Here is a 72089-nt window from a genome sequence, read left to right as displayed (position 1 = left end):
AGACAGAAAGGCATCCCAGCACAGCTCTGTGCAACGTGAGGACCATGGAACTGGCAAAGACAGGCAGTTCTTACCAGAGCTCATCTTCCAAACTAAACACAAAAAGGAATCCAGACTCTAGGAGATGCTAGATGAAGGTACTGCTGAAAATGGAGGGAGCTGTGGGACAGCAGGTTTGGCACTGCCAGTTCACACATGGTGTTACAGTCCAGCTGTCACATGGGAAACTGCAAACACAATCTTTTACAAACATGAGAGCACTCTGTTTGTATTCCATAATATTTTCTTACAATAATTGCTACACAGTTCTGACTCTCATTAACTTTTTCTGTCATGTGGATTTTATCTCTTCTTATGAGGAGATTTGCCTGTCTGTGATTCCTCCCCTGTGCTCAGGGACCAAAGGGGTGTACATCTATTGCTAAGTACCATATCTGGGTGTACACACCCATGAGCTGCCCTCCTTCTCCAAAATGCTCTATCTCAGGTCAAGGTGTAGCTTTATCCTGCACATTTTAATGCCTGCCTTTAACTGAAATGTCAGTCACAGCCCACTGGTCTCCTTCAGCATGTGATGTTTAATAGGTGTTCATGTGCTGTAGTTTTAAAAGATAATATTAAACCCACTGTGTTGCTTGAAACATTTTAGAACTCTCTGAACACTAAAGTTTACCTCAAGCCATGTTTCAGAAATGGAGACTTGTTTTTTACTCTTGCTCTTAAATGCATCTTGTTTCACCACAGAAAACAGATTTGTTTCTCTGGTGAACCTGATGCATTTAAGAGCAAGAGTAAGGAGACTTCCAATACCACCTGAATTCCTTGCCCTGAGATGAACCATCTCGTCTTAGAAGACACTGAAAGAAAAAAAAATAAGAATAATAATGCAGGTGAAAGGTTACCACTTGATACTGCAATTCCAAATTTCCACATTTTCAGGAGATGCAACAATATGACTCCAAAAGTAATTTAATAAATGATGTCTCATCTTCAAATAACACAAGTGCCAATGTTTTAGGTGACTGAGACACCACATATTATCAACACAAGAACTACAAAATAATTCCCTTCATATAATGCAATGTATAAAAATAATAGATACAATAATAATAATAATAATAGTTGTGCTTTTTTAACTAGGAATATTTCTTAGTTTAAAAAGCACAACTAATTTATATCAAATATTGCCCACTCCAATTATTTTCATACCTTTTGGTTTCTAAATCTCCACAAACATGAGAAACTCACTGAAAAGATAATAGGAGGCTAGAGAAGTTGTTTATTGCTATTTCTTTGGTGTTGAGATACTTGCCTCACAATTTTTTTCCAGGATCTGAGATTTTAAGTAAATGACAAATATTACAAAACTCACAATAGAATATCAAAGGGTGTTTCACTCATCCTTTTATAAAACATCAATCTCATTCAACATTATAAATTCAAATTTGTAGTACAGCTAGACGGAATATTATATTTCTAGCTTGCACATTAGAAAGCCCCAGTACTAGGCTGGGGTTTTGCTTTCAGTATATGGATTAAAAAGGTAGGAACCAGTGTCATTTTAGAGTCCAAAACAAAGAGAACATTTTGGAAAGAACATCAGCTGGAAGAAAAGGGAGCAGTGGATTGGGCAGTGATGGAAAATTAGAAGGTTGCTGCATGAGCCTTTAAAAATTTTTTAGATCAGAACATGAATGGATGTAAGTCCTGGAACAGAAGACATTAAAGTTCATATCCACTTCTACCTCCTGAAAAAAAAAAAAAAAAAAGAACAGGAAGCTTCCTTTTGTTGTCTCTAAGACAGGAAGAAATGTCTTTATTTGGTTTCTATGGGTTTTTCACAATAGCTGAAAATTTACTCGTATTAACATAGATTTTTAAGAATAATACAGCAGCTGAGCAGGAGAACAGTATTTGTTAAATGTTACTGTGCAGATCTTAGTGTGAACGAAAATAAGATGTCCAAGAGGACTTCTCTTTTGTTGGTCATGTGTGTCTGAATATTTTTCATAGCACTCCTTCTCCATTAATTGTCAAAACCAGTCAGTATTGCATTTCCTGTCACCCACAGGGGAGTCAGATTTTCTGGGAGCTACCACACTTCATGGTACAACACAGATAATAGTGGTGGACTCAAGAAAGGGACATCAACAGTTGCAAATTTACACATCTGGATCCCTCTATTGGCAGTAGCAGATACCAAAGTGTGGTGAGTAACAGAACCAGATAACAAAAACCTTCAAAAAGATTTGTGGACAATAACCCATGATCACCTAGGTCTGTTTCTAATGAGGTTTAGCAGGGGCTGATTTTTATCCCTGTTCTCTTCATACATTTTATGCACACACATCCATGTATATGTGTCTCTGTGTGTGTGAGGGTGTATAAACAGAGCAAACACATCCCTCACCATAGATATCTGTATAAATATATACATACACACATTCACAAATAATCTGAAAAAAAACCCTCTCCAAAACTTTGAAAGACAGCGTGACCATAGATAACTGAAAAATAATTGGAATGGTAAAACTGTAAAGAGAGAATTTCACTAACACAGCACAAGTGGGAAGAATAAGGAAAGAACAAGGTTTCTAATGAAGTCCTGCAATGAGAAACAGAGAAATTATGCCAGAATAGAAAGGGAAGCTTGATTACAAGCTTTATTAAGATATTTACAGTTCATAACATATAATCAAAGCATAAATAAATTGCCAGTATGATGCTAGGCACAAGGGACTCAGGCAGTCCTTGGCTGTGGAAACAGAGGAACACATAGCAGTACCTGAGAAGTTATATTACTAATTTTTCTCATACCAAAGTAACTTCTGTGAGAGCACCAACTGTCATTTCTGCCATAACATTTCATGAAATGTACAGAAAAACTAGCAGGAGTTCAAAGACAGCCACTGGGAGGATTAAACTACTGACTAACATGACTTGAAGCAAAATTGTAGGAGGTAAAAAATTTTTGGTCATCAGGGAAGTTGTTACAGATTATTTAGTCTCCAGCTGCACGTATCTATGTTAAAGAAACCTGAAAAACATATCCTGGGTGTTGCTCTAACAGGAAGCAAACTGGCAACCACCAGATGACTTTGAAGAAGATATGAGACAAATGCTTAGCTGTAATAGTAATTAACAGAGGCAGCACCTAAAGATAATAGCTCCTACCTCATCAAGTGTAAAGAAAACCTGCTTTAAAGAGGGATAAATGTCTTGGATGTATCTGCACAGCTTCTGAAGAACAGTGCCACTAGAGAAATGTTTATCTCCTTTAGCTGGATCTATTTTGCCAGAGGAAAAAAGAGTTTGCAATGCTTTCATGTCTCACCCTCTTTACTCACTGTATTCTTCTCAGAGCAGGAAAAATAAATGACCTTATTAAGACTTTATGTTTGATAGGATTTGAAATAAGAATGCACTTGGAGGAAGCATTGCCAAGAGATTTTTTTAACTTATTTAATCAAGGGTAATCTCTGTGTGGATATATGTCTCTTTTTCAATAAATATGTAGCCACAGGTGACTCACATAACAAATAGGAACTCACAACTTACTTATGTTTGCTTTTTCTCAAAGAAATTGCCTGCTTTTCAAAGGTGCTCCCAGGATTCTGGAGTTTTTCTCAAAATTGTTGCCCCACAATTTTACCTGTAGCTTTCAGCCCAAATCTGTCTTTAAAAAAAAAAAGAAAAATGCTTTTCAGAGACTTCCTTATAAAAATACCCTATGTTCCAATAAAAATTTTGAACTAGAACATCACATCATAACTATGATGCCAATGTGTGCAACTCTCATCATCAGAGTAAGCTTGCATAGCTTTTCTTTGTTGCTAAATATGTAAACTGAGCCAACTTATTTTCTCCATTCCAAGTGCCTGACTGTGGAATTCATCTAACCAAATGTACATGCCTGCACCTGAGTGAGCCACTCTCAGGTCCCTTTACAGTCATTGGGGAGGAACAAGCCCTTTCTGGACAGGATTCATCTCATCCTAAAGCAGACATCTCTAACTGATTAGATGAATCCTGCCTATTGTTCCTCTCCAGTGACTATAAAACAGATTCCAGGAGGGGCAGTTCAGGCATAGACATTCACATTAGAGATGTCTACAATGAGACAGTATTTAATGCATCTTTTCTCATTATTTACACATAACAGTAGAGAAGCTAACTAGGGGGAATAGGATATTGAGCTGTTTTAATGTTATGATGTGCATTGTACCCAAACTCGAAAGCATTGAAAGTCCTGGAAATGTTAAACTACATTAAAAATTCTGGGAACTTAACTAGTATCCTGTTTCATAAGTAAGTACTTTAAAATCAATAAGGACCTGTCCACACAACCCCCCAAACCATCGGCATAACTCCTATTCAGTTTCAAGGGTACTGCGGAAAGATCCAACAGCTAAATGCACTCCTGCTTCAGATGGTTTTGTAGGCAGCTACATCCCTCGGGTATTATCACAAATGTGCTGACTTCCTACTATTGTCACCTCAGAAAAGCTTTTAAAACTCCTAACGCACCTCAAAATGGTGGCAGGTGGTATTAAGAGCATTTGCTAATCCAGGATGCAAAGGACAAAACTAAAAAACTTCCAGAGGTATGCAAAGCTTCTAGGATCTTTTACAAAAAAACCTCCTGGTTTTGGACTGCCCAGTAGTTTGCAAAGCTCAGCCTAAACAGCCAGCAAATCTTCAACACAAATTAGAAGAATCACAGCTGTTTATTGGTCAACTGCAACCTGACACTAGGGGGTGTGGAGGGAACCTGACTTCTTCCAGCGGCGCTGCCTGCGAGCAGTAGACGCCCCAGGGCTCAGGGGATGAGCATCTTCCACTGCCCAGAGCCCAGAACCGGGGCTGGGATGGGCCAAGCACCAAATACTAAAGATAAATTAAGACAAAGGCAGTACTGGCATTTAAATTTCACTGGGGAGTCATTGCATTCCCTGCAGGAAAGGGCTTTGCCAACAATGCTGTTGAGGAATGGGTTATTAAAAAAAAAGCTGTGGGAAGGGTAGATATTTAATGTCTGATTATTGTCTTGGATAAATGAATACGAAACAAACAGTATGAAATAACAGATTATTATTAAAATTAAGGCCAAGATAACAACAGTAAGTTTGAGCCCCCAGCTGAGATCTCTTCACACTCAAAAGTCTGTGGGCTGCTAAATCCCTCAAATCACACTGTAGAGAGCAATTCTGCACTGAAAATGAGCAACCAGGCAAAGCTGTGTCAGTCAGAGCAGCAGACCTCTCCATTTCCACCTCATTGCTCAGTAATCCCACAGTTGCTTTTCAGATTCAGCAGTGACAGCTGCCAAAATCCTGGGAGAGCTGGAGGGAGCTCAGGAAGAAACACCAGTGAGGTGTGTGAAGCTCTGGCACTCCTCACTCCGACTTGTGGTGTCATTGATCAGTACAGCAGATGCAGTGGTTTTGCCACATATTGCAGACTGAGGAGTGGATTGTGGAGTTCTTTCAGTGCTGCCTGTGTCTGGCCAACACAGCACATTTCTCTTGCTGATTTTATCACAGAAAGGGATGAATTTGGTCCTTCCATGAGCTGGGCTGGAGAGCTCAGGGAGGAACTCACCAGCATTGAGCTTTGGTTTTAGATACTGAATCGGTTGGAATAATAACTGAGAAGGAACTTCAGAGCTTTTTTTTTTTTAAATTTCATAACATTTCCTCTTTATAGTTATAAAACTAGCCTTCAGATTTCAGGCTGTGCTACAAAGGCAATAAATACAATATTTAGATGCCATAGGTAGAAATACTGAGAAATAGAAATATTGCTCTCCTGTAGGGCCAGATAAAAATGGACATCTTTTTGAGGGATAATCCAGCATTTTATCTACTATAGGAGGCCAGCTAAATTACAAAAGTAATAGGGATAATTCTGCATGGTATGGCTTTTTGGAAGTATGCTTATGGATATGTCCGAGTTCAGAAGAATATATTTCCAAGAGAATTGACTGATTAGAGCCATAATAGCATGGATAGCTGGCAAATCCATGTGATATATCATCCCACACTGGTCCTTGACAAAATACTAGGAATTTAGGCATTTTTAATCATCGGTGTCTTAGCATCTGATACTTTTATACAAATCATAAATCAAAGAAATGAAGCATGAGGGTAACACAAAAACTGCTTCTGCTGCTGAAACATGTCTTTGTGTTTTTAACTGATATCATGTTCATCAGAGTCCTACCAACTGAGAATAATGATTTACCTCATATCACAAATAAAAGTCACCAATTAAAAATCCTGGCAGCCATGAGAAAAGAATCTTAGAAGTGAGGTCCTCTGCTGGCAAAGCCTTCACATTGGTCATGTATGATTTGCTCCCAGCCACTGACAAGAGCACCCTTCACTCACACCTCTCACTCATCAAGGGGCAAAATCCACAGCAAAGCTCAAAGAAACAATCCCAACGTTTCCCACAGCACGGGAATGCTAAAAGATTTAGTGAAATTAATTCCTTCCGTTTATGCAGCCCTTTACACAGCCTCAAGTGATAATGTTTTGTTTCTAAATGAAGGAAATTTGGAGAGTAGAAGTGATGGAATTCAGGGAATTCAGGACTCAGATTGATAGTGGCGCCCTGGAAAGTGCTAAGATAAACTCTTAAATGTTAAAACTTGTGTTTTACCTGCGTAAGTAGTAGTAATTAAAATAATTATTGTATAATCATAAGAAGAACAATGAGAAACTGTATGTTCCTAGTCTAAGGTGGCTATGCTTGGCTGAAATCTATGTATACTATAGAACAATGTAAGTTTAATAATTAACATGAAAGTTATATAATGATAGAATATAAAAGCATATCCATCCCGAACCTATGTCGGAGTTGGATTTGTATTACAGTGGTTTTCTGAGGTCCCAGGAGGAGGGAAGAGACAAGACAGTTGACTCCATGCATCAGAAGGCTTGATTTATTATGATATGATATATAAGATATAAAAACTATACTAACAGAATAAAGAGAAGGATTTCACTACAAGGCTAAGCTAAGAATAGAAAAGAATGTGTAAACTGAAGTCTTCTCAGCCCGAGACGGGCCGAACAGGTGAATTGTGATAGGCTCTTAATTGCAAACAGTCCGACGGGGCCAATCACAGATTTCTCCCCGTTGCATTCCACAGCAGCAGATAAGAATTGTTTACAGTCCGTTCCTGAGGCTTCTCAGCTCTCAGGAGAGGAAAATTCCTAAGTAAAGGATTTTTCATAAACTATGTCGGTGACAGATTTGGGTTTGTACCCCTGACACCCAGAGCTCTTCAATAAAAGCACCAGCATATAATCATTTCTCGTGATGATGTGTTCCTGAACGCTAACAAGATGAGTGATACTCTCTGAGTGAAGAAGAACTCAATGCCTTGGATGTGCTTGATTATGCTTGATTATGCAGAGGAGATAAACACAGAGAAAAATGTGTGGGTGATCTGGTCCTAAACCAGGCAAAGATAAAATTCTAGTGCAAGTCTCCAGGCAAATCTGAATCCACTTCTACAGGCCCTGAATTTTCTATCAGGAGCCCATGAGATGTAAATACCCCAAACAACTATCAAATGCTGTCATGTAATATTTCTTACAAACAGGTCCTTAGCACAACAAATGTCATATTATATAAATAAATTTTAAAAACCTTGAAATCATGTCCTTAGCTCATTAATTCCTTTTACATTTATTACTAGGTACTATTAAGTTACTTCATTATTAAAATCAGATAATGAGGAAAGCTTTTGCTGTTGTTCCATTCACCTGGTGGAGCTTTTGAATTGTATTATCTGAGAAATATCACCTCAGAGACACAGCATGCATAGGCTTGAACGTTTCTGTTCATAGCATCATTAAAGTGTCACTATATTTTTCAATGCTAGAATAAAGCTCCAGTGTAAGAATACATGCAGAAATCTTTCCATTATGCAACTGCCCTTAAGAGTAAGATTTACTTGAAGATTTAAACTAACAAGTGACATTAATTGGAAAAAAAAATCCCAAAAACCTCCATAACAGCAATTTTTTGACAAAGTAAAAGTCAATCATTGTTATACCCCACTGCGAATGATTAGAAGCAAATCAGATTTATCTGCTGAATGCAAAAAGCAATATGGTTAGTGCAGATGACACTCTCATACAGCACCTTCTGTTGCAAAATGTATATCTGCATGGAGCTCTGTGCAGCTAACCAGTGCATAGACAGAAAAAATTTCCCAACTTGTTATGTACATGAGCAATTCCAGTCTTTCAACAGGTTAAATGGATAAAGTGGGAGTTGTGGAATCATTAGCCAGTAATTCCTGATCTGGTTACTGACCTCTTCACACTGCTTGATTTGGGTGCCTGGGTAAGCTTAAAGCAATATTTTGGAGTTTAAATGCTGTGTAAGAGTTAAGTTGTTCTCCCTTTCTCCTTGACTGGCCATATGCCCTTGGCACTGTTGCCAACAAGTATAAAGTCTATTCTGTCAGTTTTCTTCTCACAGCTTTTGGTTTCTGAGTACAAGAGATTAATCATGAGACATACTGGACTGGATTTAACCAAAAGCCACAAAAAATTTCATTCTTATGCTATTTTGGTTTTGAAAAGGAAAATATGAATTTAGGAAGCTAGTCAGTGTCTGACAGTGATCCTATTCAGGAAATGGCATTTTGAAAAATGTCCTGAAATCACAGGACATTTTGTGGTCTGAAATCTGTCTGCTGAGAGCCTTGAGAGCAAAGTGTTTTCTCTCTGTTTATATTCTGTACACTATTCTGCCCATGAGGTGATTTGGGTCTTGGTCACAGTACTACAAAGATGCCTGGCTGAAGTAAAATAGTACATTGACTTGAATTCAGTAGTTGGCATGATTTCTCAGTCTTCAAAGAAGCCTCAATAAAAATATTTACAGCTTCAGAACCTAAGTTCAAAAGATTTTTTCCTCTTTTTGGCTTAAATTTGAATTCCCATGTATGAAGTTGCTTTGTTATGCAGCACAGAAGTGCCTCTTCAGTTGTCTTTTCCAGTGGCTGACAGTGAGCATTACAGAATGAAAGCTTTCACCATAAATTCATTTATTCACTTTAGTGTCACTTTTTTCTTTCTTTTCCTTGCCACACCCCCATATTTAAAGTGGAGAGACTTGCAGATCCACACTGTCACCATGCAAGTATGGTGCAAACAGTCATGAAGCTGCTATTCCAGAAAATTTACACCATCCCACACCACTAGTCACTTGAATGCAAGAAAGTAATGCTTCCTTTAGGAAATTAAATACAAATTAGTGAGCAAATGGAATTAGAAAGCACTAATTTAAAGCTTCTATTCCATTAAACCTATGTATCTCACTGTAAAGGAAAAAAAAGGGTTTTTTTTTACTCTGCTGTATCAGCTTTTGCATACTGTGCCATATATACTGCAACACAGGCACAAGTAAGATGAATTAATGATGGTAGTCACAGGAAGCAATAATAAAGTTATAAGACAGCAGTGCTAAAAAATGTCTCCTAAGAAAATAGTATGATTCTTACCTATTCATTAGCGCTTGAAAAATTTCATTTGGCAAAGGAAATATAAAGCCATTTATGACTGACTTCAAGTAATCCAAAGACACAAATCCACTCTGACTGACATCAATTTCTCTGAAGGCTTTTTCAATGTCCTGATAGGCTGAACACAGCTGTAATGAATACAATTTATAGAGTTTTGTTTAGAAAAACCAAGTTCATGAAGCTTTTAAATCAGTGGTGCATTTTTTACAAGACCTTTTCAAATGTTCTTCATTGTGAACTGATCAAATAGGTTACCCTGGCATGCTCTGACGGTCAGATGTTTAATTAATAAGCTCACTACACAACAGTATTCCCAATCTCATGCTCTCAAATGACAAGTCAGACAAGTTTCTCAAATAATAACTCTGCTTCAAAATTCAGAGCTAAAAATACTTTGTGGATCAGCCTGCTTGATAGCATCTATCTTAATGTAACCTTGAATCCATCCATGGCATACCTTAGTATCAAAATTCTCATTATTAAAATGGGTTGTTAGCATAATTAATACTGGACAATGTTAGAAGATGTGGAATACTTAAAAGAGATGTTGTTCAAACATATCACACATTTCTTTTGTTGATTATTTTAATTCATGTGTTGTTGCAAAGGAACATGTGGATGTGTTTCTTGGCTTTTTTTGCTTCTGGGACTTGTGAAATGCCTGAAAGATGACTTACTGCATATTTTGAAAAGGTTCATGAAACAATAGGAAGACTGGTCTGTTTTTCTGAGATGTTAGCTCACATTGGGCTGTTGAATACTGAGACCATCCCTTAGGCTTTTCTCCCCTCACCATTTTTTGACAAGTACCTCACCTTCTAAGCTGATTATTGCTCATTCCAAACTGCTGAAAATGCAGGGTGAAGATACGGGATAGGGACCTGAGAAGGCCCAAAATAAACATCCAGCACTGGGAGGGCTTGTAGGGTGAAGTGCACTGTACTTTCAGTCCAGACCTTGACCTCCCTATGAAAGATCTCACAGAATATTCTGAGCTGGAAGGACCCCACAAGGATCATTGAGCCTGATTCTTACATGAACACAGGCCCATATGGGATCAAAACCTCACCTTGGCATCATTAGCACCCTGCTCCAACAAGGATGGACAAGAAGAAAAAGGGTCAAGATGTTGAAAGTCCCTGAAGCCAAGTTTTCCCTACTCTCCTAGATTTTCAAAGGTGAGAAAACCCATACAGTGCTGTATAGTGAGCCTGTAGCAGAATATTCCTGATTCAGCTTCTCTTCTCTTAGAGAGTCAGGAATTTCATGACATAAAGGCAAAGTATTGAATATTGAACAACTTTGTTTCTACTCACCTTCCCATGAAGGAGGTAGAACAGAGTTATGTTCCACCATCACACCTCACAACCCCCTACTGTTAAATTCAGATCGGAGGGCATGTGGAGAGGTCATTTGCCATATCTATTCCAGCTCCACTCTCTCTATTCAAAACTTGCCACAACGTTTTAAAAATGTGTTTCTGCAACAGCACCTATCTGCTAATAATTTATTTCAGAAAATAATTGTCAGACTGACACTAGTTGTTACTCAAAGTCATTAATCTGACAGAGTGATCTAGCAATTCACATCTTGAAACACAGTTTTGATGCCCTCCCATTTTGTGTTAGCCCAAAGAATCTGGAGTTCCAATACTTACGTTGCTATGTTGTGAATCAGAGCAAGACTAAAACAGACAAAATGAAACAGAACTGCTGCTTTTGCTAACCAGCTTTAAACTCAAACAAGGAACCCTCTGCATGGAATTGATTCATAAAAGAAGTGGGTATAATTACCAGGCCTCAAAGCTTGGCAATTTTCTTTTCTTGTGGTGTCTGGCTTAGCTTTGCTGTCTGTCAAAATATTGCAAAGCATTAATGGCATTCCCTTACCCTTCCTGTGGGTGCCCTCTCAGTGTAACCAGAGTGCACTCTGGCATGCAGCACTCAGCTGGTGAGGACTGGAGGAAAGGTTTTGCTGGTGAAAACTAGGAAATCCTTTTCTGCTTCTGCTCCTTCCCTTTTATTTCCTGGAAGATTAGTGCTCTCAAGGAAACTGTCTTAGCAAATTCCAGAGCTTTGTCAGCTTCAAAGAAATAAAGCCATTTAAAACTTTTCAAGACAGCTTTTGTTAACTGGATATATCTTTGTTTACAAACAGGCTAAACCAAACCTGAAACATAACTTTCTTGTATTTAAAACTTGATCAAAATTCAAAATTATTCTAATTAATCTGAGCACTTGTTTTGTTTTAAAACTTAACACAGTTAGCTTGCAATCATAGCAGGCAACATCATTAGATTAATATCAGAAGGTACCACTAGAAAATAACTCCCTCTCCTTGTCTGTATATTTCCAGAATGATCCATCACTAAAAGTATATTTTCAGAAAATGTAAGACAGAATCCTGAATGACCTTTGATAATAAATGTTCCTGTTGACTTTCCCTTGGTCTCTTGATTGGTTTAGGGAACATCCAGGCAAATTTGACAGCTGCAAGTCCACGGGCCCTGATGGGATGCATCCCGAAATGCTGAGGGAGCTGCTGGACACCACAGCAAGGCCACTCACAATCCCAGCAGTCAGGAGAGGTGTCTGAGGACTAGAATTGAGCAGATAACACCCCAGTCTTCAAAAGGGCAAGAAAAAGGACCCAGGGAATTGCTGGCAAGTCAGCCTTCCTCAAATCCTTGGCAAGTGAGGGAGTGCCTTCCTCTAGATGCCATCTGGGTGCACGGGGAGGACAAGAAGGTGATCAGGAGTATTCAACAAGGATTCACTGAAGAGAAGTCATGTTTGGCCAACCTGATTGCCTTCTATGATGAAACTACCTGGCCAGATGAGGGAAGGAGCAGTGGATGGTGTCTGCCTTGACTTCATCAGGGCTTTTGAGACTGTCTCTCATAATATCCTCCTAGGCAAACTCAGGAAGTATGGACTGGATGAGTGGAAAGTGAGGTGGACTGAGAATTGGCTGAACATTAAATCCCAGAGGATCATAAACATTGGCACGGGGTCTGCTTGGAGGCCTGTCACCAGTGGTGTCCCCCAGGATTAATTGTTTAATATATTCATCAGTGCCCTGGATGAAGGGGTTGGTGGTGATACAGAGCTGGGAGGAGCAGCCAATCCCCCTGGGGCTGCCCAGCCCTTCCCAAGGACCTCAGCAGGGTTGAGACAGGCAGAGGAGCTGTCTGAAATCTGGAAAAGGAAATGCAGGGTCCTGCACCTGGGGAAGGACAATCCCAGGGGTCCTGGTGGAAAATGAGCTGTCCCCAAGCCAGCAGTGTGTACTGAGGGCAAGGAGGCCAATGGGGTCCTGGGAACATTCAAATCCTACATAAGGTGCCACTTTATTGGCCATCAACATGAAGATGAATTTTAATAGATCTGCACATTTCTCTTCCAATAATGTTAGAATATTATGATATCTAAATTCCAGCGTAACTTATGGCAGGTCATACCTGTACTCTGCAGCAAATTGTCTCGATCTCAGAACAGGCTGGAAAATTTGCAGCAGCTTCATCTGGATTAAATAGAAACCTCACTTTGCAGCTAGAACTCATTTCCACATGATATTAACTTTTACAGTTTGATTGCAGCATTTACTTTTTAGATATTTCCCTTGATTGACAGTGAAGTTGCTGCACACAGCTTTTAGAATGGAAGGTTGTTCAGAAAACACTGCTGTGATTCAAGCTCATTATTTATGTTACTAAGCAAGGAACCTACAAAGATGTAGTTTTAAAAATGAAAATTAGAATTCTGTCACATAAAGAGCATCCATAAAGTCTACAGCTAAAATGGCACCATTAGCACATCTTGTGTATCACAGGCAACTAACTTTCTCTTGATTTTTTGCTTTTAGCCCCATAATTAGTCTCTAAATACAATAAATCTTGTGTTTGATTAAACATGTCTTATAAAAATGTGTCTAGTTAGTCCTGATGAATTTGTTCCGAGAAGAACTGATTGCCTTACTTTTTAATTTGAATTTATCTACTGAAGATGCTACACCATATGATGCAGACACCTCTTAAACTCCCTTCTCAAAGGTTAAACAGATTGTCTGTTAACTTTAAGCTCTAAAGGATTCACAGCACCCCTTGAATCACAATTATGTCGCTTTGGGGTTTTTTTTGCACAGTTTTCCAACATCCTGGAAATGAGAGCAGCTGATGTGAATCTGTGTTCTGGTTTTGGCTTTCAACAATAGATGAAAGCAAAAGTTCTATTTCTTTCAGACTTTTTCTGGACATCTTTGGAACATTAACCCTTTAGAAGTCCCTCAGAGCAGAGGCCAAGATCTCAGGAAAAAAAAACCAAATACCACCCATATATAACCCTTTAATTGCATCAACACGGGGGACAGAAGAGTCAGGGGAATTCTACTTGCAGTTTTTGCGACTATTTAAGTGATAATGAGAAGAGAACCTGGCTAACCAATTGTCAGATTCCATTTGGGACAGGAAAAGGGAGCTGCATTGACACACCCTGTTTTCCTCTCTATTCTTTGGGTTGTTTGCTAAAGCACAAAGGTATATTTAGCTGCTGAAATCATCATAATTCCATTGCTTTTGTGGGGTCTGAAAGACAGGAATTCACATTACAACCTTAAATTTACTTAATAAACTTAAGTTACTAAGTTAGTTTACTTAAAGTTATTTACTCACATCTTGCTTCAGTTTCCCATTTGTAACAATCAGCTGTAAACAATTAAAATTTCTAATGATTAATTAAAATTAATTAGTTTAATAAAAATATAATCCTGGCCAACCCACAAGGCTCTTCTGCTTGACAGTAAACCACACACCTGTTTCTGATGCAGGTAAAATACGGGCCTTTGCATAATTCATAGAGGACTTTGATGCTTTTCCCCTGAAATTCCCCCCACATCCTATTCCCCCTCAAGACTTCTCTTCATGTCTTGCTAGAGGGTGAGAACTATCTGAGAATTAATTTTCAAGGAAATTTTAAAGGGATTCAGATTGTGTTATCTGGGAGTTGTACATATGGAAATACAGAATAAATGTACGGGCAGTACTCTGATATATGTGAAACGTGGTGGAAACATAAAATAAAATTGAGAGATTCAGTTCCATTTTGAACAAAGTTTTCATGCCTACAGTCAAAATTAAAGGCATACTTCAAAAACATTTGTGATTGGATTATTTGGGGATGGACACTTTGATTTTCTCATGAGAATGCCATGAGAAAGGTCAGGTAAACAGTAAATGTCAGCATCAGGAGTGATACTCTCGCATTTTTGGGGGTGTCTGAAACTCTCTCTTGATCACAGTTTACTTTTTTGATCTACTGAAATAACCCCAAGCTGCAACACAAAGAGATACATCCACAAATTATCATGGCCTTACTACAAAATAGGAATGCTCTTCAGTCAAGATCCTTCATTTGTGACCCTTCCCATAGGAACTGCCCCATGAAAACAGTTCCCCCAGGAACTTTCCACTAGATCATTCCTTCAATTTCTGCTGCTTTGAACCAAATGGCTTATTATGCACCCATAAATATCTTGGCTGGAAAGAGAATACCATTTGGTTTATGAATAGAAATACAGAAGGAATGACTGGTTTAAAATTGTGCTTTTGCCCTCTGTTCTTCATGCTCGTGTTTCTTACACAGGATCCCATGTCTAGGCCAGGATCACCACCACGCCATGAAACAAATCCCTGCAGAAGGGCATGGTACAATTTGGACCTGTAATGAATGAAGATTAAGGTGGCTTTGGCAGCAGCCATTAAAACTGGGCCAGAGCCTATTTTCATGATAAAAATCAATACAATTTTTATTGCCTTCACCTGGGAGTATGAAGAGAAGATAATTAAACCCCCAAATTCTTGTTTCTAATTATGACAATGATTGTTTTGCTCTCATAGATTTATTGACCAAGGAAAGTATTCCCAAAGACTGGCTTTGCACACAGCAATCTCTTCCGTCCTTCTCCACAGTGAGAAGGAAGAAAATAAGAAACTCTAAATTATTGTTCTCATCTGCTTGCTCTCTGGATATACTATTAACTTTTCGCTTACTAGGAAGGGCAGCAAACCCTGGGTACTTCAAATTATCTTTTGGATGGCCTTGCTCTTCCTTTCATAGAATTATTTCCCTGTTTATTTCTATGACTTCTCTACTTATATAACCTAAACCATTTCACAGGTTACAATCTGAAAAAAAAAAAAAAAAATCCAGTACCTGTTTATGTTCTATACCTGTTTGAATTTGGACTCTGTTTCTGCATCTTTGCACAAGTTTTCCCTAAAAGCTACTTCAGTGCTGGTAAAACTTAAGCAGGTATTCTACACATTTTAAATTCTGGGTTTACTTGTAACTTCAGTGTATATTCCTTAAGCAACACTTCATATGAAATTTTTTCTAGGTAGTAATTTTCAAAAACATTGAAGCTGACAATGCACATTTCATAAGCATAGAAATGGCTTCTGGTTTCCTAAGTATCAAAATATGCTAATTATAAGTACTACTATTCATTTTTTTTCTACTTCCTATTTTTACACCCATACAGATACTCCTAATTGATAAAATTGAAAAACAAACAAATGTACCCATTATACTTTTTATGAATCCAGCCCATTGTTCAAGGAAAAGAAATCATTCTTTGCACAAAGATTTGCTCTGAAATTTCTGCCAAAGAAAATAACCTTGAGTTATTTGCTACATAACTGCCACATGAGGACATTAAAGATGCCTAGGGACAGCTTCATCTTGAGCATGTGACTTTTAAGAAAAAGCTTTTAAGTTGAATATTTAAAGATTGCTGCTGTATCCTTTTTCTTCCTCTGATCTTTAAATTGAACCCAGTTATCACATATAGGAAGAATTTGGCTGTTTTTTGTTTCTATGGTTCTGGCCATTTATCTAATAATGAAGGTATGTATCGCCTCGTTGCCATAAATTCAGGATATCACTGGAATGTTAAGGAAACAGGTAAGTGTGCGTGTATTTAGATAGATAGATAGATAGATAGATAGATAGATAGATAGATAGATAGATAGATAGATAGATAGATAGATAGATGTATATAGATATATAGATATATAGATATATAGATATATAGATATATAGATATATAGATATATAGATATATAGATATATAGATATATAGATCTATAGATATATAGATATATAGATATGGATATTTCATGGTGGCTTTTCCCAAAAAAACTGGAGAATGAGGCGAGGCCCTGATGTGAAACCTGAATAACTTTCCTGACCATTAAGACTAATTGACCAAGCCTAAGTTGATTTGGTCTTAGGGAGAGTTATATTTTCCACATAATCAAGTAAATCTTTAGATGGGAGGTCCATTCAAAAAGGGTTCACAGCTTCCTAGAGAAACCTGGGTTTCAGAACTGTCAGACTTCTGGGGTTTTCCAGAAATTTTTTCATACCTTTTTGTAAGGTACAGCAATTCCTCCATCTCTCTGGCATTGGTCTGACTGATCTGAAAGAAATGCTATGAGTGCAAACATGGATCTCTGGCTGAATTTGTGGATCCAAAACACATCTCTAAAAATGAATATTTCTCCTATATTACATAGTATATTTCCTCAGCCCAAAAGATACGTATGAGCCATGCCTCAGGTCAGGATCCTGTCAGAAAAACCCTCTTAATAATTACAGGACTGGTCCAAAGTCCATTATAGTTAATTGAGAGATTCGGCACCATGGCCCAAAGCAACCATAACAGGATTATGGGAAAAAGCATTTGTTAATCGATCCAAGGCAAATATTTGGCAGGCTCTGGCTTGGATCAGAAACAGTTGCAGAGTCCAAAAAGCAGAAATCAATTCAGAAGACCACACTGTGAAGGGACAGCAGGAAGAAAGTTGGTGGCAGAACTTGGGCCGAAGAGCAGGACTGGGTTGGTTTTATCTTTTTGCGGTTTTTTATAACAGATTAATGCAGCAAAAATTATTTTAAATGGATTATATTATACTGTGACTCAAAACTAGAAACCTGGAGATCAGCAGGAACACAGGCCCTATCAAATAAGATGCATTTTCTCTAAATGTCACAGCCACAGGTCCATGCTGTGAGAGGTGCACTGTCCTGAGGAATGCTGTGCATGCAGTACTCTGGAATGTCCCTAGACACACAGCATTGAAGCAGTGGCTCCTTACATTCACAGAAACCTCAACAGTAGCCTCAAAAGTAGAGGAACGCAAATTTTTGCCCAACTGGCTTTGGAATATGGTACTCCAACCTTTTGCTTGAGGATAGGAGCTGAGTGGGAAGCAAAGGATTTCTTTGGGCTCCCTGCTTATCTGCTCTGGCTGAGCTAAACAAACTCCATAGAAGCCTAAGGGCTACTGATCAAGGAATTCCAGAGATGAAAATGTGGAGAACCCAGATATTCCATGGGAATATCCAGATTTTGCTGATCACATTGGATTTCCCCTGTTTCACAGCCATTATTTCTACTGTCAGCAGTACAGATTTTTGGAGCAGTCGAGAAACTCTCAAAAGTTCCCATAAAGCAAAATGTATTGTCCTAGCCCAATACAACAGGAATTTAAGGAGAGACATGGATATACTTGAAATTGCAGGAATTCAGAGGGACTCATGAATATATTTGAAATATCAGACAGAGGCCATTTAGATTCAAAGTTCTTGACTTGCCCATGTCTCCCCAACTATTATACAGACAAAATAAATTAACAAAGTTCTTCTTGATGATGATGATTACAGAGCATTCAGCATTTTGCATTAACAAATGTGCAGACAGAGGAGCAGAGCATACTCAACTGTTTTGTCTTATCATTGAGATTTAACTGGACCTGAGCAAAATTTTCAGGAGAGAAGTGAATTTGATCCACAATTTTAATGAAATTCTGAAAAAAACCGAAACACTTTATTCCTTTGACTTTGGCAGTAAAATCCTACTTTAAACATACTAATAACTGTCTTACAGTTTGTACTTTGAGAAGAAAATATACTTTCATTTGCTTTATGGTTCATCCATAAGAAGAAATTCAGATATAATTAGGGTATATTTAAACACCCTCAAATTTCATAGACTTCTTCTAAAGCTTCTTGCATAATTTTCCATCAGTAAGAAAATTAGGTAAAGATTACATTTTATCTCTGTATTGTGTCTGGTATCGTATTGTTTCATACAAAACTGACTCAGGACCATTATTATCATCTGTTAAGCTTCGGAAGTTTTTCTGATAAAACTTCATTTTAGAGCTTTAAGTCCCCAATATGAAAATTTGTGTTCTTTTTTATCATTCAGCACTTATGGGATGTTGCAACATTTTTATAAATTTATTACCTTTCTAATTGCAATGCCAAACATAAGGTTTATTACTAAATAAAGCATAATTTTTGTTTTTTGATTGCCTGTTTTAGAAGAATATTGCTTTTGCTCTATAATTGCTTCCACCAAATTATTTAACTGGTTTTGTTGATAACTAATTATGGAAAGTATCCCAACCAGAAAAAAATACACAAAGTGAAATAATGCAGCCAGGCAATATGAAATGAGAAAAAATACTTTGGAAGTCTCCCACAATTAAAATAATGTAAAAATTAAAAAAAAAAACAACCTGATCAAACTCTCAAACAATGAAACACCATCCTAATTTGCTTCATTTTCTTTTAGGTTCCTATCCACTAGATAATATTGCAGGTGATATTTCCTGATGGATATCACAGATTCCAAAATCCACAGAAAGTCTTTTGAAATCATAAGACACTAAACATTATTTAGAAAGAGAGTGTGTAGGATCATGCAGTCATAGAATAGTTTGAGTTGGACAGGACTTTTGAAGCTCATCCAGTCCAATGTCCCTGTAATGAACAGGGACATCTTTGACTATAGCAAGTTGCCCAGAGCCCCATCCAATTAGACATTGAATGTTTCCAAGGATGGGCATCCACCACAGCTCTGGGCAAACAATGCCTGTGCTTCACCACCATCACCATGAAAAATTTCTTCCTTAAATCAAGTCTGATTCTCCCCTCTTTTAGTTTAAAACCATTACCTTTTGTCCTATCACAACTGCAAAGAGTTCATTCCCATCTTTCTTTTTCAGTACTGAAATGCTACTAAAAGGACCTAGAACCTTCTCTTCTCCAGGCTTACCAACTCCAATTCTTCCAGCCTGTCTCCGTGGCAGAAGCGCCCCAGCTCCACTTGGTGCCTCCTCTGGACTCACTCCAAGAAATCAAAGAATCATGGAATGGCTTGGCTTGGAATGGGACATTGAAGCCCATCCAGTCCCACCCCCTGCCATGGGCAGGGACACCTCCCACTATCTCAGGTTGCTCAGAGCCCCATCCAGCCTGGCCTGGAACTCTTCCAGGGATGGGGCAACCACAGCTGCTCTGGACAACCTGCGCCAGGGCCTCAGCACCCTCACAGGGAACAATTTCTTCCTCATATCCAATCTAAACCTAAACCTGCTCTCTGTCAGTGTGAAGCCATTCCCCCTTGTCCTGTCACTCCTGACCCTTGTAGATTGTTTCTCTCCATCCCTTCAGGCACTGCAAGGCTCTGAGATCACCCCAGAGCCTTCTCCTCTCCAGGCTGAGCAATCCCAATTCCCTCAGCCTTTCCTCTCAGCAGAGCTGCTCCATCCCTCTGATTCCCTTGGTGTCCCTGCTCTGGTCTGGCTCCAGCAGCTCCCTGTCCTTCCTGTGCTGGGCCCAGGGCTGGATGCAGCCCTGCAGGGGGAGGCTCAGCAGGGTGGGGCAGAGGGGCAGAATCCCCCCTGCCCTGCTGCCCCGGGGTTCTGGGTGCAGCCCAGCACAGGGGGGCTCTGGGTTGGGGCAGGATCAGCTCTCACCCACAGCACCCCCAAGTCCTTCTGCCAGGGCTGCTCCCTCTGCCTCTCATCCCCTGCCTGGATCCCTCACACACAGGGATGTGCCCAAGACAGGGGCAGCACCAGCTCTTGGTCTGGTTAAAGGTCAAGATTTTCAATGATTCAAAACTCTGTGAGTTTTCATTTCGCCAGACTGCTTCATATGAGAACTGTGCTAAAGTGAGAGGAAAAACCTCCCAGTGTCTGAGATATGACATTTTCCTGTTCACTGCCTCAAGCTGCACAGGATGCAAAGATGTGTAATGGTACCACAGTGTTTAAATAACAGCACTCCTCCACCCCAGGGGAAAAACCCAGTCATATTCAAGCATCTTGCCGGAATTCAGCAAAACCATGAAACATAGCTGATAAGAGATGCTTCCTTTTCCAAAGGCAGGGTTTCACTTGTCACCTCGTTATCAGGATCTTTTTCCCTGTGAGGGGCAGTAGTTCTTGGCTCTCTCCACTCACTGATATCAGCAGGAGTGGGAGCCAATTTCTCATTCAGAAACCACCAGCTTCAAATCAGCTGCAAAAGGGATGGCATCTTGGCTCCTGTAGGTATGTCCTGCACATACACTCTGTCCTACGATGTATTGATTCTGCTAAAAATTATTTTTAAAAAAAAATCATATATCCTGTGTCAGACCAAGAAACTGAAGGGATGAAGCAAAATGCTATCCTAACCCCTCTTATAAGCAGAGTAAGGAAAATTCTTTTTTCTTTTCATTACTTCTTCCTCTGGAAAAGCCTCTGGGACTTTCACTATCTCTTCTATGCAGATTTCAGAGTGGAATAGGCACAAACATTGCCATGCAGACTCCCAAACTTCGTCCTGGATTTGAGGCCAGAAACATCCCCCCCCAAAGCCACTCGGTGGGACTGCAGGCAAGGGCAGTCACACATCATCTCTTCAGTATCTTAACCTCCATCCTGAAACTCAAGGTGATCGGGATGCATTCAGATGCAGGGACTCATGCCTTTGGAATGAATTACCAACATATTTATCCTTGCATACCATTGCATCCATTAGTCAGAGGAAGGCTGAAGGCTGCAACTTGCATACAGAAGATAAACTGTCAAATTACCCTGATGCTGCAGCCTGCAGCCACTGTCACTCAGAAGATCACAAAGGCTCATCATTTATTGTTATTTTTACTCTCACAGAAAAATCACAGCTGTTTCTTTACTTACTTTCAAATTCCAAGCCCTTCATCTTAAACCAGGTCATCTCAAGCTATGTTCCTCTCTGTCCATCCTGCCTGGCTGCAGCCAAAAGGTCTGCAGTACCTGATAATGTTTTCCACATTCTCTGCAATCTACAAATTACAGGTGATTCCAATGAACAGGAATGGAGTACAACCTTCCCTGGCACAGCAGGAAATGTTGCAATAACACCCATGAGAAATGCGTATTTTTCATTTATTCAGTGTTCTAAGACAAATTTATCTTCAAATAGCACTAAGTAAACTTCAAGACTATTTTAGGCAAAGAAATTAATTTCAGATTCATATATTTCAAATGACAGGCAGAGGATGTTTTTCCTTCAATACTAAAACCTGGAGGTTTGCTGGAAACAAAAGATCAAGGCAGGTATACATTTCCAAAGCATCAATGAACTCCAGAACATCAGTGAATTATTTTTCAAATATACCAAAACTTTTTCTTTTTTTCAATTCTGCAAAAATGCCCCAAATCAAGAAGAGGTTGAAAGAAAATGTATACATGGGACAAAACAACAAATATGTTAACATTCTGGCAACTGTAAGTGCCTTCTCCAGGTCTGTTAAACACCTCAGCAGCCTGGACCCTAGAGTAAACTTAAAAACTGAGAACTGACAATAAGAGTAGTATTGGAAGTCTTCCACGCTTACTCTGTTCTGTGTTAAATTGTTCAGCTTGCAAGAACAAAGCCTTGTTTAAAAAAATCACTCTTTTTTTACTGCTTTTTTCTGCAGAAGCAAGTGGGAATTGAGTCAGGCTGTGTTCTCTCTGGCTCACATAACAGCAGCAATAATAAAGATCCTGCCACTGCTCCTCACTCACTCAGCTGAGGGTGGCTGCCTGAGACAATTAAACAGCTCAGCTGTATCTGCTCTGCAGTGCTACTATTCGGAGTAAGGAGGAGAGTCTTTGTAGGGAGTCCTGATCATAGAGAAGTGATTTCAGGGGAGCCAACATTCCATATTTTGGGGTTTTTCTCATCAAAAGAGTCAACAGTCTCAGTCCAGTCAACATTTCAAGATCAGTCCTTCCACTGCAGCATGTTTTAGGCCTCTTTGTGGCTATAACCATCCCCTGAGATAAGGAAAGGTTACCCAAAGTAAGAAGCTGTGAGTCAGACAGATTTGACTACTCCTTGGCAACTCTGCCTGTCAAAGCAGGGTGGAAGAAGACAAAGCTTATCTGGCTAAAGACATGAAGCACAAAAATAGATTTTCTTCATTAAAAAAAGTGTTTTCTTATAATACTATAGCAATTTATATCTATAATTCCTATAGATAAAAATAAAAAAGGAACTTGAAATTCAAAGATAGGATTGGACTTCACCAGAGCATGGATTTCTCTTCCATGCCATGATTGGCAAAATGTTTCCACCACAAATCCAAGCTGTTCAGGGGAAAGAAACGCAGAAATCACGACTCCTTTCTCCCTGCAATCAGATTTAAGCAAAATGTATTATTTAATGAGTGAAGCACAGGTTTGGATGCCGTGGTGCCTGGCACCAGCGTTATATTTTTCTGCCAGCTTGATGCTACCATTTGTCCTTACAAGTTAGAAAGGCCATGAACCCACCAGGTAATGGTATCAGAATGTTCCAGCAGAGCCAGTGGAAGCACTGCTCCTGTTTGTTCTCTGGAGTGTTGCTGATATCACACACTTCCAGCAACCACAAGGTTTTGCCACAGTGTCTTTGGCATAGCATGCTCTGTTGTCACCGACGCGTGCCAGCTGGCTGCTGCTCCCCACCCCAGCAGTGACTGCATCTCAGCAGCATTTATGCATGTAAAACACTCAGGCTTCCCTCGGGAAGAGGGAAGACAATTAATATTTTAAATATTTTCTTATTCTTCAGAAGCATGTAAGCTATCCAGTGAAAACAGATCCCCTGCAGCCATCAGAAGAGGGGAGCTTGCAGGCATTCCCTTCTGCACACTGTGGCTGACTGTGAGATGATTTCCTGCCACAAATCACTGGAATTTGTTTTGTCACCCACGCGGGTATTGCCAACCACTGTATCACCTGGCATTTTCCTCAGCAACTGAGTCTGCCCCTTGGATCTGGCCTTGGAAGGTGCACAGAGGAGGCTGGGACACACCCAGTGTTCTTCTGAAGGAAACACAGTTCACCTCGCCCTTGACACAAGGATCAGAAGCAAAATCTGTGTTCAAACTTGTGACTGCTGCCCCTCATTAGAACCATACAGCTGCCCTAATAAACAACATATGGGTAACCCAGGGTTCTTATCTGCCAAGAAAGCAAAAATAGCAAAAATTTTAATGGCAGCATCAAGAAATATGCTGCAAAGAATAAGCTGGGGATAGAGTGGTAAAACATGCTGTGTTCTTCCATTTTCGTGAGAATGTGTCAAAAATGCATAAATGAGTAAAGAAAAACCCATACTGCAACACTTGGTACTCTCTCCAGCAAAAGGACTGGAGCTCAGATGTGCCTTCAAGGCAAACCCTGCGACACAGCACAGCCTGGGAGCTCACTGACCCACAAAATGTCCCTGAAGAGTCTCCAAAACACCCTTTTTGAGAGTGTAGGAGGAGGAGGACCCTCAGTCACCCTGCTTCCAGGCTGTCTCAGGACAGTCCAGAGCTTTTGCAGCACCTCTGTGTCTGTCTGTCCCCCTCCCTTCAGCCAGCACATCCACGCAGGGATGAACACTCAGATCTCCTGCCCTTGATGGCAGCCTGCTATACCACATACTGCAGGAAGAAAGGGGATGATGGGGAAGATTTTAGAGGTCCTTATCGGCAAATGGGAGATTTCAATCTGCAAAGATCTATCAATCCAGCATATTACATGCAGGAAGATACAGCCATCAGATTTTGTTTGTTTTGTTAAAAAGAAAGAAAGGAAATAAATGCCTGAAAAATATTCTTCTCTGTGCTATAAACACATCAGTGCTCATTTTCTCTATATTCTACTTTGGGCCATTCTGTGTAAAATCTTTAATTAAAGTTTTTCTTTGAAATTGTCATCATCAAACCAGAAGAAAGAAAGTAAAAATGGAAGGACACAGCTGTGCATATATGAAGTGCTATTCAGTACCAAATGAATTGGAACAAAATAAGTATCGTGACTGTTATGCTCTTAGTTTTGGCTCTGTATTCTCAGTAGCACAGTCTAACTTGTCACTTTATATTGATTCCATCTGTTTACACTCTGCAGAGTATTGGCTTCCTACAGTGAACATTTCCTATTTACCAGCTGGTAAAGATAGGCCCAAACCAGATAGAAAAGAATTAGACTATTTTCAGATCCTCATAAACATAAAATCAAAAATTAATGGGGGAGGGGAGATAAAAGTAGAGGGAGGGAGTAGAATATATGAGTCTGATGTTTGTTTCATAATGATAGTCCTCTACAATCCATTAACAATTTTTAGAGACCTTGAAATTTGTGCAATAAGCATGCCAAATAAATCAATTTTCACTCCTCTTTACTTTCTTCTTTACATGAACAGCCTGATTGTAAATGTGAATCAATCACAGTACTTCAGTAATCTTTAAATAGAAACAGTTGGGTTCTTAATCTGGCTAATATAATATTCTCAGTCCCACCAGACAGCTCTGAGTGAAGGACTTCCACAGAAAATTGATGTGCACATGCAGTGCAGAGTCATCTTTACATTCTGACAAATTTTCACAGTGGTTGGATTATTTTCTAAAGGAGACTATAATTTGTAGGCACTGACTCACTTCAGGAGGGTCTTATTGCTGCCATTAAAAAAAAAACAAACTGTTGCAAGTTGCAAGCTCTTGAACAAAGTTGGGAGATTTTTAATATTCAGGAATATTGTGTCATGAAAATAGAGGCTCCTTTCTATGCCACCTTTTGGTAGTGGGAAACAAATCCTGTCCCTACTTTTGGAGTCTTGGCAGCCAGGTCAGTGAATCACAGAATCATTGAAGTTGAAAAAGACTTCCAAGATCGTCAACTCCAGCCTTCAACTGAGCACAAACCGTGCTGTAAAGCACCACATCCACTCATTTTCTGAACCCTCCCAGGGATGGTGACTCCACTACTTCCCTGGACAGCCTGTTCAATGCTTAACCACATCTTCAGGGCAGAAATTGTTCCTAATATCCAGCCTGAGCCTTCTGGTGCAGCTTGAGGCCTTTTCCCCTTGTCCTGTTGCTGGTTGTCTGGGAGAAAAGGCTGATCCCCACCTGGCTGCACCCTCTTGTCAGGGAGTTGGAGAGAGTGAGGAGGTGACCCCTGAGCGTCTTTTGCTCCAGGCTGAACAACTCCAGCTCCCTCAGCTGCTCCTCATTGGACTCCTCATGTTACAGAGCCTCCACCAGCTCTGTTTTCCTTCTCAGGACACGCTCCAACACCGGAGCAGGCGAATGTCCAAAGGATGCTGCAACCCCATGGGAAACCCAGGCTGGGGCAGATTTCCTGAGGAAAGGATTTTGGGGGGTTTGTTTGTTTGCTTCTTTGTTTGTTTATCCCACACGTGCCAATTAAAAACTCAGAGTTATGAATATAAATGTATCCTGGATAGTTTACGTGCATCCAAACAGAAGCAGAATAAGGTTTAGCTTGAGACTAACCACTGTGATAGCTCACAAATAAATATTTCAGAGTAAATGAACTCTTTGGTGTATTTGAATGACTGTCTGTGTACATCATGCATCAATACATATTGCATTTATATTTACTTCTTTAACTGAATTGTTCTTGGGACACATGGGTAGCAGTGTCCCAAGAACAATTACCTTAAGATATTAATTATTTCTGTTAATATACTGAAATACATTTACCAGCTCTACTTCACAATGCTGTTGAAAAAAATACCACAAGACCTTGTAAAATAAATATAGCCCTAATTAGAACTTTGGAGGATATTTTCAATTCAAAAATTCTGTAACAAAAAAGCATTTCAGCAGTTTCTTTTGTGATAGGAAACGCTTAACATGAAAATGTAAACTTTGCTCTTCAGTTAGGTGCATATAGCCAAATGAATAAGCGATGGCATTAATAACAACTATACCAAGTTATGATTGATAGGCTTTTCTAGAGCGAGAAAAGATTGTCTTGGATACAATCTGTCCTAACAGCCTTGTGATGTGTTAATATTTCATTCAGGCTGGAGTGAGGATATATTCACATGTCCTACTCAGTGGAAGAGAAGCAAATGGGTTGCAAATACAACTGCAGCCCTGAGGTGCAATAACAGCTGTGAAATCACAAAGGCTTTATTTCCTTCTCCCAAATTACAGGCCAAGTCCATGCCAAACACAGCAGGAGGTTGGATTTTCCTATGAATTTGCATCAGGTTATGTTTATTGTATTTCTTCTTCTATGAGTAGTTTTAGGGTGGAGCCAACAGACTGTCACATAGTGCTGTGAAAGGCGTGGAATACTCTTCTGTGTCCTGGTAAATAATAACTACTATTTAGTTGCTAATGATAAAGATATGTGACATTAGGTAAAGTTGCAAATATACTAAAATACTGCAGTGTTTATAAACAAATTTTCATGGCTTCATTTGTGCAAAGATAAAATAATAAAAATACAGATTTCCCACAGCCACATGACCACTTTCTCCTTGGTTTTTAAGAGAGGGTTTGCACTCTTCAAATTTGTGTTGGGATTTAAGTATCTGGATACATCTGTGTAAAAAGAGAGCAAAATGCCTAAAATACCATTCTTGTGATGTGACAGTAGGTTTTACACAAGCCTTGCAAAGGGCTGGGCAATGCAGAAGTTGTGCTGCCATGGAGAATCTAGTCTCAAAAAAGTCAAGACACAAGAACATAATGAAATAAAATTGTGGGACTATGTCATTCCTACACCAGAGATTTGTAGCAAGACTGCTTGAAAGAGGAGTTCTTAGGGTTTTGATACTAAAAAGGGATTCACAATGGGGATAAAAGAGGCTTTTAAAATATTCATTGAGCTGAATAAAAAATGCCCAAACAACAACAAACCCCTTAATCATGCAAGTATGAATAGATCTTCATGATACAAGAACAGGGCAACATATATTAAAACTTATTACTAAACTAACATTAAAACTTATTACTAACTTATTAAATTGATATCAGTACATCAAGAACATCATCTACTTATCTGAAATGAACCACTACCCTTCTGAATTACTACCCTACCTGTTATTACTCTGGTCAACATACTTTCTCCTTGAGCAGTGATTCCAGCTGACTTAATGTCATTGTTTGGCAGCTGTGGCTGCTCAACCTGAAAATAAATACAATAAAAAGGACTAGGTGAACATAAACCACAAGTCATCAACAGACAAAAACCACAAGTGCTCCACAGCACCATTGACCACGGTAAGAACATCAGTGGCAGAGTTTTGTTTTAATGTGAACAACTACAAATGGAAGAAAGTAGCTTGATCCTGCTTCTTTTTTTTTTTTTTTTTTTTTTTTTTTTTTTTTTTTTTTTTTTTTTTTTTTGTGGCTGCTCTTCACAGCTCTGCTCTGCTCTTGGAGAAAATCACCACAAATTGGAATCCCTGAGAAATGTGGCTCCTCTACCACAGGTGATCACTGTGAGTGTAAAATAACTTCTCTTGAAGGATTTTGTTTTGGCTGCCATACAGAGCACAAAAAATCATCTGAAGCTTGATCTGACCTTTGGAATGACAGCATACTCCTGAGTCCCAAGGTCAAGAAATTATAGCAGAAGTTCTCCCCTCTGCTCAAGTATTTTTCAGACTACAATCATGTTTTCTCCTCCTCTTCTCCCCAGCACACACCTCCAATCCATTTGTCACCAGTAAGCTTTAAAGCCTTTCAAAGGTGAAAACACAGCACCTTGCTTTTGCTTTTTGCTTCCTCACCCTACTGATTTGCATCAAGTACCACCACAGATCATTTTCAGAGTCAACTACCAGCCAGGTTTGCTTGTGCAAGTAGGTTCTACCGGTGCCAAATTGCACCCTCTGCACATCCTCCTTTGCTTTCAGTCTCAACTAACAACTTCTGAAAAGCCTTGTGCAATTTGAGTTGGATCTCTTTTTTGGGGGGTGAAGTCCTAGAAGCCAAGCACTGCTGTCAACTCAGCCACTGAATTCTGAGCTTTAAACAGAGAGCATCTCTGAAATTTCCTTCCGTCCCCACTCCTGGAAAACAGCACCTGCACTGCCCTCCCGTGGAAATCTCACCACTCTGTGCGTGGCAGCTCGAGCAAACCCCTGTGCCAGTATTTCAGCTTCTGTACAGGGCAGACAGCCCCGGAGAAGTTCCCTAACAAACCAGAGGGCCAAAGGATAAGACTGCCTAAGCGTGATCCTTACTCTCCACGGTTTAATGAGTTTAAGAGGAAGTCAAGAGTAACATATATTCTCCTTGAACACTGGAAGAAAATCCAACCTCAAGCGTACAAAAAGCTTTACATTTTATTATATTGCATGTAATAAAGAAAAGATTAACCTTTTATTCCAGGAAAGTTCTGTCATTTGTTATTTAATTAGTTTTCACTAATTAATTAGAATTTTTAAGCTCCCCTGTCTCTCTGGGAGAAAGTGGCTTAGGTGCCTCCCTTTTTCTTCTTTTCTTATGCTGCTCCTCTTCTTCCTCCTGCTTCCTTCCGAAGTCCTAATCCCATTTTTGTATCCTCAGTATTACATTCCCTCATTCTCTCTTTGTCTGAGAGTTTTCTTAGCTTTGCACTTGCTGGGAACAAAGTTGGACCAGAATTTACAGAATATTTTTTGAGGTGACCCCTAACTGAAGGCCAGATCATATAAACCCAGAAGACAAAATTAAGGAAAAGGAAATTCCCTGCAGATCCTCTTGCAGATTTTCATCCTTTATATTTCACTGAGGAGTAAAAACTATATAGTACTCCACTAAGAAAGCTACTGTGGCAGCACAGATTTGCTCAGGGTTTTTTTATTTTCATGCAGAGTACAACTTTACTTTCCATTTTACTTCATTGAAAGAAGAATCTAAATTTAATGCCAGTTCACACACAGATGGTCTCTTCACAACTTTATTAATGAAAAATTACTTTACACAAAAGGAAGATGAATGAGAATTATTTATTACAAAAGCTTTGAATCCTGAAACATTATAACTTTTCCATCAGTGGGTCCCTTGGCTTAACTTCCCTGTTTCACTTAAAGACATGCCGAGCTGAGTGGCATGTTTTGAAATCACAATTAAAATCAATCAGTTACAATTTCTTCCACACACAACAACTTACCACTGTTACTTTAGAGAACAGACTGAATAGTCTCAAAGGCTCATATTTTTCCAGGAGCAGATCAGTAGCTTAGCAGACCATTCCCTTCATCAACCTGGTAACATTCCTATGGCAACTACGTCACTTGCACATACAGGAAAAGCGATTTTAGGGAAAAGTGTAGCATATCTCTGTATCACTAGAAGCTTATGTGAGCAGGTACATTATGGACTGAGAGCTCCACAACCCACAAGTGAATCACAAGTACAGCTTAGGAGAAATCTGACTGCAAACTACGGAACTCTTGCTTACCTTTTGAACATGCTGGTTCTTCTGGCAATTTTAGGGAAGTTTGGCAGGAAATCAATATATGGCCCAGTAACTTTGAAAATATTTGGGTTCTGTATTTTAGTACACATGGATAAGGCCTAAATTGATGCCAGATTTCTTAAATACTTCATTTGGACTACTAGTTCCTCAAACTGAGCGAAAATAAATTTCTCTTGCAGTTTTGGTTTTATTTTGCACATGATACATTTTTACTTCTCAATGATTTGTCCAGAATTAGGCAGGGAATTAATTTAATATTGGTGAATATCTCTCAAAAAACTTACAACTACAAGCCTTTCCATCATGTAAGATAATTTTTTTTCAAAGCTTCAGCTTTATGACCTTTCATATGTTTATATGAAAACATGTTCATTCTCATCAATCTCACTGATACATACCTCTCTTCTACCAAAACACTCTTGAAGTGTTTCTGGAGGATAGGTGTCCTCCTAATGATAATTTAGTATTAGCAAAGAAATCAACACCATTAACCCATTACAGACTGATTAGTTTAAAATGCAAATATAACAGAGCAGTTCACCTAAATTAAACAAACAAAGGACAGTCAAGGACTTCAGGAAAAAGAATAAATATAAAACTTTTTCCCCTCCACATTCAGGACAGAAATTGAAGCATACAGTAATGCTGGTGCAGACTGTGCATCAGAATCCTCCTCTGTTTTTGATAGGCCTCAGTTATGATATCATCTAAACACCCAGTGGTCCTTCAAGTCCAATCTGATGGTGGTTTATAAGGTGACACATTCCAAAAGCGAGCAGAGAAGCTCTCTGTGCAGACAAAAACCAGCTGGTCTCTGACTCAGAGTTCACAACCTAATCTATGCATATTCATAACACCGCATGTATATGAATTTAAGCTGTGAGATCTTCTCCTAAATCAAAAAAATCTGCTGGCAAACTGCAGCTCTTTCACACAGAGAGACATTACACAAACAAAATCTCATGCAAACGTTCCAGTTATCAAATTCAGGTCACATTACTTTTGCAATTTTTCAAAACTTTTACTTGAATAGGTTTTGACCACGTCTTGCACTTTTTGATGTTATTGATCTGGAAAGCTGCTCCCACTCGAAGTTTTGCTCTTGACATAAACAGGGAAAGCCTGTAAACAATTATCAACAGCAATGACACAGTGTGGCCCTGCCAGCACTGCTTCTCATTTCACTTCTGCTACACAGAAGAGAAAGGTTTCAACACCTCCTGAACCCACCCTTTGAGACTGTCAAAGTCTGACCAACATCAAGCATCTGAAATGCTTTTTTTTCCAGTTCATCTTCTTTGTCAACTATATTTTGAAGTAAGATCTGTCCAATGTCCCAGGAGAAAAATTTGGGATCTGGGACAGAGGTCACAGATGTAGCTGTAAAATGTATTAGGCAGTCATCCAGATACTCCTAAGTTTAGCAAAATTACTTTTTTTTTTTTCAGAACTCAATATAAATCAGTTCGTTTCTATAAATTTATTAATGTATAATGTAATTTCCTAGAAATGTATATGCAAATCAGTTATTGATAGGTCCACATCTTTGAAAGCAATAACTAGCCAAACACAACTGTAAGTAATTAAAGATTCCAGGGTTTCTCTTTCTGATACTACAGACTAAACAGTAAGTTCAAATACACACTTAAGTTTTAAAAGTTCAAATAATTTTGAGTGCCCAACTGTGTTCCATGACAGCAGCACTTACACTTCAAACAACAGAGAGAAGATCATTGCCTGGGACAATTTAGAGATTTTATTCAGTTATTGACCTTTGGGTAGGGATGCCATGTAGCAGTGGGGTCAAAATTCATTGTCTGCATCAGGGGTCTGTGCCTGGTATGTATCTAAGCTCCTTTCCCACTAAAAGCACAACCAGCAATGGAGAGTGATGTACCTGGCAGTTCAATAGAGACTACAGAGATGATTTATTTATTTTACTTAAGACACCTCTGGCTGTCATGCATTTGTCCTGATGTTTCTTTTGTATTCATGATGAGCGAAATTCAGCCCTACCAATGAGCATCTGTTTACCTTCTACTTGGATCAAAGGAGGCTTTGAACACAAATTTGAACTCTAGATCTAGTTCATAGGTATTTATGTTTTTTCCAAGCTTAGGATCTGCTCTTAAACAAAACATAACTGCCTTCAGAAGAAGCTTTCTTTACAAAAAGCAAGATGGCAAAATGCAGCTTTTTGTTATTTACAGCTTTGCTGGAGTTTTACAAGGGCCAATTTTTTTCCTATGTTCATCCCTTCCTTACAATGAAGGTACACAATCACAGATGCCTTGCACATTTCATTTCAACTTCGAGGCATTCTGACGAAAGAAAGCATTCAAATTCACATCTGGATACAGAGCCATTGAAGTCAATAGAGCTGTCACAGCTCACTCCTACAATGAATCTGACCCTAAATCTAAAACTGCACAGCAAGGAGAGGAGGAAAAGTGACACAACCTGTGATGGAGGAAGCCTCACATGAGAATAATTAAAAATTACTTGCAAGACAAATGTCCAGGTTAGGATTACCAGAAAATTAATACTTGATTGGAATAAACTACAAATCTTTCTTGTCCAGAAGATGAGCTTTGTTTGGTAAGTGTATTGTCATTCCAAAGGAGTTGTCAAGGGATAAGATGTGTACCAAATCCATTATAATCGGAACCAGTGGTTCTGTAGTGACTTCAGATCAGAAAAGGATCCAAAGGACACACTTCTCTCAAGTTTCAGTGGACTGCAGAGTGGGGAAGGAAATAAAGACCCTGTTTCCTCACATATAAGCAGGAGGAACAAGAGCTGTGTGAGCAGGGTCACGGCTCCCTCTTCCACACTCTTCCCATCTGCAGAACTAGGTGGGTTTAGCTCATTCCACAGGATGCAGCAAACACAGTGTGCCTCACAGATGACTTCTCCCCAAGCAGTGGAGAATGTGTGTCCCACACCCTAACCAGGAATTTTGACCTGAAGTTCCAAGACCGTGGACACAACCTGCAATTGATTTAATTGAATGTCACCTGCTGCCACACAACTATTTTGTGTTGTGAGTAAAATGAGGTCCAAGTCTGATGTCTTGGCAGGGGCATGCCAGGCGCTGGGTTCTGCGGTCTGCACCCTGGCCATGGTCTCCCCTGGGTTATGAGACTACAGCAGAGCAGGACACCAAAAGACAAAACTGAATTCTTGATCTAATTTGCTAATAAAAGAATAGACATCAAACAATAGATACATTTTGCTGACAGTAGTGACCAAATGAAAGGAGCTCACAATTTCTGTGGTTGTGCTGGGTGCTATCTCCTATGTCAGCACTTTCGGATATGCAGTTTAGAGTAGGAGGCTGGAGTTTTACACCAACTCCTTTGCCACAGAATTATACCTAGAAATGTTTTCTGCCATTATCTTGAAGTCTGTGCACATTAAAGTACTCTAAATATATTTAAACTCACCACCTTTAAGTCGAGAAAGCCTGCTATTTTATTAAGCAGCACAGCTGCTTTAAAAGTTGATATTGAGTTCCAGGGTTTTGAGGAAAAAAATGCATATGCTACACACAAGCTCATTAAACTAATTATTCTGTTTCATGAATAGATAGTATTAATTTTCCAGGAAATCTGCAGCAAACTACACTGCAAGTACAAACAGAAGAGTGAAGTGGGGAAACAGCAATCAGATATGGCATTTCCAGAGTGGTGTCCGCGTGGCTCCATGAGGGCAAGGCTGAGGGATCTGCATCTGCTCTGTGCAGCCACCCAAATCCAATGGCTCCTGCAAGAAATGCTCCCAGCTCTAGGGAAGATTCCAAGAGCCATGGGAAATCTAGGGACCAAACTCTGGCAGAGGCCTGGTACCTAAAATTTTTCTTCTGATTTTAGGCAATAGGCTGCTCCAAAGCTTATTCAGGTACAATGAAGCACTCATTTTTCCTCCCACATAAAGGGTTTTAAGTGCTGAAAAAAACAGGGAGACCCAGCTGATGGTGCTATCGTCCAATCTTTTCCATACTGTTTTATAGTCATTAGTCACAAAACCACTTTTGAATATTGACATTCTTATGCACTCAATCACAGTGTGGTTCTAGTGATACTTACAAGGTTAACCCAATCAGACTTCAAAGGAAATATTTCAAGACCTTGTTTTCTCTGTTACAAATGTAATTCAAAATCAGAAATTTGGTTTCTCTCCAAGCTGAGTGACAGTCAGAGACTACAACATATTTCCTCATCTCTCTAATATGTGCCAATCAACTGCACCATGCTCCTGCCATTCAATTATCACAGTATAAAAAGCAAATGTTAGCACAGGGAATTCTGTGAGCTCTGCAGCCTTTGAGTTGTTTTCTATCCTTTGTCTCCCCTGTCCAGCTGAGAAAGGGGAGTGATAGAAAGGGTTGGTGGTGTCCAGTCAAGGTCAACTCACCACTCCGTCAATTACAACTCAGTGAAGGGAGATATGAAAAAAAAGCAGATATTGCATAGCCAAGTGAAAAACAGCTGGACAAGAGCAAGGCTTACTGGTCAGCCAGTGAAAGTGGAGCACTGTGCAGCATTTTGCATAGGTAGAAAAGCCCTTCTGCCTCCCACCCTGGAAAATTTCACCCAAAACGAATGAACAAACAAACCTACCACAGTGGCTGATACACTGGCACTGGGACCTGTGCAGGTTTGGCTCCTTAGAAACCATGAACAGGGAGGGTCCATTTCTTAGAGACCAAGAACACAAATGAACCAGTTCTGCCTGCAAGACCTACCCCATCATAAATATGAGCAGTAACCCATGTTTCAGACAACGAAAATGTTTCAGACAAACACACACGTGATGGTTCTGCTGTTACCTCCTCAGATACTTGTACCAGCCCAGGGAAATTCAGAGACCTTTCAATACTACTCAGTTCCTTTTACTGCATCCTTTTTTAGTCAATTTGTTAGCAAAAGGACTGTCCAAAAAGCAGATGCAGCAGCAGCTCTGTGGCCCAGTAACTGGACTACAACAGGAATATGGTAGGTAGTAGCACATCCTAATGCTGCTGAAGTCATTAGCAAAGATATCTTTGACTACAGAAATTCAGGATGAAGCTCTGAAACACTCCTGTGAAGTCAGCTGGCATTTTTCTGGACTCTAAAACATTTTCTGGTTGGAGTATATGTGCATCAGGTCTAAGCTTGTCTTTCTCAAAGACCCTTCAGAAACAGCACATGATCGATAAGAAGTCAAAGTTACTGATCCAGAGCAAACAGATTTCAAGTTTCATCAAATACTGAGCCTGGTTCTCTCTCACTTACATTGCCTTTACACCTGCACAATATCAGTGCATGAATCAAGAATAACTTACCTGCACTGAATAGCTCCTGATTTATGTGTTACTTGGAATTCACAGCAGTGAATAAAAAGTTGTAAATCAGACCCACTGCTTATATTTTTAAGTACATTCCTACTAGTGTGAGACCAAGATCCTCAGTTATCATAAATCAGAACAGCTCTGCTTGCTTTCCTATCTCAAGAAGAATTACAGCATTTATAGCCACTAAGAGATTTGACTCTCATTTCAATAATTTAATTGATAGGAGTTTCCCAAGTGTCTGTATGCGTAGTCCTGCAGCTGAGCCACGTTTCACCATAGCTACAAGATGGATGAATCTTGCAATTGTTGTATTTCTGGTCAGCTTAGTCAGAAATGTAGAAGGCCTCTCTGCCACTCCTTCCCCCTCACACTTTTCTCCTTCTCCAGTGTGTGTCCTTCCCACTGGCTAGAGCCCTTCACAGAGAGCTTCTTCATGGGCTCCTCTCCAAAGGCCACAGCTCCTGTCAGGTATATTCTACAGCACAGAGCAAGTTCCTTCAGGCCTGTGCACAGGCTGCAGCTTCCTTCAGGCTGTGGCTCCCTGGAGGTTAGCAAAATGTGGATCCAGAGTGGTGTCTGCCCCAGCACGGTCCTCTCCGTGACTTCAGTGAAATCCCTGCTTCCCCATGGCTCTGCAGGGGAATCACTGCTTCACTGCCCAGGGCACCACCACTGCCACCTTCTCCTCCTCCTCCTCTGCAACTTTGGGATCTGCAGGGTGGTTTTCACACTGCTTCTTTCCCCTCACTCCTTTCTCTCTCGCAGCACAGCTTTGCACACCAACTTGTGCTATAGACACACAGGGCAAAGTCACTCTGAAATCCAAATACTGGGTGAAGCAGGAGTTTCCTGCAAAATAATTCCCACCTCCCAACTCTTTCTGGAGCTGTGTATTGGAAGCAGGCAGCATCTTTGCCAGTGTTCACCAGCCAGAGGAAAAATCCTGACGTGTAAATCCGACGATCCACAGTATAGATGGTGTCTCATTTCTGCCTTCCTTTTGGCACCTGGCTAACTCCAGATATGAAATCCTTAATCAAAGTGTTGTCAGTCTGCAGTTGCTACTCTTCCCTGTTTCCATGGCTCGAGAGGAAAAGGAACATTCCAGAAGTATCAACTACTTACAGCCAACCTTTGACCTACTCAGAGAAGGACCAAGGAACTTTCCTCCTCACTTCATACAATGCAGGGAAAACAGCAGCAGCACTTGCTTTATGGAACATAGAAAATGGAAGCAAATAAACATGACAGCACTCTCTAGAAAGAATGAGCAATCCTACAGATACCATGTTCTCTCTCACATGTCATCAGTCCCTGTGTGACAGTTTTCTAGATTCCAGCACATGCCATTTGTTTGGACAAACCACCTCCAAGAGACCTGCCCAATAATGCAGCAGAACTGAAATCACCTAGAGGAGGTGCTATTTATTTTAGAGGAAAAGAGAATTTTGTATGTAGTGACTAAGTAATTTTGTGTCCCAAAGGCAGAAATACGCACAAAGTGAAAGCCAACCTGCAATACATCACATAAGGAGGTTCAGTAGCACACAGGCTGCCACCTGGTCTGCCCTGCTGCCTCTTCCTCGTTGTGCAGCAGCTCATTCTGATTATCAAGACATGCTGGGCTGCAGGGACAGACTACTGGCTTATAAAGGTCCTAGCTAGAAAACATCCCTGTTTCAGGTACTTCAGTGGAAAGGGAATGAACTCCTGTCTAGCAGTACTGTGGATTAAAATACACATAAAGCAGATTCTTCTTCATTGGGGGCAGTTAGGGATACACCTCCCGGACATGCTAAAGGACTACTTAAATCACTGCAGTCCAACATGAAAAAAGACTAAAAAGGTTTTATTCTATGTCTGTCCCTCAGGTTTGGTGTATTTTTTTTTAATAGGTTGAGGGAGATTACTTGAAAACTATACTGTAGCCACATTCTGGGAAAAAATGCAGTACCTGGCAGGATCCAGACACACTGGCCATGCATCAGCAACTTAATGATAATGCTTTTTTCCAATATCCATTAACAAATTCAGTATTTCAGTCGCTCTTGATACAGATTAATGCCCTACATAGCACATTAAAAGTTTCCCCCAAATATTGGTGTATGTAGCCTACCTTCAATGTAGTCCCTTTAAATCCAGTGATAGTTCTAATTTAGAGACAATAACTTGAGCAGAAGTGTGTAGGATCACAGAAATGTAATGGCTGTACATAGCAACACAGTTACTGCTAGAATAAAAGAATAGTTTTGAAATTACTTCTTCATTTCAAAGAATTTCAAAAATCACTTCTTAATTTCAAAGACTTCATGTAAATTGCTGCAGATTACTGAGTAAAAGAGTGACCAAATTATCCATACTTGAATGGTTAAAACCTAAATGTTTACAACTTGAATTGACTCATGCCATATTTTTGTTTATATTCCTTTTGCATCCTGTTTAGAGTTCACAGGCTTATACAGATCTTTAATACTAAAAACAAATCAGAACTATTTTAGCCTCTAATCTCTCTGGTATTTATTGAGGAGGGAACAAGGAATGTGTCTGAAGAGAGAACAACTCTTCAGCATGTATGGCTGGAGCAGGGTGGTTAAAAACCTGAAACTGGAGACCCACTCCAGTGGGTCTTTCTTTGAGAGTTTAAAGCCTACCATCTATGGAATGGTAGCAATCCCAGCTACTGAAAGTCTCCTGCAGCATTTCCAGGATTATCTGTTTCTGTAGGGTTAGAACTGCCTTTGGGGGGAGGGGGGTGCAGAATAAGGTGCAGAGGAAAGCAAGAGTGGTACCTGGGAAAAATAATGGGTTTTCTTTCTTTTTTGCGGAAAAACGCAAGAGAGCCATTTTCACAGTGGAGATTGAAATCTAAACATTTTCCTTAGTTCTTGTTTTGTTCCAATTGGTTCGCTTTTTCTGAGTCCTTAGAGCACTCCCATATTTAATGGGTGACTCTCCTCCAAAGCCAAAAGGAAGCAGATGTAAGGCCTGCAAGGCTGCAGTCTTAACACACTGTAACACCAGCTGCGAGGATTAAATTGTCATCTTATGTTCATTGCTGGCAAAAGCTGAGTATGTGACAGAGATGGTGACAGTGGATTGAATGTCTGCATGGCAGTTACTTTGAATATCACTCGTACCACACACATCAAGCCAGTCGGCACATTAGTGCCTGTGACTGGGATCAGTCTGAGCAGTCATTACGTTGCCTTTCTTCCTTCAACTTGTGTGCTGTCACACATTGCAGCACTCCCTCCTACAAAACACCATGCCTCCCAAGAACAGGTTTTAGTTCCACATACCATGTGGTGGAGGGGGTCTGTCTCTCCTTCTTGCTCAAGGACACGGGGCTAGCTTCACAGACAGTATTTCGCAGGTGAGACTCAGTCTGTGCGTGAAGCAGGCTGCTCCTAGGCAGAGACCTCTGGCCAATGGCAGGGCTGGTGCAGAGGAGCTCAGACAAGGACCTGGGAGGATACCTCCAAGCCAGGGCAGCACCTGAGGACATGCTTTGGCTCTTGGCACAGCCCATTATCTGCCACCACCATCCACGTCGGTTCCAGTTACTGTCAGCCTGTAAATCCCTGCAGCTGAGGAACCAGCACACATTTGCTTCTGCTGTCTCTCCTCCGTGGTGGCCATTCCTGGCAGAGAGGCAGTGTGGACAGCTGGAGCTGGCAGCTTCTCAAACTACTCTAGTTTGCACTGCCAGGGCTTATCATCTGTGCACAGAGAGAACTCCAGCAAAAGTTGTTGCATGGCTTTACAATTTTGCCCGTGGATGAAGTGGCAAAATCCAGAAAAATTGTGCTGGCATTGTACAGCTCACCAAAAGAACCTAATGTTCCTGCATTAGCTCCTCATCCTTTTTAAAAACCAACTCATGCTAAGGAGTCCTGAGCTGCTAATAGTTATTCTGACATGTCAGAGCTCTAAAGCACAAAGACTTTCCTTGCATTTTTGTAAACTTTTCTCACATTCATTTTAAATTAAAGACCACACAGTTCAGCTGCTGTCAGAAGGACTTTGGATGTTACATGCACCCAAGTGTGATTCAAGCCTGAGAGCTGTAAGGGGGAGTTGTTCCAGTCTGCCTGTAGAATTTGTCATCACTCTCCCATCTTTAAGAGTGGGGGTTTTTAAGCTGACAGACCAGAGATCAGTGGCATCAGTTTTCTTGATTTTCTTGCCACTTTCTGAAGATAAACCTGCAGTTTGTACTGGAGTATGACTTGGCACTCGAGGTCGAAACCTCATTAAGCTGAAATCTGGGTAGGTTCTATTTTTAAAAAATGCTCTTTTTTGCTGATTCTCTCTCCAGTGCCAGAATGAAGCTGATTATGAGTTGCATTTCCATTCTGCGTGACACACACTATGACAGGTAGCAGAAAATAAGAAAATACTCATTGGCACATGTTTTATGATTCAAAAACTAGAGGACACCAGTCTGCAGATCCTGCAGTAAAGGTATCAAATGGATTATGAAGTGAGATTACGCATCATCATTTCTGTACTGTGCCCTTCCCACAGGTGTGCTCACTGGGTTTGGGATTTTATTTTTTCTGTTTGGGATTCCGTTTTCTGTTTAACCTTTTTTTTTTTTTTTTTTTTGACTGAAGCAGACGTGGTTCCTTAATCCTCTCTTTAAACCTTTGCTGGTAGCTACTAAGTGGGGTTATTTGTAGCCCAGGCAAGACTGGATGGTTTATTATAATGGTGACTCAAGCCTGTGCATCTTCATAATTATTGCCAGGACTATTGGGATCATGTGAAGCTTATACAAAACCTTTACCGGTTATTCCTCAGCTTTCTTGTCTTTCCTCTGTCCTGCCCAACTTCGATGCAATAAATACTTGAACCTTCAGGACTCTGACAAATCTGGACAGGGAACAAACTTTGCAGCAGTTCCCTCAGCAGAAGAAGCTCACCAAACTGGAATGTTGAGGGAAGAAAAAAATAAACTCTCTTGTTTTTCTGGTATTTTTGTTCATTTGTAGTGCTTTGGTAGCAATGAGGCATTCTCTCCACAGACAATTTGGACCAAGGGATGTCTGTGTTTGTGCAGAGTCTTGGTAACATTGGGCTGAGTCCTGAAAGTTGAAGGAGGGAGCTTACTACCCCTGGATTTTTATAGAAAAACTCAAATGTTTTCAAGTACCAGAGATCCAAAGGCAGAATTTCAGCACAGGTTACGTGGCCTGGCAGCTGGTGGCCCTCTGCACAGGCAATGGCATATGGATGGACCTGGCTGTTGGAAATGTGGTTGTGGGACATTCCTGGCTTTTGGGCATCAGCTGCAGCAAAGAAAAGCAGCTGTGGGAACCACAGCAGGATTCCCTGGTGCCTTCAGAAATGTTAGGTTGTATTGCTCATACATCCTTGGGATTAAGTGATTTAAGTAGATTTTTTGTGCTAATGAAATTTTCTTCTGACTCTAATCTGCAGAAACTGAGGGGGAATTTTGTCTTCCTCTGTAGCAAGGGGAAATTCTCTTTCCTCCATGTTCCTGCAGTTTGTTGTAGTTTGTCTGCAAAGACCACCTGGCCTGAGTAGGAGGTCTAGAAAATGAGCAGCCACAATGCACAGAACACATCTTTTATTCAGTAAGCAAGCAAGCACAGAAGTATAATGTGTAGTGCTTAATATTCATACAGTACTAAAAATATAAAAATAGAAATAAAATTTCACTGAAAGCATTTTCACTCACAAATATACAAGGAAAACTGCTGTCAAGCCACATCATGCTACACCACTTGCCAGTGCTGAACTGACAGTTTCCCAACAGAACTGAAACACTAAAAACTAGTTCTTCCTCATAGTTTTTGGTGAACCTGAACATTTGACTAGCAAAAAATGGGCCTCTTGCAGCTGAGAACCTAAAAAGCATAGATCTCATTACATAATGGAACAATAAAATAATTTGGGAGAGTTCTATAGTGATAGTAGCCTCCTTCAGGCTGTTTGTGTAGAGACCAAAAAAAGATAAGAGAAATAAACTTGAATCCTGATTATAATCCAGATCAGTCATGGCTAACAATTCCTAGAACTTATTGTGCATGGATATTTGTGCAATACTCCCACCTGCTGGCATATCCATCAACTCTCTTCCTCGGATGCTGCAGTTCCCTTTGCCTGTTTTCACTGGCACAGATCTCCCCCTTAGGTCTGGTGGACTCCAGGAGAACAACCCATAAGCAGTGCTAAGTGCCCTCAACTTTTAGTGGAACTGGAGCTTTTTCAGCACCTTATTTTCTGGGGCTGCTCTTAAAGGGAGAAATTCACACAGCAAAGTGACATGGGTTGGAGACTGATTCTTCAGGAAAGTCCCTGCACCAGATTCCTGGCTTTTAAGCCCCATTTTGAGGGAGTGACCTAGAGCTGAGGGCTTAAGAATCTTCTACCTGCTGTCTCTGGGCATGGAGCTGAACTGCTTCCATCAGGAAGCCAGCTCTGAGCTGTGTCCATAAAGGCATGGTTGGGATTTGGGATCAGGCTGACAATCACAGCTGTAAATCAGAACAAGCCCTGTCTCCCAGAGAGTGCCAGTGCAGAGAACCTGCTCAAATCACACAGATAAGGGTGTGCAGAACCTAATGTGAACTCCACTTGGATCAGTTCCTATTTTGGAATGGGACTTATTTATACTTGGTTATACCTGCTATAAAAATAAATGTGACAATTAACCCCTGAGATCATTCTAGCATACTGTTTTGGCCTGTTATTTGTTTCCCTAAGAAATAAATTTTTATTTGGTTTACGGATGTTTATTTCGGTTCTAGTGACAGGCTTTTATAAAACACATTAAATAATCAATGTGGGGCTGAAAAGGTGTACATTCTAGTTGCATATATGATACATACCTTATACGTATATAATACATTCCATAACAGCTGAAAGTTCTAGTATTGTCTGAGAAGTTCTTGCATGTGGACAAAGGACTTAAATACTAGAAGATATACAGCTGTTCAGGATCAAAGATAATTGCATCTCATATGGTTTACTTAGATTGTTTTTCTTTCTTTAAATCTTATTACACATAATAGATACAGTAGTTTGTCCAGCAGGTAATAAATGAATGCATAAAGCACTTGTAGCTATATCTGGATATCATATGCATGCATTTTTTATAAATAAAAATCGAATGTGAGGTCACATTTTCCCATCTTCTGTTTATAAACTAAATCAAATTTCTCATTCATTGAAACAGTGAAGATGTCTTTCCACAGCCCAACTCGTCCTGAAACACAGAGAAAGAACACAAGTCAGAGAGTGGATGTAACAGGACACCAAATACCTACAGTCTAATTGTGCTGGACACCAAGTATCAGCTGTGAGATTCTGATCAGTCTGGGCTTTCTCTGAAAGCTTAATGAGACCTAAAGCTGTTCATTGTCTCACCCAGTTACTCTGGCACTACGCTTGCAAAGCCTTCAAATAAAACACATCTTCAGTTGCACCAGCCCAGTGTCACACAGGAAGAATTCATATTTGTCTGAGACTTTACTCTGGCCTTCATCAGAAACAAACAGATTTTTGGGTTGGGTGCTCACTTAAATGTGGATTTCTTCTTTCAGTGCAAGCTATGGCTGTTTAATAATTCCAACAGCTAAGAACACATTTCAAAATCACCAGGCCTCTGGCACCCACTGCTTAGAAAACTATCCAAAAGGCACAGAGAATGTGGGGTATAAGACTGACTATTAGAGTATAATATTTTCATTGCTAATTTCTATTTTGTGTCTAGAGATAAGTCCAACAGATGAATTTCCATTTCTCAACATGGAGAGATTTGTTTGTTAAATACAAGTTTTTCTGTGTTTCTATCTATGAAAGAGAACAAGTGCCATGTACTCAAGTTGTTCCACTGACATTTTATTTTGAACACAAGGAATAGGAAGCTTTTGGGGGATACAATATGGACACTGAGCACCTTCCTCATATGAATTAACCTGTGGAACCCAACCAATGACATAACATAACCTGGTGACCCTGCTGAACCTACCAGCCAAAGGCAGGAGCCTGCTTAACAACTGTTTCAATGCAGCCCAAAATACATTTAACTCAGTCAGCCAGGGTTACTTGTGGCTGAATAAGCCCCATGGAATAACCACACAGAGAGGCCCAATTCTCTTCTCATTTATGCTGCAGATAAAGACAAAATCCAGACTTGTTCAACTGGAATAAATGAAAGGAGAATTGGGACTGTGCTACCAGAGTTTAATCATAACAGCAAGAACAAAGCTACATGCAAGGAGCTTAATTGTGCATTTGATGCATAAGAATACCCATTTAATTCAATTACCATTGCTTTTATGCAGAAACTTTATAGTTGAGACCAAAGACAAAACTGTCTGAAACATCTACATATTACTTATTAATCTAATGGTATAGCATGTCTGGCAAGGGTCATTGTATGAAATCAGGGCTTTTGTACAAATCCTGAAGGTATGAAAGGGTCCTGATTTCTTTTTGAGATCCAAAGACCAGAATAACCTTACACTGAAAATGCCATTTATTGTTTTCACCAAATTTCTCACTTATTTTTGAAAGAATAAATTAAGAAAACACTTAAAATCATAAATATCTGATACTAACTTAAATCTTGATCTGGCAAATGTAACAGCAAAAAGTACAGCATGAAACACAAACCCCTGTATTTCCCATTCAATAATGATAATAAAGTATTTTCTTCCTCTGCTTGGTAAAAAAAAAATCCTTTTATTTCTGAGTCTCCCTAAAAACATGTATGGACAGATGACAAGTTCTACAAATGACATACATACACAGTGGATTGTTTTTAATAATTCTTTTCTTTTTTTTTACCGTATCAATTGATAACTTGTCAAAAAATCACCCACCTGGTTTATGATTTGAATCATGCAACTGCGTAAATTATGATGTGATAAGAGTCAAATACAAGTAACATATCTAATCACTGTTCTGCTTTCACAGCAGTTCAGGGTTATCTTCAGAGTAAAGATCAATGTGCTAAAAGAAAAAAAAATATGAAGGACTAAAATAAAGCAAAATAATAAAGTAAATGTTACTAATGACAAATTAAAATATTTTAAACAAATTACAATCAGCTGTCATGTCATTGCCACCATTCTTTGTCACAGAAACAAACAGAGAAGGAACAAAGCACTGCTAATGAAGCTACACTCTGGAGTAACAAAATATTGTAAAAGCCAAAGACAGCAAAGAAAAGAAATTCAAAATAAGGATATTTATACTAAAAAGCACACAGTGAACAAATGACGAAGTATCACATTAAGTGCTGCAGCTCCCTTCCTTCTCTATTACAACATGGAGGCTTCTTTCTGAAACATTTGTAGACAGTAGAAATAAGAGGCTACATGTGGGCCAACAAGTAGAACACAACCCTGCTGTTTGCAAAGCCTTGCATCCACATGAGCACCTTATCTAAGGACTTGGGGATGTCCCAACCAAATGTGTGATAATTGAATAAATAACCAGCTAACACAGAATTAGTAGTCAAGAGGGATTGGTAATATTTGGCATTTTCATCAGAGATTTGAAAATAATTATAAAAATTGCAGCTGGTATAATTTGCAGATCACATGAAGGCTGGATGAAAGTGGTGGTATGGAAAGGGCTCTTATACACAGAAGACCAAAGTATTCCTGTCATAACCCCTGAGTAAGGGACAATAACCTGCAAATCGATTCCTTTGAGAAACTTTGTGGTGACAATAAACAAGTGCTACATGTGTGATGCTGTATCATAAAGTGCTACCACTGCTATGGGTGGAAAACAAGGGAAAAGTCAAAATAGAACTGGATTAAATTAGTGTATGAAGTGATTTTAGGTTTGGGTAAGGCATATGTAGCGGTAACATAGGAACTGACCATCTCGACCTGGTTCCCTCATTTTTAAAAGTGATGTGGAGCAGCCCACAGAAAATAATTTGAGGGAGCCTAAGTTTCCTCTTATGCTTTTCAAAGGCAATTGAAAGGACTTGATTTCTTATCAAAGGACAGATGTATCAACAGATCACATGGCACCTTCAGGTTTTTAGAGAAAGACTCTCACTAGAACAAACATCTGGAAGATAAGCACATTTTAAACAGCTGAGGTAGGAAATGAAAATAAAAAGCTTATAAGAGAAGCAGTGGTTCCTTGTAATTTTATGCCTTCCATATGAGAAATATCTGCTATTCTAGAAAACCTGATCTAATTAAACCCCAGGGCTCAGGCCAGGATAAACTGTGTAAGATGGTGTGAGCTTTGGCATGCCAGAGGTCAGAAGGAGAAGAGCAGAGTTCTCAGCACAAGGAGCTGAATCCATCAAGTGAGACATCATGTCTCAAGGGAGACAAAGACTCTCTGACTGAGTGGTTTGATATTACCCTCTCATCTTGGATTCTTCCATCCTTTTCAGTCACTTCTACCTTACCTGATTTAAAAACAACCCAGCCCCCAAATTGCACCAACAGTCAGCTCCCTCCCATCCTTTACGTGGCAATATTTTGCCAACATCTAACACACCCTGGGGGTTACTTGCAACTTCTCCAAGAAGAGTTTTGCTGTGGGTTTTAAACATACCCCTGCCAACAGGAAGAGCCTCTGCATTACAGCACTGATCAATGAGTTGATGGCAATGTTCCACCATGGATTCCAACTGTGCTTTGTCATAAGAAACTCCTAAGAACCTCACCAGCTGCTCAACCATTGTCGCTAGGTCCTGCAAGAGACCATTTAAAACCCAGGTTATTTCACAATAATTAAAATCCCATTTTTAATGAGTTTAAATATTGCAAAATAGGTTATATCCTGGTGAGTGTGAAAAATACAAGTGCAGAAGTTGTAGAAACACCACTGCATTGAAGTTGTGCCACCTTCTAATTTGCTGAAAAGAAACACATTCTGAGCAATTAGAGTAAAACAGACTGGCAGAAAGCATGACCATGTTAGCCTCAGATGTTGGAACAGGGAACAACTGAAAAGGAATTGTGATGCTTCCTACTTCAGGGAACACCCCACCCTTAACTGATCCCTTTGAAATATCAGTGCATTTCAGAGGATTTGAAAATTACTTTAATTTTGACCTTAGTCAAATAAATGACTAAAAATGTTAGGAGAGCCCTTCTTCCTTTGTCAGCTTCTGGGACTGCATTCTTGTAGTTGGGAAAGATCTAGGGAGGTGGCCTCTGAGAATAACCATTCATTTACAACTCCAAAATTCCAGGGTTCCTCAGTATGAGTTGCAACAACAAAATAGTAATATTTATCAGGAAGCAGAAGGATGCTGTGATGCCACCATCTGGTGAGCATATCTAGGAATCCATTAACTATTCAAAACCATGGAATTGAAATTATTTTGACTAAACTTTATTTACTCTGACTGTATTACACCTTCTTTTAGAATCCTACTCCATCAGAAGGCTCAGTAAAGCTGGAGTTATAATATACCCAGCTTTATTGAGTCTTGTCCTGATTTCTTCTTCTTACAGGTTTAGAAATAGGAGCTGGGTTTTCTTATGTTTGCATTAGTTTTCCAGTCAATAAACATTCAGAAGTATTTTCATTAGCTGTCAAAAAGATATTACTGCAAAAAGAAATACATAGTATTTCCACTAGACTTCTGATTTAAGTGGATTTATTAGCCACCATGCAGTAATGACTCTATAATTATATCTACCTTATTCTACTTGATCATACCCTCATTGTTTTCAGATTTGTTTCACAGAAAGCAGTAAAAACAACCAAATAATTCCAATAAATGCCAAATATAGAGGACAAAACAGTGATTATATATTTTTCCCTCATTGATACATCACATAGAGCAAGACATTTATTTTAAATGAATGCCCAGGGCTGAGTGTAGCAAGTACTGAATAGTTTCACATCACTGCCTTCTCTGCAAGTAGTTCAGTGCCTATATATGCAGGCAGACTCCCTGGTAAATTATTATGGATATGAAAATGCCTAAAGTCTATAGAAGCTACTGAATTTTTAAAGCAAGTGCTTTAAAATTTATATCAGGCATTAGGGAGCCCAAATATGGACACAGGAATGTAATTTTGTGCCTTAGGTACTTTAAAAACTAGGATGCTAAATGTGGTAAAAATACCATTTTGCTACATCTAACCTACCTTGTGCATATCTTCATACTTGAGAAAAAGCACATTGGCATCCATGTGGTGTTCCCAAAACTCTTGCACATGTTCGAACCAGGAACCATATCCTACTGCAAAAACATTATGATTGGCATGAGGAAAATGAACACTTTAGTTATTAAGCTGTTTTCAAAAAGGAAAAAAAAAAAAAAAAGAAAAATGAAATAACTGGAGTGGTTCATAGCCCCAGGAGAGCAGTGTCTCATTTTGACCCATGTAATGGGAGACCTAACCCTTCCCCCAAAACTTTACTCATTTGTTTTCCAGTTCTCTGATTAAGTCCACATTTGCACTGATTTCAGTCAATTTATGTGTCTCTACCAGAGGTTCAGCCACTGGGACTTGGTATTTACAACTGCAAGAATCTCTTTTGTTGCCAGTATTACAAGACAACCCCAGGAGAAATGCATTCTACATTTTTCTCTGTTACCAGTGACTAATTCTCACAACGTACTTCACATAATCAAGGTAGGAGTTAACTTCACATAATCAAGGTAGGAGTTAAGGATTTAAATAAGGAGTTTTTAAATTCTTTCCCAATTTTTTTTTATCAATTTTATCTTTTCAGCAAAGCAGCTATAGAAAAATTATAAAACCATCTTTTTAGGTTTGTATTTTGAAGCCACCTTTTCTCTTTGAAAAAAAATTGTTTCAATCTGGTAACTGGAACACTGATGTATTACCTTCATGCATCCGTTTCTTATGGAATGGAAATAACAAAAATGGAATGTCAGTGCCTTTATAAAAATTGAAAATTGGTCAGTTGAATAAAATTGTTTTCCTATGAAACTGATCTCTTTGTCCATTGGATGTGTTTGAGATGCCAGGATTCTGCTGAGATGTAAACAAGCAGCTGAATGCTAAATTTCCTGTGCATTACAAACCTCCCGTTTGTACAGTTATGGCCACGGAACATGCTGTGATGTTTTATTGGCTCTGGGAGGTCATGATAAAGTCAGGCGGCTGCTACAAGATAAAGAGACAACTCTTGGGATACCTACATGGAAAAGAGCATCCAACCTTTCTGTCTTAGAAGACCTTCTAACGTGTCTTTCTTATGTCTCTGGTCTTGAAGTTCCTGATCAGGGGCTACAGGCAAACATTCCATTCCCAGGGAATGCAAATGGAAAACTGAAGGTGGGCTGGAGTGGGAGGAGAGCATTAATTCTGCTCAAGCTTGCAAGATAAGGAGCAGCAAAGGGCTTTTTAGGCCTGTTAAATAACCTCCCATTGGTAGGCTTTACTTTTTTCTTCCCTTTGGTATTACACAGCTCCTTCAGCATCAGCTCCCCTAAATTCCAGGTTTGCTGCTCTAGATCTAGAGGAGATCTTGCTCTCAGAGCTCAAGGTTTCACTCGAGCTCACTGGTGCACTCCAGATAAGGCCCATGCAAACTAGAGAATTTTGTGTTAACTTCCAAGGTATGAACCTTGAGGTTTTGGCTAAAATTTAAATATTAAAGGAATTACCAGGAAAATAACCCCAAACCTGAGGACCAGAAACACTCCTGAGAAGTAGTTGATAGTGAGGAATAACTGAAATCAAATGATGCTGGGAGTATTCACCCCTTTTAAGGAGGTACCTAGCAGCCTGCAAACTGAATTTCAGAAGAGTACCCTAGAGTTTTGCTCCAGTTCAGGTGGCAAACTGCTGAACCCAGGGGGTCAAATACTGTAAGGCAAATATTTACAAAAAGCACGACTCATAGTTTGCACGGACAAATCTCAATCCCCGCAGCGCTATCCGTAGCAACCTCCTTGCTGTATATGCAAAACAAATGCACCTTTATCCAGTTCACTTCTGTACTTGCAGAAGGAACGCAGAGATGAAAATAAATGTGTGCAGAGAGAACAGCTCCTTACACTTGTCATTCATAAACCTTCTGCAGAACTCCTGAAACGTTCCTCTGTAGCTCATGGTCCTTAGGGAGCGGTGGAATTGGTAATAAGACACCACGAGGTCTTTGGGGTTTCGAGCCATGTATATTACCTGTGATAGGGGGAAAATCATCTTGTTGAAAACTTTTTCCTCATCCCAAAGCACTGGCACAACTGCTGCCAGCAGAGTTAAAACAAACACGAGCTCATTTTCACCTTTGAGTTGCCGTTGTGGAGGTCTGAAGGCAAAAACCGATAGGGCAGGTGGCTTTTGATGAGGCGAGGGGACGTCAGCTCCTAAAATAAAGCAGAGAGAATTGTTTCCCATTGAGCACTGCTTCTGGGAATATGCTGAGCTGGCCTGAGCTGTCACACTTGAGGCTCTCTACTACACTGACTTCCATTCACAAATTCACTTCCTAAAATTAACAGGAGTTTGGGACTCAAAATCAGGTCAGGGAATTACATCTGGTTTTTAAATATCAAAAGGTTGGATAATGTGTTGGGGGTTTTGTCATACTGGGGTTTTATCCCTTTTGTTTCAAAGTATGTCCATTTGCAGGACCTTCTCAGAAAGACAATATAACTGTTGAAGATTCTTAATATCAAACTCACTTTATTTCCAGTGATGCCTCCACTAAAAATCCTTGAAAAATACTAGAAGCTCTGAAAGCGTGACCCCTGACTTCTTCCAAATTTTAGCCTTGCATTTTATTTTATCCTCAGAATTAGACCCAAAGGTTTATCTGAGTGTGTGAACATCTTTCAAACAATATTTTTTCTGTAATTTGATACAAAATTGTCTCAGGATAGAAATCATGCTCTGCTATTAAAAATGGAACAAATCCATATTGAATCAAACTGCTAGCATATGGCATAGATAAGAATGTGTAATCTCAAACTAAACCTCTTACTACTGCCACCACTTTTTTGCAGCAGGGTAGCACTGAGGTCTTGCTAGATTAGGCGTCACAGATGAAAAAGAAGAGCAATCTCTGACCTCTAAATGCTCTCAGCCTAAAGTAGGCTGAAGCTGCAGTTGTCATTGACCACAAGAACCTTAATTCTATCCCTGCCACCCTTAGCTTGCTCAGTCCAAGCAGCACTGCAGCTGTTACAGGATGGCCCCGTATAGTTATCCTAATAATTCACAGACATGCCTCTGTCAGAAGTGGCTGCAGCAAGGACAAGATCACACTTATGTGCCATGCAGCTGGACTTCAAGGGATTCTTAAAACTGTGGAATTTCATGCTCTGATTATTTCAGACCCCTCAAACTACACCCTACAGTGTCTGTAGAGAGCCAGGATCTCTGGATCTAAAGATTGAGATGTGTAAATTTGGAGCAGTGGGAATACAGATGCATGGATAGCTGCATTTTTAGTTACTCTTTCACAAATTCAGGGAAGGAATCAAAGCAAATTTGCCTCATTTGGCCAGCTCCCGTTTACGTAAGCAAGAGAGGTCTGGAACTTTGATTCCCACTGCCAAGATATTTAGGACATGGAGACACATTTAAAGTATTAAACAGAACACACTGAAGCTTAATAAAAGCAATTTAAAATGACCTATTAACACTTTGAATCACTGCAACATTCTAAACAAGTCCACTGATGAGAAGGACACGGGATGAAATGAAGTGATATACATGGAACTGAGGAAAAAGACACCCAAATGCTGGAAGACTTTCTTTGCAATAAATTGTACCTTGATGATGTCCAGACCGGGCTGGGGGTACTCTAGGACTGGAAGTTGCTCATCTATATTCATTAGTCCAATCTCATCTGGATCAGCTCCCTGACTCACTAGATACACCACTTCCTGCAGCAAGCCTGTGCCTGCACAAACCAAACAATGAGAGAGAACAGATTGTATTACAGTTCTTATCTAAACACAGCCATATGAAGGGACACCTAAACAGAAAAATAATGGCAACTTTTGTCCTCAACAGTTGGCCGTGAGCTAAGTCTATTACTACTGTTTTAATGCAGTATGTCAGCTCTCTTGGTTTTATTTTAAATACATGTAGATCTTCCATGCAAAAGACCAGAGATTTTTTTTTCTTCAGTAACAATTTAAATACACTTCTGTTTCCAAATCACTTAACCTGTGAATTGCAAAGCATTTAACAAAAGGTTTTACCTCTGTAAATGTTACCTTGGCAAAACATTACTATTTCCATTTTAGAAACTAAAAAATGAGGTGAACAGAGGTCATCCAAGTTCACAAAATGCATTAGTGCCTGTGCTGAGAGACCTTTATTCTAAATTGCAGTCAAGGCCCCTGTTATGCAATGATTTGAGAGTCTATTTATGCCTCCAGGTTATGGAGTGGATAAAGCCCCAAATATGTCCATGCATCAGTCACAAGCTTTAGAAGCCTCAGTTATGCATCTCTCCCCACTCTGAGGACATTTACAAAGCAGCCATTAGATATCATGGCCAGTGACTGCACCTTGGAAAATTAATAGGTGCTTCAATTAGACCTTTGGACAGGGAAACTATTTCAAAATGACTTCAGCTTCAGGCAGGTAGGGAACCCTCAAAACAGAGATAGTTGACAGAGGGTTATGAAGAGAAAGGCTCTTGGTGGGATGGACGAACAGAATGGGGAGAGCTCACCATGAGCCAGGGGAGGGAACTCACAGTTCAGATGGAAACACCCCAAGAGTGTGGGACACCCTGGAAACTGCAAAAGACAAACCCATTATTTAACCCATTATTAATTATTTACTGTGAGCAGTAAGGGAAATGAGACCAGGATTTATCCATTTTCTCATGTTGCCTAAAGGAGCAAGTAATGCTTACTCCTGCATCCTGGCCCTTGGAATTATGAGCTGTAAACTCTGAGATCAATGACCATTTGAAGATAATTCATGAGTTGCAAGTCACTTGTAACAGTCACTAGCTAATTCATGTTAACTAACAAGACAGTACACACAAATAGGCATTTTTGTACAAATCTGGTATGTTGTTCCAATTAAAAAAAGAAAAACCTCACAAAAAAACCAAAAAACAAACAAACAAACAAACAAACCAAGAAACAAAAAACAAAACCCCAAACCCTATTGCATTATTATTCTGGTTATTTTTCATCTGAGACAGAAACAGTTAAGTGGGGCTGATGGTTGGAGTGAACACAGCCTGGATACAATGTGAAAGAACACACACCTCCAAGAATTGTCTTGGATAGAAATCACTTCAAGATCCCACTGTTCCCTTACTGATTGATGGGTAAATTAAAAAGGATTGGGACAGGAAAAAAAAAAGAAGACACTTTTATATTATCATCACCCACAGAGACAGTTGTCACACACTTAATACACACTTGCCCCAAGGCTGTTCACTCTGCATTTTTAAGTTCAAACATATATTCTATGCCTTCAAATCAACCTTCATACAGTACTTTAGTATCAGTCCTTGTGACTCTGAATGAGCACAACCCTTGTTCTCATTAAAAATTTATTCTGACCAGAAACACCCCAATTCTCCATAATTTATTTCAGTATTTCCAATTCCACCTGCAAAGAGAAATGCAATCACAGCAGTCCTGCTTCCATGAAATTAAAAGAAATAACTCTGTGGGGATACACAATAAACTATTTTTTCATTGCTCAGCTGCTCTCTAGGCAGAAAGCTGCCATCTCTATTGTGCCTCTGAACACAGAAGGGCTGGAGGGTTGAGGCAGAGCCACACTGAACCTTCAGGAGAGCAGCACCAGCTCTGCACAAAGTCCACCAGAAAAGTTAAAAGTCAGGAGAGGGAGCACAAAGCCCATGGGGAGCACCCCCTTATCTGGTTCTGCCCAGACCTGTGGCTGTGCACCAGACCTGGCTTGATTGCTGTCAAATCCATGGAGAACTGCAGAGGTGGGAAATGACATATTTCCCAACCAAAGTGGGGGTTTTGGAAGCTCAAAAATCTCCATCTAAATGTGTTTCCACCAAAACTGGTGACACACTGAAAAAGAAATCCTGGGACTATCCAGTAGGCTGGAATTTCTCCTCCCTACACCTGCAGAAGGATCACTCAATTTCCCTTAGCCATGATCCCTGTGGAAGTTTTCTCTTTTGTTAGTCACTTTATTTTTTTCCCTGTTTTTTTTTTTAGCCTGTTTTTCTCCCACATTAGCACTGAAGTTACTATGTTTCAGAATTTCAGGGTCTTAATGCAAATGAAAACTAGGGAATTAACTTTTGATCACTTTAACTTAAGTGATTTATTTTTTTTAAATTTGTCACTCTAATCAATTATTATTTACCAGACACACACACATTCCAAAAGCTCCAGGTAAAAAATTTATCATTGACCTGATTTCCTGTTTAAAAGAACAAAATAAAGTATCACATGCCTATTTTTTAAAAAAGAAAAAAAAAATCTAAAAGCTTTTATATGCATAATTAGATACGACCTCCTCACATCTCTACTAGGACTAAAACCCACTGAAATTAAATCTATCTGAGCTAAATGTTCTTTTGGGTTAGGAAGGATGACTTAACCTAGCCACAGGCCGCCCGAATTCCAGACCTGGCTGCTAGGGCAACATCTTCAACCCTGGGAACACCAGCTAGCTTAAAAGCCAAATAAGGTGGATATACCTATCCACAAAATGAAGAGCCCAAGCCTAGACCTGGGGTAGCAGAATTTATTAAAATGCCAGGATGTGCGTCTTCTCCTGCATCCCCATCTGTGTGTAACACAAACAGAAATTTGCCATTTGACCCAGCTGACTTAGTGATCTTTGTGGAGACTTTCAAGAACCATCATTTTATGGATGGAAAGTAGAGTAAATTTCTGAAACTGAGATTATCAAAGGAGATTATGTGAATAATGCCAGCAATCACAGTCTATCACAAAACTTGGCCAGATGTAAATGTCACAGAGACTTTCTAAGAAAAAGAAAAATTATGATATCTTCATATCTGTTGGACAGAAGAAAAAGGTGAGGAGAAGGGGAAGGGGAAGGGGGAGGGGGAGGGGGAGGGGGAGGGGGAGGGGAGGGGGAGGGGGAGGGGGAGGGGGAGGGGGAGGGGGAAGGGAAGGGAAGGGAAGGGAAGGGAAGGGAAGGGAAGGGAAGGGAAGGGAAGGGAAGGGAAGGGAGGGAAGGGAAGGGAAGGGAAGGGAAGGGAAGGGAAGGGAAGGGAAGGGAAGGGAAGGGAAGGGAAGGGAAGGGAAGGGAAGGGAAGGGAAGGGAAGGAAGGGAAGGGAAGGGAAGGGAAAGGAAAGGAAAGGAAAGGAAAGGAAAGGAAAGGAAAGGAAAGGAAAGGAAAGGAAAGGAAAGGAAACGGAAAGGAAAGGAAAGGAAAGGAACGGAAAGGAAAGGAAAGGAACGGAAAGGAAAGGAAAGGAAAGGAAAGGAAAGGAAAGGAAAGGAAAGGAAAGGAAAGGAAAGGAAAGGAAAAGGCACCTAGATTTCTGGCCCTGCCAAGACAATGGATGTTGTACACCTCCAGTATCTTTACTGCTTCCTCCTTGTGCTGCTGAACACCTGTACATGCACACCTCACTTGGGATGGTACAGAAGGATAAACACAATAGGATAATCACTGAAAAACAGGATTAACTGCCTTTGGACATGAGGCACAGAATGCCACATTAGTAAGTTCCCAGCAATTCTACCCTTTCTTCTTCCATCTGCAAGATTTCATTCAGGAGGAAGACTGCTCACCCTGCTACCTCTAAGGTCATATTGCCAAAACAGATATGGAATTCATGAACACTTATTCAATTCCAGCTAAAATGGAGGCAGTCAGCATCTGAGGAACTTCAGTGCAAAGTACCTGAGAAATGCTCTTCCTGACAAGCTCCTCTGCTATGTCAATAAAATGCCTCAGGAGAACAGAGTGTTCCAGTTTATCACACAATATCTGGAAAGAGAGGGGGTGGGAAACAGCTGTGAGAAACTACTGCCTGCCAGAACCTGCAGGTGTCTTTAGGAGACCTTTTTAAATTATCTGTGAGCCTATATTTCTACCCTGCATAAAAGGAGTGTGCTGGTGGGGATGCACTGTGCTTTCCTGGGCTACTTAAGGATGCACAAGAACCAGGACTCATTACAAATCCCACCACACCCCAGCAGGCCCTGTGACTGGGAACTCTTCCTTTATGCCCTTTCCCTGGCCAGTGCCTCAGTGCAGCAAGAGCAAAGTCAGACCAGGGCCACTCTGCCTCGGCTCCTCGGGAGCTGCTGCAGCAGCAACCAGGCAGCACAGGGAGACAGACACGGCTTGGAAACGCCACAGCTACTCCTTCTGCCTTCTGTGTGTTAGATGTCTTCCAATGTCAAATTTAGTCACTGTGGAGGGAGAAATGTTCTCTAGTGCAGATGTTCTCTGGCTTCTCTCAACTCTTTCTGGCCACTGGCACTCCTATGAAGTCACTAGATATCATAGATGTGTTCAAAGTGAAGTGGCAGATATAAAACTGTAAGATTTCCAGTGAAATTTTGCTTCTCTAGCTGGTTTCTAAGGTAGTTTCTTTCAGTTTCTCCTCTCTAATCAGCTAAAACAGGACAAACCTGCAGCCTAAAGTTGCAAAGGCCTTGGTATATTCCCTTTATTCGTTTCTTACATGGAACCACATGGAAAATAAAAATAAAGAAAGACTAATGCTAGTAATCTAACAATCCCAATTATCTGTACTTTGTTTGATCTGCCAGTGCTTGACCAAATTTTGGCTAATCCAGTGCAGCAGATCCATTATGACTCATAACTTTTTAATAGCATTAGTAGATGCAAGTGCTCATTAAAAGTGAGGGCTGCCAAAGCTGCCAGACTGGTCTGCAAGTGCTGTACAGCAGAACCTCACACCATTGTTCTAATTGCCTGCAAGCTCATTCCTCCTTGGCCAATTGCAGTGTAAATCTTCAGGTCAGTATGACAGATTCATCTTCACCCTACAATACCGGAGGGAAAATTAGATTTTCCATTAGAAGAAAAAAAACCATTTCCAAAACATTAAAGTATCTCTTCTTGAGGTCTGTATGCTGAAGTTCTCCTACACATTCAAATTCCACCTGGCTTACAAATAGAGGTTTTCATTAACAACTAGTGTTTTAAAAATAAAAATAATGTATATACCTTGATACCATATTTTCCAATTCTCTTTCCCTAAATGAGACTGGGGATTCAGAATAAAGACTGAAATTGTGATGTTATACTGCCACACAATTTTTTATTACTGACCAATTAAATATTTATCAGAGGGCCTAATTTTCAGAAAGGACTGAATACTCATCCTTTAAGACAAATGCCCCTCTTATATGGCCTAAATGACACATACTCAATAGTTACCTGTCAAGGGAGTCTGTGGGACACAACAGACCTTCTGAAAGTAAAGGGCACAATTTAAGGAAGACTGGATTTAAAAGAAGTGTTAAATACACAATTTCCAGCAACATTCAGAAAGCACTAATCGAAGTATTAGATTCTTAGACTTAGTAATCCATTTCTTTTTCTTCTTACAGCTACCAGCTTTTAAACCAGAACCAAGGGGCTAAATTCTGCAGACATGGGTCCATTAATTCTGAGTATGTTTTGCCAGAGGCTATAAACAGCACACTATGAAAACCCCATTCCATTTAGGAGGAAAACCTACTTTCTGTTTGCTAAAAATGCTGTCACCAACTGTTTACACACACATATTATCCACAGAATTATTGCTACTATGTCCAATACAGTATCCTAAAGCACTGCTTTAATGAACTGGTTACAAAGCTGAGCTATTTTTGGCTAATGCATTAGTACTATTTTTTTAGAAGTGGCCTGAGTCGTGATTCTCCCTTACATCAGCACACTAACTACTCAGCAGAGGAGAGGATGAGTTGGGCACACCGACCACAGAGCGTCTGGGACCTGGCACTGACAGCTGGGGCAGCCTCATTCCCACACAGCCAGCCAGGCAGCCACAATTGCCCACACCAAACACCATCCTGGAGCAAAATACCTCCTTTGGAGCATGCTGGATCCTAAAACTGAAGCAACACTAGTAAATAAAACACACCAGGACTTGCTCTCTGGGAGATCTGTGGCACAGCCAAACCCACACCCACAGAGATCGATTCCCTGAAGAAGAGAGATTCATCTGGCTCCTGCTGGTAGAGGACTTTTGCTGAGGAGAGCTTGGGCAAAAAGCCTTTCTTTTCTATCCTTGTTAATAATCCACAACATCCTGACATGCTCTGCAGGAAGGGCTAAGTAGCATCCTAACAACTCTAAGAACTGTGTGTCAGGTCTACAGATCTACTGTTAAAAACATCAACCATTTGCCTTCTGACTGAAGAGTCCTGATTTGTGTCTTCAAGCTTGTCCCTACACCCATGATGTCATCATATTCAGGTGTCCTGGATTTTGTCACAGGTCCTTCACAAACAGCTGCTACTGGCTAGTTACAGACATCTCTTGGTATCAGATATTCAAAGGGAAAATGGTTTTACTCTTCTATTGAAGCTTTAGCTGGGCTCTCCATATCTGTGGATGCTCACCCTGTCTTGCACCAGGTGTCAAGACTAATGGAGTAACTTCACACAAACTGCTCCAATCCACTTAAAATTAGATCTGCCAAAGATCAGCTGAAGGAGTTTCTACTTTTGGCATCAACTCATGCAGCAAATTTTGTGTGGGACAAATCGGAATGCATCCATCCAAAATACTCTGCACGTTGTTTTTCTACCAGGAATGATGGACAGCAGGCTAAGGGCACTAACAACCCTGCACTAGCACAGTCACCTTTAAAAGCAGATATCTACCCATATCCTTGGGTTAATTTTTCTTCCAGTTTCTACTCACCAACCAAACACATTCCCATGGTAAAAGAGAGCACAACATCCATCAGGCTAAACCAAAAAAACATAACATCCAACATGCAGGAACATAGAAATAACCAATAAGCCCTCTTGCTCTGACTGAATGACATTTCTTTTCCCCTTTCCACATCTATTCAAGGCTGACCAGGTGTAAAGCAAAGCCAGTACAGTAAGTTGTTAGCTCAGTTGTACCCTGCCCTCCTGCATCCTCTGGCAGTTCCATTCTCCCATCTTTTTAGAGCCCATATCAAAAAACATACCTAAATTGCATAATACATTACCCCAGCAGGAGCTCACAATCTCCAGCTGAAAGTCTTCCCAATGTGCCTAATTTCCCTTTGTTTTCACACACTGTACCAAGGACAACAATGCAGGAAAGAACTTTGCTGTGATGACAAGTCATTAGGTTTTAAAATCACACTCAAGGACTTCATTGCATGGAAAGGAACTGCATAGTTACCTTAGCTCCACTGATTTCTAGGACAACTCCATCACTCTGTGTTCTCTTCTACAGTCATAATATGGTCTGTGGGTAAACGCAGAGCTTCTCTGCTGACTGAGATAGAATCAGAAATCAGGGAACAACAGGGCACCTGTATTACACACTTGTGGGGAGGTAGATCTCATACCCTCTGCTGTGAACCTACTCCTCTCCCCACAAAATAATGTCAGAAGATGTCTGTCACTGCTCAAAAGACAATTCTCTACCTCAGCTTCAACCCCTTTCAGGAAAATTGTTAGGCAAAACCTGCCTACACATAATGTGCATTTGCACATATCAGGTGGTCAGGTTTCAAGAGTGCAGCATAGCAATAATATAATGTGAAACAGCTGCAGGTACAGGTTATACATTAAAAAACCCACAACCTGTCCAGTCAGCTATCGCTTGTCTAAGGTCAGGGAGTAAAGCATTTTGTCCCACACAGAATCCCACTCAAGATATAGCTGCACTAAGCAAAACCATTTTTCTCAAGGTACCTATGACCCCCCTCACTGAGCTGGACTGCAGTTTTAAGCCAGCTACAGCCCTTTCCATTGCTGCTCTTCAGAATCAGAAATGGAAAGAGATCTGTTTGGGAGTATAAAAGGGGATCAGCCAATCGATATCACCATGGGTTTGATGCCTAAAGATTTTAGCTTTTTATACATTTTTCATATACTCATAGCTTTGTGGACTGATAATACACAGTTATATAGCTCCTGGTATTTTTCCTACCCTTTCTCTTAGATTTTAGAGTAATAAAGTAATCTTCTAACATATTCCTGAAAGACTGGTTTTCAATAAGGGAACCTTCAAGGACATTTTGTTTTCCAGTCAGAATCTGAGAAAACACAACAAGAGATGGGGTAAAAAAGCCTGTGAACCAATACTAATGGGGCAGAACCCTGGGGGAAAACTACCTAACCAACTGCTCCTCAAATTGGACGGTATTTCTTAGATATCATCATTTGTGAAACTTATAAAAATTGTGAAAATCTGATGCTGGGTGTGCCTATAACCACGGGGAAACCGGTAAACTTCCAATAAAGACCTGCTTTTTTATTTTATCATTTTCATACTGTTACAAGGTTTTTCCCTTTCAGGCAACAGATTTACAGTGCTGCAGCAAAATGGTTGAAGAGAAGACACTTTTTCTGACAGAAAGCACTGGTGATCCCATATAAGCACTGACCCTGATCATTACTAATGTGCATTTCAGCTCTGCATGCAGAGAGCAATCCAGCTTCAGCAATGCCTGCAGCTGTTCTGTGCTACTTTGGCAATCCTGACCAGCAGTAAACAGGCTTTGGACTGCATGGTTAAGCTGTGTTTCTCATGGCCTTGCATCAACAGGCAGCCAATGGGCCAATGCACCTGGGCTGTGCCAGCCATGGTGTGGCAGCAGGGCCAGGGCAGTGACTGTCCCCTGGGCTGGCAATGCTGGGGCCACACCTCAGATCCTGGGGCACTTCTGGGAACCTCAGGACAAGAAAGGCATGGAGGGGCTGGAGCATGTCCAGAGAAGGGAACGGAGCTGGGGAAAGGGCTGGAGCACCAGGAGGGGCTGAGGGAGCTGGGGGGGGCTCAGCCTGGAGAAAAGGAGGCTCAGGGGAGCCCTTCTGGCTCTGCACAACTCCCTGACAGGAAAAAATATATATGGTAGGTGACATCTGTTTGCCCATGAGAACTGTTTACCATTATATATGAAAAATGAGAAGTAACACATCCAGTGGAAAACACAGACAAGTTTTATCCCTGGTCACAGAATCTGCAGCCAACAAAGTCACATTGCATGCTCAGTGTCCCAATGCTTGTATCACTTCTAAAGCAGCTTTTTTGAGACAAAACAGGGGGTAGTTCCTTCCCTTCATCATGGGGTGTATAAGTCCCTACTGTACCCAACAAGAGAAAAACCTTCATTTAATAAGAATGCATAATAAGAATTTAAAAAATTAAACATTTTGCTTCCTTTCATTAATATCTTTACTGTGACAAATGAACATTAACATGAAATGAGAATGACTGGCTGGTGGGTCTGGCTGATCTACATAATTTTCTAATTCTTGAGTCTTTGAGGTCATTATCACTTAATACAATCAAAAATGATTTCACATGTTCAGAATACACTTTTTACCTAGGGTAAAACCATTTTTTTTTCTCTGCCTGTTTACAAAAAAAAAAAACAAAACCAAAAAAAACAAAAAACAAACCAAGTTGAGTTCTGTACTACTTAACAGCAGGGAAGCAATTATGCAGCATTTGCAAAAGACCCAGCAAAACCTATTTAATAACTGGAGAATTCTTCATCTTCTGAACCATTTCTTCTGCCTCTAGAAACATGTCTTCACTGCTTTGATAAAAGGGTCATGAGAGAAACACTCTTATCTGGATAATAAATGGAGTTTCCCTTTGTCACCGACATGTTTTATGAAAAATCCTTTCCTTAAGATTTTTCCCCTCCTGAGAGCTGAGAGGCCTCAGGAACAAACTGTAAACAATTCTTATCTACTGCTGTGGAATGCAACAGGGGGAATCTGTGATTGGCCCCGTCAGACTGTTTCCAATTAAGAGCCTATCACAGAACACCTGTCCGGCCAGTCTCGGTCTGGGAGAAGACCTTGGTTTACATTCCTATTCTATTCTTAGCTTAGCATGGTAGTGAAATCCTTCTCTCTATTCCTTTAGTATAGTTTTTATATATTATATATCATATAATAATAAATCAAGCCTTCTGATACATGGAGTCAACTTTGTCGTCTCTTCCCTCATCCTGGGACCCCTGTGAACGAGGTAACATCCCTTAACCACAGATATTTTTTTCTCTGCTTTTATTTCAAGTTCATGCAAAACATGCAAGGACCTATTCAATTCTACTCACACTGAAGTCAAGTCAAATGCATCAGAGGCAAACTAAACATTGTCTTCAATTACTTATTTTTGATAGTTTTATTTATAATTTCTTTGCCTAGCAGCATTTAAGAGTGAGTCAATACCTGAAGGTATTTTGAGCTATATATAAATAAAAAGATAGACCCATTTCAGAAGGACTTTCAAAGCACAGGAACCCAGTGGCTCTAATCCCCAGAAATATTAATCTACCAGAGTCACTTTCTGCACCTGAATGGAGTGAGTTTAGGCTGTGGAGTATTTACTCTCCTCAGTGGTGGAAGGAACACAATTTCAGTCATCAAGACCACGAAATCAGATTCAAATGTAGACCCTGTCCATCAGTCCCTAAAGAGACAGCTCACAAAGCATATCTCTATGACACAATGCAGTTTGTCCTTCCCTTCCTGCTTGAAAAAGAATTCCATTCATTCTGGCCAGCTGGTATGGGAATTGATGCACATTCATCTGTCATTTAAACAGAACAATATCTGAGCTTTACACATTGCTTAAAGAAACCAAATAACTGTGATGTTACTGTCAGAGAGAAAAAGTTACATGCTCTATTCTGATTTTAAAGGTATCAACTTGCTCATCCAAATTCATGAAACTTACAGAGGTTTCTCATCATTCCATTTCACAGAGCATATATTGCTTCAAAATAGAGGTGAAAGAAAAAGATTCCCAAATGTATTTTGTGTAAAAAATTTATTTTTTTAGCCAGCCTCGTGATTTCTCAAGGCATGCCTCTGGGCCAGTAACATTTGCATTAATTCTCTACATGAAAATATAAGCCCAAGGCAACAAAATTCTGCAGAGGCCATAACACTATAAATCCAGCACTGCAGAATCTGGTTCTTTAGCAACTGCAAAGCTGTTGTTTAAAATAATGCCAACAAAACTGCTGGGAGAAGTTCCATATGAGAACACTTGAAATTAAGGCAAGTCAATTAATTTAACACATGTGGATGCTTGTGTCCCCTATCCAGACCTGCCATCAGCAGAGAAACCTCTGCAATCCACCGCAGCTGCCACATGTCCCTCTGACAGCTCCCAGCCGAGCCTCCCACAGCTCAGGAACATCATTGGGCAACCTTTCAGCCTGATTCTCCTCTCAGTTATGACTGTGCAAATCAGGACTGACTGTCAGCAGTGTTTGACCTGTGTCCATCTGGGTATCTGCAGCCACAGGAACTTAGTCAAGCAATATTACTCTGTATATTGAATAATAAGACTGTTACTGTGAAGTACAGTAATACCAATCTCACCTGGAAATATAACCTCATTGCCAGGAAATTTTTAGAGTCTGTGGAAAACACGAAAAGTAGGATTGAACAAGATAAACAAAGAAAGATTTTGGCATACTTACTTGGTACATTTTCTTTGTAATGTATTTCTTTATTCAAGATTTTGCTAATCTGTTTTATAACATGGTCCCACAGAGAGCTAAGGCTCATTGGAAGGGGAAGAAACAAGAGGCCAAAGATAAGAAATTCTTAAACCAATTTCATATCCAAAGAAAAAGCACATACGTCTACATCTCCAATGGTTCAAGCCTCTATTTGCCTTAAGTGCAGCAACTTTTGAATGCCGAGTCTAATCAAAAAATATTTTAGATGTTGATGAGCTGAAGTCTGTCACTTTTACTGGGGATTCAAAGAGGAAAACTGCTGATTATATTGTACCCTCTGTATCCCACAGTTTAACAGCTGTCCCTGTCATAGCTGTAATGGTCAATGCATCAAACAACTCTTTCCCCATAAGAGTAGAAAACCCCAGAGTACACACAGTCCCCGCATGGGAAGATCATAACAGGATTATGGGATGAGGGAAGTGAGCCATGGAAGAATGCAGAGAGATTCTAAGGGAGAGGAAGGACAGAGCTCCTCCATCAGCCAGGGAAGGGACTGGCACATCCTGGTGACCCAGCAAGAGGGAGTGTTGGATTCAGGAGTGCTAGAAATAGGAGGATGAAAGAGGTGTGCACACAGTGGGAGAGGCACACAGAACAGGAGGAGAACAGAGAACCTCCCCGTGCACACAATGCGCTACCAGAGGCGAGACCTGTACACACAGAACCTCTCAAAAATATTACAAAATGGACAACTCAAACTGACTTTCTCTGGTTCATTTCACATAACACCAGAAGTGAGTGTGAAAGAATTCCAAAGAGGAGAACTCAGTAAATACACACACATGAAAGCTGTCCTTGGAATGACCCTCAAAATCATTGCTGGCACTTCATTAAGGCAAAGGTCTAGAGCCATCATATTCCCTAGCAGCCAAAGGGTAGTTACAAAACTCCAGTGCTACAAGGGAAATTGAGAATCTATAGAAAGACACCCCCACACAGGTAAGGCCATAGGCAACATTTGTTCTTTTGGCACCAAATGCAAGTTCTCATTAAGTGGCTGGACTTCAAGCTGATATTTGCTCAACAATTGACATTTTTCCACACAGAACTCCAAAAAATTATTTGGCAAAATAATCACCATGGGAGAGAGAGCTTCATTATTAATGTAAACAGCTCACTTTCTCAAATTACCAGTTTTGCAAAAGGCATGAACTTGTGGGTTTTGACCCAAGAAGACCAAGTACACATCCATTTAAAACACACACAAGATGGTATGAAGGGAGCTGCCGTGCACCACTTCTGAGCAAGAACGTGGACAGATCACGTCCAGCTAGGAGGACACTGTAAGACACAATAAAACACTGAGTGAACCTGAACTAAACACTACACTTTAGGGACTGATTTAATTCCACTGATGTTAGCAAATAGCTAACCTGGCTCTCAGCATGGTGACTGAGGGAATATCATGGAAAAGTTTGCTTCTCCACAAATTCTGTAGCTTAAGCTCACAGATGAGAACTTTAATTTTCAAATAGGGCACAGGAAATCCACAGGATGAGAGGGTTCAGCTCAAGTTGTGGCAGACACACAGTGCTCCCTATAAACAGTGCCTTCTGTATCTATCTGTCATGTGAAAAGTTATTTCACACTATAGACAACAGCACTCTGGTTTCCATTTTCTCTTGCAAATCTGTGTGTCCCACTCAGCCTGCCCACTCTAGACAACAAAGTTCTGTGGAAGATGAAACTTTTGACTTCATTTTTTCAGCAGCGCACCTGATTTTAAATTATGCATCATGATAAAAAAGGTTTTCTATAATTACAGTACTCCCATATGCACAAACACAGATACACATTCATATATCTGAGTCTCTGGGTTTTAGGCATAAAGTTTCTCATGGTCCAGAAGCTCCCAAAAGCTGTTACCATTGACTGGGCACAGGTGTTAAGAATAATTAAAGATATAGGAGATATCATTATTCAGCCATCCCTCGGTGGAAATCACATTAAAGCAGAGTCACTTTCCATTAGGCTTATTACATTACTGCCAGTAAGGACACTGGTACATTTGATTTTCTACCATTATTGCAACAGCTTCTTCCTGGGTCACTCCCAATTTACCAATAACTGTAACTATTTCCAAGCACCACCTCCATTTCACATATTTTGAGCTGTGTTGTCTATTCCTGCAGTGTACAGTGTCTTCCAAATGGCTTCCAGACCACTTCATCAGTCCCTGGGACAGCTGAAGTAGCCCTGGCCACTTGCGGATTTTCTTTACCAAAAGAGCCATCATATGGTCAATAGCTACTGCTGGAGCCTCCTGCTTGCAGCCACAGGCTCTGGCCTCTCACACATCCTGCAAACAGACTTTTTTGGGTATTTTCCACAGATTGAGCAGATGGAGAGCTGCTGCTACACTGAACAAAGCTGATTTCCTTAGTAACAAGAAGAAAGTTTTCTGTTGGACCTATTTGACATCGGTGCATTTTTCTTTCTTGAACTATTGTTCAAACACAATTTATTCTCAGAAACTAGATAAGTGGTCCCAGCCATGTTCTGTCTCTAAATGTTACCAGAACAAGCTGAAGAGAGGTAGAAAGGTGAAGTGTAGTTTGGATAATGGGCTTCTGAATTTAATTCCTGGCTTTGCTGTAGACTTTCTGCAAAAAAGAAAGTCCTTGGCTAAATCAGTAGGAACCATCCTAGGGAAGCCCAGTTTCTGCTGCTATGCCTGTCCCTAGCCAGCAGCACCTCTGAAGCCCTAAATAGGCTGTACGCCACAGAAGAGCAGCTGACAAAACAAGATTCCAAGGGTCTTGGTAGACTTTGGGCTACAAGAAGGTGGAGCTTGAAGATGCTGTTATTGTCTAGAGCCTATTCTCTCAACAAGGACATCAGATTACTCACCACCCAAGCATTCTCTTTCCTAGCAAATAAAATCCTATTTTGATCTCAAGGCTGCTCCTCCAGCTCATCCACACAATACTGCACCTTCAGTTTCAATGCCCCATATCCCACCCATCTCCTCCTTCTCCCAATGACTGCCAGTAAATCCTCTTGCATGTCCATTTTCTAAGTGGACAGTTCCCTGTTACTGGAGCCCCAAAAGATCAAATATTATGTTGCTAAATGCACAAACCAGCAAATTAAATATGATTATTCAAGCTGGCTTTCCACAGCACACTGTCTAGCCATCAAAACCAAGCTACTGCCAGCTATTAATGATGGCTGAGATTGGCTGAAGATATTTAACAAGACGCCACTACAAAATTGGGGTGCAAATCTAACACAGGAACATTTTAGCCTCAGATCCTCAAAACTGAAATCTTAAACCACAAAGAATTTAACAGTGTTGGTGCTACATGCACCATATAAATCTTGAAGAAGACAATTTAAAAGAAGAATTTAAAAGTAGCTGTTGGTTCCTAATCCTAGTATTTTGAGGGCCATCCATAAAGTTCTTGCCAGTCTTAAAGAGCATAGTTAGTAACAAAATAGAAAAAAAATGTAAAGAAAATTGTTTGAAACTGCTTGAGAAATGATAAAAACATCATAGATGCTACATTGTACAAATGAACATGCTTGAAGCAGCACACCAGGAAACTGAAAAGCATTAGCCATTTACACAACAAACAATGAAGTAAGTGAGAAACCTACAATACTGAAACATCGTTTTACAAGGGCGTTTACAAAGCCGACATCTGTTATCTCCAGTGGACTTCGGATTTCCTCGAAAGAGATCATCTCATTGTCAGGAAAAAAGTCACTCGAGAATGCACTCACAAAAGAGTTTATCTGATTTTATCAGGTGGAGTACAAAGCTCCCATATTGTCTGTCTCTTTGCAGGCAGCACTACATCCATGGTAATTCTCTTTAAATATTTTTGCTTGGGAACGGGGAGGCTAAAAAAATCAAGGAATACAGCATTACAAGCAGTCACTCAAACGGTGTGCAACAGCCAAAGGATGCATTTACTGGACAAAATATTCACTTGTACTGTGTAAAGGAGGCCTTTCTGGTGATTCAGACAGTGCAGCAAGAACGTACTTGGAGCACATGTTCTCCCAGAAGGATCAGGGCAGCCGCCTCGGGAGCGCAGCATGGAGGGAAGGCTGTGGAGCAGACACCGAACCTGTGCACCACAGCAGATATTTGCAGTGATGCCACAGCCCTTCCCCGTTCGACATCTTTGCTGAGCGAGATTTCCCTTGCCCGGAGAGGCACCGTCACACTCCAGCGGTTCGGGACCATCCCGGCAGGGTCCCGGGGCAGCGCTGGGCGCCCGCGTGTACCCACCTTCCGTGAACCCCCCCACAGGGCCCCCGAACCCCTCCGTGCCTGGGGCAGGCTCTCAACTCTGCAGAGCTGCGGGGGCTGCCGGGCGCAAGCACCACAGCTGGCCACAGGGCACCATCCTCGGACACCGGATACAGGGTACTGTCCTCGGACACAGGGCACTGCACCATCCTCAGCCCCAGGTCTCCATCCCCGGATACAGGGTACCGTCCTCGGACACGGGGCACTGCACCATCCCCGGCCCCAGGGCTCCAACCCAGGATACAGGGCGCCATCCTTGGACATAGGGCATCATCCCCGGGCACACCCACGGTGGAGAACAGGCTCAGGTCTCGCCCCCACATCCCGCGGGGGCCGCCGGGGCACCTCCAGTCCCGGCTCGCGGCCTCCCGGCAAGCGGGGAGAGGAGAAGGAGCAGGAGGAGCCGCCCCGGCAGCCGCGGCAGCCCCGGCCCGCCCGCCCGCCTACCTGATTTGGGATAGGTGACAATCCAGACGTCGCTGTCCCTCACCGGGAAATTGGCGATCTCCTCCATCTTCCCGCGGCAGAAGGGCGGCAGCCGCACCCCATTGTATTCGAAGTACTTGCTCTCGAACTCGCAGGGCGTGCTGGGGGTCTCGGCCTCGCTCTCCGCCATCCTCTTCCCTGCGGGCCGCGGGGGAGGCCGAGGTGCGCGGGCCGCGGGCGCTCCGGCGGCAGGAAAGGAGGGAGGGAGGGAGGGAGCGATGGAGGTGGGAAGGGGGAAGGGAAGAGGAGGGGAGGGAAGGGGCGGGCGAGCGGCGGGCGCGGCAGCCCCGGCTCCCGGCACAGCTCCGCGCACGGCGGGCGGGGACTCCGCGCACGGTGATGTCATTGCGGGGCAGCCGCCGCCGCGGCCGGGCCGGCAGGGGAGGGCAGGGGAGGAGATGGATGGATGGATGGATGGATGGATGATGGATGGATGATGATGGATGGCTGGATGGATGGATGGTGATGGATGGATGGATGGCTGGATGGAGGATGGATGGATGGATGGACGACGGACGGCGGACGGATGGATGCCCTGCCGGCCCCACCTTCCCACTCTCCTCCCCACTCTTCTCCGGACACGGTGGCGGCAGAGGCAGCGGGGTGGAGGCAGGACCTGCCGCTATCCCCGTTTCCACCCAGCCCGCGACGGTGCGGGCGCTGTGGCAATGCCAAGCCCTCGGAGAGGACAGGTGGAATGCTGGGGAGTGCAGGGGAGAGGGATAAGCCGCAGCCGAGCCGCCAAGTGAACCAGGGGCTCATCCCCGCCCTTGCACCGAGATTAGTCATAATCCATGGCGGGGGCAGGTAAAACAGTGACAAAGGAGAGCCCACCTGCTTTTTCAACAACACAGATTATTTGCTCCTTGCACTACTCCCGTGTAAGCCGACACCTGGTTTCCACACAGGATACTTTTCATCCTGGATCCCTCATCCCGATCTCTTGGATGCCACCTCTGTGTATCCAGGGGGGTAACAGCTTTCATTACAGCCTGGGGCATCTTTCAGGTGCGGCTCAGGCCTCAGCACTCAGCAGTACCCAACACACCTAACCTCCCTTAAAATATATTTGTGCTACCAAAAGAAAGGTCAGTGTGGCTGCCTGGTCTGGCATGAATGAAAAGCCAGCAGTATTTCAACAGAATTAAGACTTCCCTTAGTTCTGGAAGCATCAGTGAAGAACTTTGGTTTAGTTTACTCTTGCTTGTCTTATAACAGCTGCTTTATTTTTAAATTATGTGTCTTTCTGTGATGGCACAACAGAAATCCTTTAAAACCTTCAAACCATCTGTAGCAGATTCATACATTTGAAAGAAATAAAATAAGCATATAAAGAAGAAGCAAAGTAAGGGAAGAAGGTACAGTTGCTTGGAAAATACATGTCTAAGTACTAGGGAGCAAATTACAAGAGCTAATTTCAATTGAGTTTTCTAAATTGTAGACTTTGTGTGTCCTGTCAAACTCTCTCTTCTACAGAAGCAACCTCAGGAAGAGTAGCAGCTCAAGTGGCTGAGCAGTAACTGCTTTCAGGCTTTGTAGATCTACCCACCAGCTTGAATAAATCAATGCTTTTCCTGTAGTTTACCTATGTCTGTTCATACTAAAAATAAACTGCAGATATTAAAGCTATGGTTAGGGCAGGTAGGAAAAGTATGTCAAAATCTAACCTCAAAAATATTATTTCATTGACTGGAAATTCTTTAAAGGGATGTGCTAGGAAAAAAAAATAATAACAGCAGCAGCAACAACAACACCACAAAAAAACCCACCCTCAAACCCCAACAACATAATGTTCTAAATGAAAGAGAAGTTGGAATGTGGCTGAGAAACCAAGTCCCCTGGACTAACTGCACTTGGGATGACTGTTCTGTGTTGCAGGTGCAGTAAGTGAGGATGTGGGATGTGTAGTGCACAAATTGCAGAGCTGATGCATGCATGTGGATATTAAACATCAGGGTTTAATGCCTGCGTGCAGATCACTGGCCCAGTGCTTACTCAGATCTGACATATCTGAGTCACATCAGATCTGCTGGGTATTTCAAGCCAGCTGAACCACAAAATGCATGGAAACTGTTTAGGAATTCCCTGTTCAAACAGACTGCAGTCAGTAGATTCATCATTCACAAACAGGGTGAGGCTGGCAGACTCTCATTGAGGTACCCGAGTTTATGCAAATGACCTGAGGATGATCCAGTGTTAAAGCTAAATAAAAATCAAATGTGCTGTAGCAGAAAAAACATCCTGGAAAAAACATCTAGTTTCACTTACCCTCAAACTAGACAAGACTCATGAAGTGAATCAGAATATGTAGCTTGCAAAGTGATAGAGGTGAAAAAAATACAGATTCTCTCACAGGGATGTAAACTGGGACCAACCTCGGTAGACCCATCTCTGTATAAAACTTGGCTAAGAGGAAACTAAGGAGTAGATCTTAGAAGAAGAAGTAGAATTTAACCCTGGGAAAAGTCTGTCTATTCCTCTGCAGCTTTACTATGTCTGTATTTCTGTGGTCTGTCACTGCACAGAGTACTCCTACACCTTTTTATGCCTGAAGAGTCAGGAGGTGTCTCCTTGCTGCTGCTGTTGCCTAAAGCTGTGCCTAAAGCTGAAGATACTGTAAAGAATGTCCCTGTCTTGAGGTGTGTGCACACTGATGCTCATACCAAAATGGAGTTTCAGCTTTTGAAATGCATCTGATGAACAATGCTAAACTGGGCAATATTTTGCCTTACCTTTGTATTAAAACACAGTAATAGAAACTTGCATCGGGGCTGGAGGGGCATGTTCACAGAAAGATAAACTGCACAGGAAGATAAAAGCTAACTGAAATTAATCTTTAGGCATGACATTTCATGAAGGCTCCTGTAGGTATTACACTACACTGATATGGTGTTACCCTAAAAACAGCATGTGATGTTGTATTAATGCATCGGCTTGGTGTTTACAAAACACTGCTGCCTGCTGGCCCCTGGCATTTGTTCAGTGAGGACACGTGAACTTTCAGGAATATTTTTCACTGACTCACACCAAATGTGAGCTACAACCGTGGGAGGTTTGAGCCCAGGTTCCTAACACAGCATTTGATTCTCCTGCTGCCTGTGAGGCTGAGGATCAAGCTGTTAGTCAGCACTCACCATCTTTTTTCAGTTTCTTTTACCTGTAAACAGGAATGAGTGCTCTGGCCTTATAGCCAGGTTGTTAAGGAATATGATTTCTTTTCTGCTCTCTTTCTGATTTCTGTGTAACCTTAAATAATTCAGTTTCCCTTTGCTTTAATTTCTAACTGTCAAAATGGTGCAAGGATTGTGATCCACCTCAGGAGGCTGTCTGAAGCTAAATGTCTTGCCTCCCATTACCTAATCAAAAGATACATGGTCTTTCTAAAAGACAAGATTGATGCAAATCATGATTTCTTTGATGTGATCCTGATCAATGTGATTGGGATGCAAGAGTTTGTATTTCTCTCTGAAATTTTCTTAGCTGGTACTTGACAGACCCAGGTACTGAGTGTCCCAGCATATAGGAGACACTCATGTCATTCAGGAGTGTTGCTTTCTCTTGAGCTAAAAGTGGCTACTGGGGATATTTCTCCTCAGAGACACCTTCGGCTCGCAAGCAGATACTATTAAGCACTCGAGATAGGCCCATGGAAAGCAGAACTCAGTTTACCTCTAGTAGAAAAGTCCAGGCCATAGTGAAGAGAAAGAGAGCGTGTTCTGCCGGAGAGTTAAATCCAGAGTTTATTCCAAGGTATTACAGTTCCGAATCTCAGTACTGCTCCGAACAGACCGCGACCGCATGGCTCCAACGCCTTTTAAGCTCACAGGAAGGTGGGGGGGGGGAGGACAGGTGAGCTACCAACCAGGTGGGAGGGGGAGGGTCTCAGGGAACAATGACATCTGGACAGGCCAATGACCGCAGGCCTGAAGGGCATCTTTTGAACTTCTGCAAATCTCACGATGCCCTTCCTGAAATGTAGATCTTAATACAGTAATCCGGAACTGGGCAGGAGACAGGCAAGGAGGAAGTAGTCACAGCTGAGGGGAAGAACCTAGCTTTACACCACAACATCTCCCCCTAGTTTTGTTTAAAAAGAAGAGAACTGGGTTCGTGGTCAGAAATTTTGCCAAACCATGGTTGGTAAATTGGCTCCTCCTCTGCAGGAGAATCAGTGTTTTCTACTGAGGCTTCTGTGTCATCTATTTGAACACTAAGGGCTTCTAAATGGTACACTTCAGGAAGGGGGGGTGAGCTTGAAATCAACTTGAGAACCATGCGTTTGATCAAACTAAAAAC

At 40.9% G+C, this 72089-nt stretch overlaps 1 protein-coding gene across 2 annotated transcripts; it reads right to left on the bottom strand.

Annotated features, from left to right (window-relative positions):
• Window positions 1-41474: 41474 nt before the first annotated feature.
• On the bottom strand, window positions 41475-68030 carry SULT4A1 (sulfotransferase family 4A member 1). Of its 2 annotated transcripts, XR_007776586.1 has the most exons (8): window positions 67755-68030; window positions 51170-51300; window positions 49679-49759; window positions 49448-49574; window positions 47562-47656; window positions 46012-46150; window positions 44304-44433; window positions 41475-42682 (listed from the first exon to the last, which is right to left on the bottom strand). XR_007776586.1 is itself a non-coding variant. In XM_050969889.1 (7 exons), the coding sequence occupies exons 1-7, from the start codon at window positions 67921-67923 to the stop codon at window positions 42570-42572; spliced, it is 855 nt and encodes a 284-aa protein (XP_050825846.1). In that variant the 5' UTR covers window positions 67924-68022; the 3' UTR covers window positions 41475-42569. The 2 variants fall into 2 exon arrangements, 1 of the variants encoding a protein (XP_050825846.1); XM_050969889.1 differs by lacking the exon at window positions 44304-44433 and having other exon boundaries at window positions 67755-68022.
• Between the last annotated feature and the right edge of the window lie 4059 nt (window positions 68031-72089).

The sequence above is a fragment of the Serinus canaria genome, chromosome 1A (genome assembly GCF_022539315.1).
Source record: "Serinus canaria isolate serCan28SL12 chromosome 1A, serCan2020, whole genome shotgun sequence".
Taxonomy (NCBI): domain Eukaryota; kingdom Metazoa; phylum Chordata; class Aves; order Passeriformes; family Fringillidae; genus Serinus; species Serinus canaria.
The sequence above is the reverse complement of the archived record's forward strand: the minus strand, read 5'-3'. Positions and strand labels throughout refer to the sequence as shown.

Bases quoted from the DNA above. Each gene is read 5' to 3' on its own strand.
- SULT4A1 (XM_050969889.1), bottom strand. From the start codon at position 67,923: ATGGCGGAGAGCGAGGCCGAGACCCCCAGCACGCCCTGCGAGTTCGAG. The intron at 49,575-49,678 runs GTGAAAATGAGC...CCCCTATCACAG, and splicing joins TCCACAACGGCAACTCAAAG to GTAATATACATGGCTCGAAA. The intron at 46,151-47,561 runs GTAGGTTAGATG...GGTCTCTTGCAG, and splicing joins AGTATGAAGATATGCACAAG to GACCTAGCGACAATGGTTGA.